The following is a 66,769-nucleotide window of genomic DNA, read 5'->3' on the forward strand; positions in this document are numbered from 1 at the left end:
AACAATCCTTATCCTTGACAGCTAACAAATCCTAATTGAGGCCACAATATTAATCCTCGGTAAATGGAGTCCAGTCTAATTATTTCATACTACTATATTTATTTAAAAATAAGAGCTAGGAGTTTGACCAACATTTTAATTTTAGCGTGAAACATGAAGATGGATCATATTCTAACTTCGAGAATCTAGTGATGTTCTATGTATTATATTTCTCTTATTTATTTCATTTATATTTCTGGGTTGAATGTGTTGCATATACTCTTTTAGTCTTTTATTTTACATGGACTACTACGTAAGGAAACGTTCATCTGATTGAAGATACTTCTTGATTGATTCCTAATAATAGCACCACTTCTTTAATTAATGTGTTAGCTACCCTCAACTAAATAACCTAAATTTTAGTAGTATTAAAAATTTACGTATTTGTATAATTACAATGCGATTCTTTTAAACATTAGAGCATTCACAACGCAAAGCTTTCATCCCGGGGCACTATAAAAAAATGCGTTGTTGGCGTTCCATCCTCCTGTCGGTTACTTGTCTTTTTGTTGATAACTAAGGTTACTTGTCTTTTTGTTGATAACTAAGTATTGTAACAGTAAATAAACTATCATAGTACTCCATCAGTCAACAAAATGTTGTCCAAGTTTGACTTGGTACGGGTTTTAAGAAATATGAAGAAAAATGAGTGGAAAAAGCTAGTGAAATGTAGATCCCACATTTATATATTATTTTTATAATAGATTGTGAGTGTAATGAGTTAGTTGAAAGTGGACCAAAAATGGTAAAAAAGCAAAGTGGATAACATTTTGCGGACGGATCGAATGACATAACTAGACAACATTTTACGGATGACGGAGCGTATATTTTTATCCATCTATCCATAATGGCTACTAATGATTCAATTTTGTACACTATTCATTTTATATTTTTTTCTAGACATTTTTAATCATAGAATTCCAAGTGAAATTATAAGCCCACATAATACTCCCACTGATAAAAATTGAGAAATGCTTTTACGGAATTTTGTTATGTAAATTCTTATATTTTTAATAAATTTATATATAAAAGTCTCTAATTTTATTATATTTACATTACTTTCGCTCATCACATGTAAACATTGCAATAGACAAAATCTCATCATCGTATTTATCTCAAATTTCCTATTTTATTTTTTAGCTATCGAATATTATCGGCGATTCTATATGATATCATCGTATTCATTGCAAATTGCCCATATTTTGCAATGGCAAACTTTTTCGAAAGTCTCCTCATAGTTGAAACGTTTCTTGCCCACCTGCTCATAAATGTTCAACGCATTTTTTTAGATTTTTCGTCTAATTATTCGCTCCGGTATTGTGATTTCACGTTTTATAGAGCGCACATAGATTTTAAATTTCAAGATTAACAGTTTTAAAATAGAATTGAAGCGCGCGATATTTTGCATTGGGATATATAACCACTCGACTCCTTGATTGACAGTTGTCCTTACACACCAACAAAAGTCTTTCAACATAGTCTGTCCTCACTAACTATCCGGCTCCTTGACCCATATTTCTCCTTATATATATATAAGGCTAAACACACTTAAACTTGGAGTTCTTTATAAGATGGACTCTCTTTCATAAAAAAAAAAATCATCTTGTTAATATGAGTAGCAAGATATAGTGAAACATATTATAACACCAAATAAACTATAGAATATGTAACGACAATTAATCATAACATCAAATAAACCACTATAAAATAAATTTATTTTTCATTTATCTATAGCTATATTAATATATTATAATTCAAAATCTTATATTAGTATTCTTTTGATAAATTTTCTATACATCTTTAATAATATGACTCAGTGATGTAGATTGTTATAAAGTGAATCAAAGATGAATTAATTTTATTTATAAAGACCAAAGTTTTAAAATTAAATTTATTTATATTTTATAGTACTACGAGTAATATATTTGCACATTAAATATCACTTATAATAAATAAATTATAAATGGTTAATTCATGAGATGTAAAATAGTGTAGATCATCTTGAGAATAGTGTAGATCATTCATGAGTAGTTAGTAGAAAGATAAAATTAAAAAATACAAAATAAAAATACAAAAATATATACTCCTTCCTTCCGTCCACAAAAAATAGATCACTCTGTGTACGGCACGAATTTTAATGTAGAATTGGTAAAGTAAGAGAGGGGAGGAGAAAAAGTAGGTAAAGTAAGAGATGGGGAGAAAAAGTGAGTAAAGTAGGAGAGAGTGAAGAAAAAGTGAAAAAAGTATAAGAGATAAACTTTCCATTTTAAAAAAGTAATCTATATTTTGTGGACATCCCAAAATTGTAAAAGTGATCTATTATCTGTGGACGGAGGGAGTAAAAACTAACGTAGAAACACTATCAGAAAAAGAAAAGGTGAACAAACGAGAAAAATTGAAAATAGTGAAGTAAACAAAACAAAAGAATTGTTACATATGGGCTAATAAAAAGGTTCGGACATTGGTTGAGGCCTAAAAGTTATTTTACTGTGGGCCCAAGGTCCTATGTACCACCCCCACCCCGAGCATATAATATCGCAAATGTAAATATTAGCATCATCAGAAAATGAAAGCCATAGGATTTCCTAGGGAGGCAATGAATTGAGCCTAGAATGACTATAATTTAAATAATAATTAGAAACACAAATGTTTTAGTAACATAGACTCAGGCAATTCACTATAGTGGACGATAGTCCGGTTCGAGATATATATCATGCACTATAGTAGGGACTCGTCCTTTTATCTTGCCCTACGCCATTAATATAATGCATTTAATTGACATACACAAGTTACTGAATTACTCCCTCCGTCCTATTTTAGGAGTCCCATTTTACTATTTTAGGGTGTCCCACTTTAGGACTCTCAGTTGGAATATTCCATAATTAGTAATAGGGTGCACATTCCATTCACCTTTTTCTACTCACATATTATTATAATAAAACTAATATATAAAAGTAGGACCCACATTCCACTATCTTTTTTCACTAACTTTCATTTATATTTCTTAAAACCCGTGCCGAACTTAACCGGGACTCCTAAAGTGGAACGGAGGGAGTAACATTTTTACTATATTGTGTTAACATCACAAGAATCATGAAAACTGCAATATACTTATAAGAAATGATTAAAAGCGTATTTTCAAATTAATTAATAGTATAAAATAAATTTCCACTTGACACCACTAGACACGACAATATCGTTTAAATCTAATAACTAAGATTTGATAGTAGTTAACAATTAGCAAATATTCCAAGTTAGCAATTAGTCACATCTATATAGAAAACCTTTGTAACATATGTAACTAAATTGAGGAGTGTGATTAATTACTAACTTTCTTAAGTTACGAACTTGCTAATCATCAATACAGTGTATTAAAAATTTAAACACATAATTTTGTTGAACTTCAATATATCATATACTAATATTTTGAAATACAAATCAATAGATACAGCATGATTTGCATTACACTATTTTCGTTATCCTTTTTAGCTTATAGGGTCGGGACAGTTTTGCTAAATATTACTCCTATTAGATTATGATTTTAATCAACAAATCATCTTAGGGTATTTCCCAATAAATTAACAATAGTTTCATATTTAATTAAGGAGATGCTGTGTTTTAACTTCGTTTTATTGCATAAATATTTAGATGCAAATAGCTGGACATTTTATTTAAATTGGGCTTGATAATTGGGCTTGAAGTTGGTGAGAATTGATTTTAATTTAATTATCTCTTTTATTGGCCTAGCCTATAGAGAGGTTCATTTCAAAATATCGCAAATAGCTTAAACTAGGTATTTAATTCCAATTAATGTATTTCGACAACTAATGATGTAAGTTGGTTTGATCATTATTAATGTAAGCTGAGCAAAAAAGTTGCGTGAGTTCACTTCTCCCTGGTTATGAGTTAATGACCACTTCGATATGTGTAATTTTGTAAGTAGATAATCAATGAACCAATTCAATTCTTGCATTCATTTTGTAATTAGAGTTCGTTGTGTAGGAAAATTAAACTGTGCATTTCCCAATCGAAGAGACTCACTAATTTCTTGGGTAATAGACGAGTGGACTTGAACGAAACAGATCACGTGGTCCTCGCGTGCCACTTTTATGATCGACATCATCTGTAGTTAGCATGTTGCTTGGGCCCACTGAATATTGTATACCCTGGAGACTGAAATAGTAACTACTTAATATTATTTTGGCTTCATAGGATTATATACACATTTTAATATTGATAAATCGTCGGAAAAACCATAAAGATTGTTGAAGATTATATTGAAAAATATCATGAAGTTATGATATGTTATGTTCATTATATATTCTGACTGTCACGGAGCTGAATAAACGAAGCAATCATTTTTTCTTTTTTTTTGGTAATTACCAAGGGTATCCACCGGCGAGCTCAGTGATTATTCCCCGCGCTGATTTGTGGGCACCTCAATGGGTGAGATAGCTGGTCCAAAGGTTTAAAGCTGCTCCATACTCAAAGGCAGTTGGCCCAAGGATTTAAAGCTGCTTCATACTCAAAAGCAATCCTTTTAATTAAATATGAATTTTGGATTTAATGTGTACTAATGTAAAAATATAATAATAGAAAAATATCTATCATCTATAAGATCTATTCTGAATATATAATCAAACGAGCCCTTAGTCATAAATATCAATTACTATTGATTTCGAAGGATCGTAGATAGAAACTATTTTTAAAATATAAAATAAATAAAATATGAACTATGATCAGTTACAAACTTACAATATATAGTAAACATCATTTTCAAAAGTTGGCCAATGGCAACTCAACAAGAGTGACATTTATTTGGGTGTCGTTTTTTTGTCATTTGGCTTCACATTTTGCCAATTTTATTAAGGGAATGGTTAATCTCACTATAGGTACTAATACTTTAGTTCGGTGTTCAAATCAAAGACTAAACATATGGAGTATATACAATCATTAGATTTTTTATTGTATAAGTTAAGTTCCACGTGCAATTCTCAAACTTTAATTTTCGACAATATAACTATGCAGCCACGTTATGGTTCTCTTCACAAGACTTTTATAATAATAATAATAATAATATAAATTAATAATTCAAATAAATGTTTAAATATTTTAATATTTTATCAAGAGTTAAAACATCTGAAATTTTAAATTTGTTACTAAATTGAAGAATATTTATCAAGACATTTGTGTCGTCGTTTTGATTGAAAAATGAAGAATAATCTTACAAAGAAATCACCTGGAAAGTTAAACAATTGTGCTAGTACATTTTACAAATTGTAAAATGTGGTGCAAAAAGAATAATATGACCGTTACAAATTGAAGATAGGGAGGCAATATATATTCATCAATGTTGAACCCAATATATGCATGGGAATGTGTGCACTAAATATAGTAGTAGTAATTATTATACTACTTTCTCAAGGACATGCTATATTATTACTTGATATGTTCGACACAAGTTGGATATATAAATGAGTATGCAAGTACACAAAATATGTGGTGAATAGGCCAATTTTATTAGTAATAATTTATCTCATTTATCAAAGTTAAGTTATGCATGTAGAAGATAGTAGATTAGCTAGCTTAAAAGTTTATGTGGAAATGGAATAATTGATCTGTAAAATAAGTGGAACTAAAATTGTTTACAAAACTTATTGTAATCTATATAGTATAACGTATATTTAATTAAAATTAGAAATATACACTTATTATATATATATATTTAAATAATACAATAATAATGAAACAAGATAAGGCGACACAAACATAATTCAAAACTAGCAAGCTCGAAGCGGCTTCCCGCATAGGCAATCATTGTAGGTAAACGACGACGCTTCGAGGTGATCAAACGGAGCTCCCACCGGTATGGGCCCACAGAGGTGGTTATGGCTGACGTCGAGGTGCCCGACGAACGTCGCCGTCGATATCGATTTCGGAATCCTCCCTCTCAGATTGTTGTACGACAAATCCAGCACCGTGAAGTACGATCTCGGCCCGAACGCATCCGGAATGTAGCCTTCCAGCGCGTTCCTGCTCAGATTCAGTATGCTAATTCCCGAATTGATCAGCGTCGTCGGAATCTGGCCGGACATTTTGTTGCCGTCCAGATTTAGAGTTGCGAGAACCGCCATTTTGCCGAGCGATGCGGGGATGGGGCCGGAGAGCTGGTTGAGAGACAGATCCAGATCTGAGAGGCGGTAGATGTAGGAGATCGAGGCCGGAATTGCGCCGGTGAGCTTGTTTTTGCTGAGCAATGCGCGGCTGAGCATTCTCAGTTTTCCGAAATCTCTCGGAATCGAGCCGGAGATGTGGTTGCTGCGGATGTCGAGGTGCATGAGGGAGGAGAGATTGGTGAGGGAGCGGGGGATGGAGCCGGAGATCTGGTTATCGGCGACGTTGAGGACGGTGAGGCGGGTGAGGCGGCCGATGTCGGCGGGGATGGGGCCGGTGAACTTGTTGCCGACGAGGTCGAGGATGCGGAGGAAGGGGAGGGAGGTGATGCAGGAGGGGATGGGGCCGGAGATGCCCTTCCAGTCGGCGATTGTGAGGCTGGAGAGGCGCGTGAGGCGGCAGACGGCGGGGGAGATGTGGCCGATCATGTAGCCGGTGCGGTTGGCCTTTTCCAAGATAGGATCCTCCGATTCGCCGCGGAGGTTGATGTCGGCCACGCGGTGGCTCTCGGGGTCGCAGCTGACGCCGTACCAGCGCCGGCAGCAGTCGGTGCCGCGCCACGTGCGGAAGATGCCGAGGTGGCGCTCGATCAGGGTGGATTTGAAGGCCAGGAGGGCGGCGCGGTCGGCGGGGAGGCAGGCGTTGGAGGGGAGGGTTAGAGAGAGGAGGAGGATGGCGGAGAAGGCGCCGGCGGTGGCCATTAACTCTATCTCTTCTCTCTCTCTCTAGAAGTTGAGGTCTGTGGCACAGGTTTGCATGTGAGAGTTGGGCTACTTGTTTCAGTGAGAGCATGCACGTTAAATAGTGCGGTTCTACCGAATGACGCTTTTGCCCCTCCACGTGTCGTGTTTGAATAAGGGTATACAGGTCAACATGGTTTGGACTTTGGAGATAAGATTGGGTGATCAATCATGAATGAAGTAGCGTCACATATTAACGTTACAGTAAATTAAATGGGAAATTGGGAATGCTCCTACTTTAGGGGTTTGAAATGTACTGCCACAAAATCAACTTAATATCGTGTCAATCTATTAAGCTTAAATTTAGATATCACTTTTTAAGAAAATTTTAAATCGGATCGTAAACTCAACATGCTACATTTAAATTCAAACACTGTCTAGACACGATATGAATCCATTAACAACGTGATCATGTCAGTATTAATACATTATGGTATCGACATAAACTCGATAACATAGGATAATAACGTGAACGATTCAAGCATGATGGTGGTAGTTGTGATAGATAAGGCAAGGAAGGGAGGCGTAAAGAACTTACGTATTGATAATGAAGGCATGATGAAATGGAATGGAAAAGAGGCTCAACATGAAAGTGAAAAATAAAAGCATATTCATAACTTAAATATAGTACTTACTCTAACTAAAAATTAGAAATAAGAATAATTATTACCATTACTGTTATTATTGGTAGGATAAGGACACAAACACGATAACACTTTATACTAATCAATTAGTTTCATGTGTGTTTGTCATATTTTGAAAACTTTTGTATTTGCATTGCACGGTACATATCCACCGATCATTTTATCTACATACAAATCACGAATAAAATACCCTTTAATAGTGAATTTATCTTATTTGCATGTCTATAATTTACTATCAAAATCGTATGAGCTTGTTAATCAAAATTTTAAAGCCAATTGATTTTAATTAAAGGAAAAACAACAATTAAAGCATAAAATAAGTCAATATTATCTCAATTATAGTAAATAGGTGGATTAACAATGGAGCTTCTGATAGTCGAACTGGATCCGTATTTTATTTTTTAAACTTAGTTGAGAAAAAAAAGAAAATAAAATTAGAGTAGTTACTGTTCACATGAAAAATTATTATAAAGTTGGATAAACATTGCATTAACTTTTTGTAAAGATTGATGGGGTCAAATGCTCCCCCATTTTGGATCACTCCCTGGAAGTGGAGACTACAGCTTCATTATCCTTCAATCATGAGAGATTCATGATCCAAAACTATTACTCCACTACAAAACTAGAGTAAATTTACCGTGAACTAATATTCATTTTAATAATAAATTTATAATTACAAATTTGTAATTAAATAATCTCAAGTATTTTTGATGAAAAAGTATATTGAAAACAAAGGGAGCATAACAGTTTCCGGAATTTTCTTTCCGAGGAATTTCTCATCACAGTCTCACTTGTCGGTCGATAATGATATTTTTGAAACTAGTGGTTAGTGCAAACTAGACTTCAATTCCTAGTATAGTAACAACTGTAGCTTATGGAAAAGGAGAGGAAATGGAGGATGTTTTGCCACGTATCAATTAATCGTCCAGATTCAAGGTATCGTTTATTAATATGCACAATTAATTATTTAATCCTTGTCAAAATCATGCTAAAAAATCGAGTCTAGACATGCACTTAAGGTTACGATTTGTAACATTTTGTTTGTCTCCTAACTAAGGTAACGATTTTGAAAAGGATTTCCTACATGTTTTCCAATATTAATATTAAGTATGTAGTTAATTAACTATGAAACACGTCTGAATTGATAAAACGTTTTTCTTCTATTCAATAGGTCAGTTGTTCATGTTACACAAAATGAATTTAAAGGCTTAAAGCTAAAATCGAATGAGAAAAAGGAAAGCAACTTAAAGTAGAATTTGAGTTGGAAATGAGTAACATGATTGAATTCGTTTATTATTTTTTCACAATTAATTGAAGAGGTCCACCGTTTTTGGCTGCCTCCCAAATAAATGTGCACATGATTGATCTGAAGATATTGAATTATTAGTTTTTGGAGGAATTTGTAGATATTGATAGTAGCATTTTAATAAATGGCTTTTAGGAATGGCTCAGATGAGAGAGAGTAATCTATTATGGCTTTTGATTGAATGCATTTTGTCATTTGTTGAATGCAGAATCGAAAAGAGTATTTTTATTGAAAAATGAACATACTAACTCAATCACTCTACCATTTAGGCCAACTCAATACTTACATAAAATATGCTAACTTAATATACATAAACTTATCTTGATTTAGTTTGTTGGTGCTTCCATGCTAAGTTAAATGTTCTACTACTAAATAGTACTACTACTCTTAAACTAGGGCCAGGGAAAAATATTGAAATACCGGTCTTATCGTATCGAAAATACCGAATTTTCGGTATACCGTGACTTTTGGTACGGTATGATACATTACCGAAAGATTCCGGTAAGGTAACGGTATGAATTTTCAAATACCGCGGTATACTGCTGCATACCGAAATTCAGTATATACCGTAAATTAAGGTATATACCACAAAATATAAACACAATTATATATAAAATATATTTTATATATTTTTAAATTATAAAATTTATTGTGAAATATAAATATAATTATTATTTTTTAAATTATAAAATATAAATAATATTCTAAAAACTCTAATTTTCTATTTTAATTGATGTTGAAAGTCAGGTATACCGAACTTCGGTACGGTATGCCGAAAATGAGGTACGATATCGGTATGAAAATTCGTCATACCGAAAATAAGGTATACCGAAGTTTGATATATCGAAAACTTTGGTAAGGTAAAGAAATGACTTTTTTGCATACCGTATTTACAATAAGGTATACGGCATGGTGGTTTCGGTAAGGTATACCGTACCTACCCACCCCTATCTTAAACCAAGATAATATATTTATCTTGAACTCATCTACTTTATCAAACGGGGCTTGAAAGTATATACTCTAGGACTAGTTAATTAAATTTGAAATAGAATAGCAAATGCAGTGACGATCTTAGGCTGCTGGCGCAATTTTATGAAGTAGTAAATCATAATGACAATTGACGCAAAGTAGAAGTGACTAATTGTCATCTCACTATTCTTATACTACTAGCTGCCAAAATTCACACATTCAACATTTTGTGTAACTAATTTTAGTCACTACAAAATTGGGCAGCCACTATTATTTTTCTTTAGCAGATTGCGATTGAAGATTCTAGCTTGTCCCACGATTTTAAAAACTAGTACTATTAGTAATAGTGAGAGATTTAACATTATTTGTGATTGTACCGCGTGATCTAACTTAGCGTGATCTAAACTTAAATAAGATTATATTTGATATTCAACAATATTTTGCTATACATTGTCCTATATAATTTAGGATCATCATATGGAGGAGCGAATTTTTTTTTTTGTCAAAAGCTAAAGAAAGGGAGAGGCGATGTCGGAAGCTATTGAAGGGGGCGACAATGGAAAATTAACATCCGGGTCCACGGTAGAGGGTTGCCGGGGAGGGGCGGTCGCCCCTCTTGCCCCCTGGATCTACCACTGTTTGATATGACAATTATACGGGAATAAACCTATGGACGACTTAAACATGTATGTACAATTACAATAGGAGGGAACATCTTTTTTTTGCCTGCGAACTTTGTCAATGTATCATTTATGGTCCGTAATGTTTCAAAATGGCATTTAACGTCCATAAACTTCGATTTAATATCATATGAGCTACTTTTTCATGGTTTAAAAAAAATTGGTGAAAATACCCTCAATGCCATGAAGGGCAATTCTGTCTATTAGAAGGAACATATTTTTTGGGTGGCGAACTTTGTCGATGTATCATTTTGGTCTGTAATATTTTAAAATACCCATAAACTTCGATTTAATATCATATGAGCTAATTTTTTATAGTTTTTTCAAAAAAAAAAAAATAGCTAAAAATACCCTCAAGGCCATTATATATCTTACTGTATTTAATTTTCACCTTTTTTAATTAGTAGTTCTCGTAGTGCACTAACATATTTTGTTTATATTTTATTTTACTTATATTTACATTTATACTCACGTTTCTTCAGACTTTTTTAAATTCACAGCGATTGAAAGCGAGACACGTATTTGCCGAACGAAGAGAGTAAAATAAAATCATGGTTTTATCAATCAAGTTGGCATAAACTCTATCTTTCAATAAATACGATTCCGACAATAATCCGAACTCTGTCCCATTTCCCATGTTTGGTACATCAAGCGGATTTAATTATATACTATTATTGACATATTTTTTTTATTGATAATTGACAGGTTACCACTATCACGTAAAAACCGGAAAAATTCATATATTTTGGCATAAATAAAATAAAAATACAACTGTTAATTTGAGGATGAAGTCCATTTCCTCGGTTAATTAGTGTCACCGTCTCTCATTAATACTAGTAGTAAATTTTTCCTGTTTAGTTCTTCATAAAGTTACTTTATTCTTTTGGTAATTTTTTCATTAATAACGTGCTTTCATTTTCATTAATAATATTTACAATTATTTTTCTATTAAATTCTCTTATTTTTATCAATTTTATTTATAAAAATTCCAACTATTGATATTATCAAAACGATTGACAATGGACGATAATAAAATATTTTCAGATTTGTCAAATTTCACCACAGCTATGACCCAGATTCTCGCCCCATTTAATGAATCGGCCCACAATAATTGGGGAGCAATGTTGGGCCCACAACTATTTTTTAATTCAATAATCCGTGACATTCTGATCAAAAACTATAAAATACTTATAAAAATATTCAATTTTCGATGAAGGAAATCTGGAGTTTTACATGTTAACATAATCAATAATTTTGTTATAAAATTCTATGTTGTCAATGAGAATAGTGATTTATTTAGTGCGACAAATTTTTCTGTTTCAAATTTCTTTTGTTTCAATTAGTTTTTAATTTTCAAACACCAACTTTGGTTGAATTGTGGTATCTCTAATGAAATCCAAAAGTATCATAAGACTTAAAAAGTTATGAACATTGTACTAGCTGATTTATCAAGTTTTAGAATTCAGGCCGAATTAAATCTTGAGTGACAATACAGTTACATTATGAGCTTTTGTTGTTTGTTTATTAGATTTGGATTTCCTGCTATGGAGAAAAGCACAACTGAAATATAGTGTCTCACGTTCCACTATTTTATAAAAAAACAAATTAATATTTAAATATTATATTTATGGTTAACAGAATAGCATGTGTGAGATAGCATCCCCTCTGCTTGTTTATTGGCATACGATATTGAGACGAGAGAAAAAAGAAAATATATTTCACTAGGTATAAATTCAAAGAGGAAAATATTACTAGTACTATGCAATCGTCAAAAATCTAGAACTAAGAGCATCCTTAACGCATAGGGGCCGGCCTGCATTTCGCGAGTCCCGGCCCGAGAGCAGCGTTGGAGCGACAAGTGTCACGGCTCGGGACGGTCCCGAGGACGCATTTGCGTCCCTGGGCCACTCCTGGGGTCCGTCCGGCCCGGCGTTACCGGTGCCCGTGCTGCAACTCTTGCATCCCGTCCCGGTGTTAATTGTGTTCGGGTCGGGCCGCAAGTCCCCACGATTTCTATTATTATTTGAGTATAGGCCAAAATTGATCCTGAACATATGATCATTTTACGTTTTTGGTATTAAACATTATCTTTTGGATTTTGTGGTTCTGAACATATGAAAATTTGATCATTTTGGTCCTCCGTCAACATTTCCGTTAAAAACTAACGGTCAACGAGTTTAATCCCGATTTTGACCAAATTAAACTTTTAATTTTAAATTTTTACTCCCTAATTAATTCCCTAATTATTTTTACACTTCAATTTCATCATCTTCTTTCCTCTCATCTTTATCTTCTTCCTTCCTCTTCCCCCCCCCCCTCATGACTCACTCTCTTCCTCCCACGGATTCTCCCTCCTCCTCTTTCTCCCCCGCCCTAATCCCCTTCTCCCCTCTCTCTTCAAAATAACGGTAATTAAAGTGCAAAGTCGGAGCAAAAGGATTCTTTGGATGAAGAACCTATTGAAGAAGAAGAGAAAATACAATTAAACACATTTGCAAAATCAAATCACAAATCTAATCGCAAAATTAGGTATGAAAAGAAATTACAGAGCTGATTCCAGCAGCGAAGAACGGAACATCACCAGGCTTAACATCCCCATTCTCGCCGCTCTGTACGCCTCGGGCGGCATAACCCTGTAAACAACTGACACATTCACACCAACCTTCTCCCACACCGTGCCGTCCTGCAAAACTATTAGAAATGAGCCACTCACCCCTTAAAAGGCCTCATAAGGGGGAGGGTTATCCACACTTATATAGAGAAGCTAGGATCATCACCAAGCCGATGTGGGACAATGATTTGGAGAATTTAACACGCCCCCTCACGTGTGGGCCGGAATGGCACATCGGACTTCCATCACGTGGGTAGGCAAGAGAAGAGATAAAGAGATAAATCCATCATCGGCTTGAGCCCGCTCTAATACCATATTAGAAATGAGCCACTCACTCCTTAAAAGACCTCATAAAGGGGAGGGTTATCCACACTTATATAAAGAAGTTAGGATCATCACCAAGCCGATGTGGGACAATGATTTGGAGAATTTAACAAAAACCCTGTTGATCCCGCCGCCGCCGCCAGGCCTCGACCAGACGTCCTCCTTGAAGCTGCCGCTGTCGTTCGCGGCCTCGGTCGCGGCGCACACGTTGTCCTCACCTCCCTGATCATCCTCTCGAACTTGCCGCGGACGGAATCGGGGGAATTGGAGGCACCTGACTCGATTCCGCGAAGGAAAGTGGCGGGCGCTCGGCGGCGGGGATCTCGTTCTCGATCATTGAGGCGTGGAGGCGGAACTGGGGCTTTCGAGAAGCTGAGAGTGTGGAGAGGAGGGGGAATTTGGGGGTGCGGATTGAGGGGAGATGAGAGAAGGGGATTAGGGCGGGGGAGAAGGAGGAGGAGGTAGTATCTGCTAGAGGAAGAGAGTGAGTTGATGCACTATTTATTAGCACTAAAAATACCTGCAAGTTTACAGGGTAGATCTAGTATAGCTAAAGGTCAGTACCGGGATATCGAACACAGAGAATAAGATTGCAACTGGCTATCATATACTAAGCGTCATATACTATCTAGAGACACAAATTATTTTTGGTTTTTGGTTTTATAAACTAGACAAAAATATAAACAAATAAAAGAAAATAAAATAATACAAAACAGACTAAAGAATGTAGAGTTTTAAAATCCAACTAATATAACCTAGTGATGATTAATCTCATAGAACCTTTACCTTTATGTGTCTCCAGGATTATTAGGAAAGTCGCGATTTTAAGATAAGCCCTCTCTCGAGTGCACCTATCTAGTAGATTAGACTCTAACTATCAAAGTCTCCTTCCAATAGATTAGATTCTAACTCCTTAAGTTACTAAGACTCAAGTCCTCATAAAGGGTCCCCTCTCTCGAGTGTAGATAAACCTATGTGTTGTACTCGTTCCTTTTACCACGTAAAACTAGCTATCTCTCGATTAATCTAGTTAAACGGACATAGTTCTAAAGTTGGCCAGACAAAAGAACAATAAAAGCACAAGAACAAGCAAAACAATCACAAGAGCTAGGAAAAAGTTGAATTCAATAAATCAAAACATGTTCATAATAGTCTTCACCAAAAACCATACAAAAGATATTTAACTACTCATAGACAAGTAGTAAAAATCAATAAAAGTACTAGACATGAAAGAATTTGATAAAACCCAAGGTTGAATCTTCAATCTCCAGTCTTCTCTTGCCTGGATCTGCAGAGCTCCGCTCCAATGGAAGATGGATGAATTATGTGTGGATTATGGAATGGAGGAATGTGTAGAGGGAAAAGGATTGGAGGCTCTGAGATAGAGATTGTGAATTAGGTTTGGGTATTTATAGGCTAGAAAAAGGGTTTAGGAATGGTAAAAATTATCCTCCAAGAAATATAAAAGATATTATTTTCGAATTCTTCAATTAATAGGAGAGATTTGAGCAATAATTTATTCCTTCCTTGAATTTCCGCCTAATTTCCGTCAGCTTTGACTGCACTGCGCAATGTTCGTAGAATAGTCATAACTTTCTCCACAGAACTCCGATTGAGACGTACGAGATGTCCACGCGAAGCTCTTTCGAAGACAAAGAGAATGATATGAATTAAGCACCGATTGGACTTCAAACTCGCTGAAAGAATGGGCTCGAACAGAGGCTGCTGCACCTTGGTCTTTTTGCACCTTTTTCTATCTTTTTCTATCATTTATCAACAAACACATTAAAAATACCAAATGTATAACATATGCAATTTAAGAACATAATTTGCATGATTGACATTTAAAACGAGTCAAATCTAGCCCTTAAAAACACGCAAAATCCGTGTTTGTCATGAGTTCAAGGGAGGGGGAGAGGAAAGAAGAAGATAAAGATGAGAGGAAGGAAGAAGATGAAATACAATTGTAAAAATAATTAGAAAATTAATTAGGGAGTAAAAATTCAGAATTAAAAGTTTAATTTGGTCAAAATCAGGATTAAACCCGTTGACCGTTTGTTTTTAACGGAAATGTTGACGGAGGACCAAAATGATCAAATTTTCATATGTTCAGGACCACAAAATCCAAAAGATAATGTTTAGGACCAAAAACGTAAAATGACCATATGTTCAGGACTAATTTCGGCCTTTACTCTTATTATTTTTTAAAATTTTGTTTGCCTATTTATACACTTGATTTGCTCCATTCTAATACTCTTCCCCACAAACTCACTTTCAATCCTCTAGCATTTCAACACTTCCGGTATCTATGGATTGGTTTAACAGTGACCAACGACAGATGGACGATTTCGTCAACTCCAACAACTGGCAATTGCCGCCGACACCCAACCCAAATGCAACGCCTAGTCTCAGGTTGCCTACCAACATGGACATGGAATCGCCAGTTAGCACTAATGAGTACGAGATCAGCGATATGGAGCCCGCTCAAGGGAGGGGCAAGGGCAAGGGCAAGGTTGCTGATGAGGATGGGCCGAAGAAGTATAGTCCGCAGGAGACAATGTGGCTGGCCAAGAACTTTGTCGACGTCTCCGAGGACGTTGTGATCGGCAACCAGTAAAGCGGCAAAGTATTCTGGCAGTGGATTGCAGAGAAGTATAACGCTGGTCGACCTGACGGCTCATTCGAGCTTACATACGTGAAACTATGCAAGCATTGGGGTCGGGTCCAGGCGGAGATGAACAAGTGGAATGGCAAGTGGACTAACGTAGTCCGGATGTGGCCGAGCGGGCACAGCTAGATGGACCTTGTGGACAAGGCCAAGGCAGATTTCTTCGCTGATGGGAAGAAGCACTTCAAGTACTTTGACGTTTGGAAGCTTGTCGAGAAAAGCCCGAAGTACATCGGTGGGGCAGAAGCGGCGGCGAAGAGAACCAAAGTTTACGCCGCCGGACACTACTCTTCGAGCGAAGGAGGTCCGCCAATCGACCTCAACGCGACAGACGACGACTTGTTCTCCTCATCTCCTGGTATTCAAAGTCATCCGATGGGCACAAAGGCGGCAAAGAGGAAAGCAAAGGGGAAGGCAACTGCGAGCTACTCCGCTATGCCGCCGCCACCGCCCAATCCTTCCCTGGACAAGATATCAGACTCTATGTCGGATATGAGTATTACGTTGCGGATGGGCCAACTGACGGAGTTGACATCGAGGGATACCTCGACAATGTCGGAGTACGAGCTCAAAATGCACCGTGAGATGATCGAATATCTTCGCGCACAAATGAAGAAAAAATAGTTCTTTTTTCTAGGATTTGTAATTTTCTTTTTTTTAGGATTTGTAATTTTTTATTTTCTGACTGAACAATGAATTTTCCTGGTTTTAATTGTTCAACGTATTCAATTTTACGAGTAAAATAGGTTGTAGTTGTGAATAGTGCAAAATAATAGTTGTGCCCTGAGTTGTGGTCTGCGGAGTTAATGAAGTTGTGCCATGAGACTCCAAATTTAGGTGTTCTAATGACATGGAGGGGACTTGCGGCCCAAATCCAAGATGGGGTTAAGGATGCTCTAAACGACAAGGGCTATGCCCATACATTGCTTCTTATATCACATAAATCATAATACTAATAAACAAAATAGTTTAGAGTTCAAATTTGATCTGTTCCTTATCCCTGTATAAAAAAGTCATACATCAGACAACAATTTTGATGTCACCAATTTTACGTTTGGTGCATATAATTTACATAAATAATTTATTGACATATAAACAGTTTATAACCGAAGCATCAACCATTTTAAAGCCTCGGCACACATGATGATTATTGTAACTAATTTGCATGTGGAATGGTTCTACAAGCCCAACTTATCTTATTAGTAGAAGATAGTTTCGTTGTTGTTTACCTTTGTATCTGGTATTTTTCTTGCGTTTGAGTTTGAATCGAACATTTATTTTGTTTATACGTTGATTTCATTAGTTTTTATTGAACAATAGAGTTGTCTATGCTGACCCAATTAACTTGTAATGCATATGTGATTCTTATTTAATATGCAAAAATATTCAAACTCCAAAAACTTATGAACATAAATTTGTAAAATATAAATATAAAGACTAAAGGTCCTTTTTGGTCCTTAACATATGGAGATTTTTTTATTTTGGTCCAAAACCTTATCTTTTGAATTATTTGGTCCCTCACAAATAAAAACGGGTCACATTTAGTCCGAACTGGATGAAAATGGTTAAATTTAACGGTCAACGAATTTTAATTGAATTTTGACCGGATTAAGTTAATAATTAAGTTAATATTAAGTTAAGAATTACACCAGCCGGTCCCCTCTCCTCTGCCGTCGGAGCCGGTCCTCTCCTCTCCGCCGCCGGAGCCGGTCCCCTCACCTCCGCCACCATTTCCGCTGCCGCCATACAGTGTCAACCACCAGCTCAATCTCCCTCCTCTTCCAGCAAAATTAACAGAGTAACAAACAATAATTACTAGTAGGAAATGGAGAGAGAAAGAGAGAGAGAGAGAGCCCATTTCCGCAAAAACACCAGCGAGCTCTTCATCTGCCTCTCCTCTTCCTCCTCCATGAAACTCTCCGAATCAATCCTCAGCCCCGGCCACCGCCTCCGCCCTAACAAGGCCTCCCCTTTCCTCCCCAAGAAACGCCTCGACAACCCCGAGCCCTCTCCCCCAAAGTAACCTACATCGGCCAAGTCAGAGTCAAATCCAAGAAGAAGAAGAAGAAGAAGACCAACCGCAGCCTCTCCAGCCGAAGGGCCGAGGTCATTTTCAGGAAAATCGAGGTGGCGCAGGGATGGGTCATTTGCCGGTGTCGATCTACGACGCGCTGCGGACGTGCTTCGCGGTGGAAGGGAAGAAGAGAGAGATGAGCTGGTGGTTGATACCGTATGGAGACGGCGGAGATGGTGGCGGAGGAGAGGGGACCGGCTCCGACGGTAGAGGGGAGAGGACCGGCTCCGGCGGCGGAGGAGAGGGGACCGTCCGGTGTAATACTTAACTTAATATAAATTTAATATTAACTTAATTCTTAACTTAATTATTAACTTAATCTGGTCAAAATTAAATTAATATTCGTTGAACGTTAAATTTAACCATTTCCATCCAGTTCGGACTAAACGTGGCCCGTTTTTATTTGTGAGGGACCAAATAATTCAAAAGATAAGGTTTTGGACCAAAATAAAAAAATCTCCATATGTTAAGGACCAAAAAGGACCTTTAGTCAAATACTCCCTCCGTCCCGCTTAAGATGACACGTTTTCCTTTTTAGTTTGTCCCAACTAAGATGACACATTTCCTTTTTTGGTAACTTTCTCTCTCCAATTAATACACTCAACCACTTTTTCTCACTCCTATTAAAATATTCATCTTTCTTTATCTCTCTACTTTAATACTTACACCCACCTTCTCTCTCTCCAATTAAACACTTTAACCAATAACTCCTAAAACCCCGTGCCGGCTAAGCAATGTGTCATCTTAGCCGGGACGGAGGGAGTATAAAATAAAATTTTCCCTCTATAGCAACTCCAATTTTATGTTGGGCCTAACAAATTAAACGAAACAGAAATTATAGTTGGGCGGCTTGGGCCACTATAAAATTCATTTCTGAACTGAATACTCAATCTTATAAATAATCTGAAGCCCGACATAAAAAATATTGCATTTAACTATGAATCTCAATTAGATTTCTTATCCAAAAATCTCATTCTAACTACCCATAATCAAATAATCTAATCATGAAAAAGGTGTAAAATCGGGTGGCTCTGCTTAAAAATATACAAAAGTTCATAAAACATGAAATAAATCTTCGACAAATCCAAACGTATTTAATATCTAGAAAAAAAATAAACTTTTGTTCCGATAAACCCCAACCCTGCATAGGATAGTGATAAAATGCAAACTGTACAAACTCCAAACATTTCAATATAGAGTCAACACAATGTCAACACAATAAAAAATTTCAAGATTTTGATGTCAACACAATGTCAACACAATATCAACACGGTGTCAACCGTTGACTCTATATTAATATTTTCTGTTGCTGTTATTTTGTAATCTGTTGACATTTTTTAATGGTTCAAATCATAGTTTGAAGTTTGTACAATCTTTAGATTTTTTATTTGATTACGTTCCGGCACGCATAATATATATTCCCTCTACCAGTTTGCCTCAAATCGATTTGGAGATCTTTCGATCATCGTTGCTCATAGATGAACTTTTTATATTCTTAAAGTTTGTGCCGTTTTTCACAATTTCCATTAAAAGTCAGGGTATTTTTCTTTAATTTATAAAAGTGGCTATTTCTATAACTTTCATGGAAATTCAAGTCCTATAAAAAGAACTTCAAAATTGAGACTATAGGGAATACAATTTACACATTCATATGTGAAAGCTAATATTGGATGTAGTCGTATATTAAAACCGACTGTGATTCTTAAATCGCATGAGAAACTTCTACACTTTGATGGAAAAAAAACCGATGTATGACAAACTCCTTTTATTTCACTACAAGTTAAATTCCAACAATCATCACAATATTAAAACAAAAGAAAACATTATTGTGTTTGCCGACAATTGTCATTCTTTTACTCAAAGAGCCATCATTTAAAAGAGAATAAACCTACTCCATCATATGAGTAGAATACTTGGGAACCAACCATTTTAAAGTAAAGCGTGAGCAATTCCTTTACAAAGGAATCGATTATCAATACTCATTAATGGAGGAGGACAAGATTTAGTGCATAGTGAAAAGGAAGAATGAACATGAAAACTTGCTATAAATGGCAACATGTGTGGAAATGGATTGTAGTAGTGGAATACAGCTCAAAGAAAGCATCACCCTAGTTACCTTGTAGGGGGCCGTCTATAGAGAGGATTGGGAGAGAGAAGTATAGTAGATAGCATTAAAGTGGATGAAATTTAAAGAAAGTTAAAAAATGAGAAAGTTATTATGTAGGCATACATGCGTAGGGAAGCAATAAAGTGCTTTCCTTAGAAGGAAAAAGGCAAAATTTTTTTCACAATCTGGTTTTGTGATGAAAATGGATGGTTAGATTCAATGTGAAAAATGTCATGTAGAAAGGCCGAGTCAATAAATGGATGACAGACAAAGAATGAAATGAAACTCGACTGGATTAAATTACACCATAGAATTAGAGACAACTAAAATATCAAATTTTATTGAATTTTTCGATTCTAATGGGCGAAAAATGGGATCAGTCGAACCCCGACCCAATCTAGATCCGACATTAGGTGGGAATCGATTAAGTTAACAAAAGTAGACTACTAACTAAATATAAACGGACACCTAGAGAGTGCTTTTTTAGAGAAGTTTTTATGGACATCACTATCATCTTTTTCCTCAGTGGGTTACCAATTGTCAGATAATTAATGGATTGCCAAAGGTGATTTTCTAGATATTCCAAATATAATCTCCTTCATTAGGAAGTTTTACTATTCCATTAGCCATTATTACCCTTTCCAAATAAGTTGCATTTACTTCTCACCAAAACTTCAACTTCAACAGGTAATTCAACTCATTTTATTTAGAAGAATTTTTATGGACTTCACCTAACATAACAATTTACCAATTTGAGAAGTGGGAATGCACAAGATTTGCCAATTTGGATAACCAAAATACCTTTTCTAGCTATCATAATGGAAAAACATACTTTTATTATTAAAACCCCATTAGTATTTGGAGAGTCATTTTGGATAATCAAAGTGCAGTTATGACTCTCGCATATTTTATCTTTAATAATAAAAGTGACCACAAAAGCTCATTTTTTCTAAAGATCAAAGATAGCTAGAAAAGTACCATTTCTTTTATCCAAATTGACAATTTTGTACATGCCTTTCTTCTAAAATAGGAGTATGTGACAAGGAGCTCAATCTAATTGAACCTCAACCTCAAAACAAAGATAAAAAAAGAGATAAAAAAAGAAACATTGATTAAGTTGATCAACCTAAGGAAGAGAAAACATCAAGAGACTTACAATCTGATAGAATATATATACTGACACTGAACTTGGCCTTTTTCTCCTTCATCATCTTGCAACATCAGTAGCCATTTGATCTAGCTGAGCAGCTACACTTGGCTTGATTACCCGAAAGCGTCTAGCAATTGAACATTGATCGATCGAGAGAGAGTCAATGCAATGCAAAGAAAGTAGAGTTGAGAGTGAAATTTGTGTTAACACACCTTTACTTGTCTCTGAAGATCCTTTATGTAATCAACAGCCAAGTCCAGCATATCCGATGTATTCGTTTGCTACAAAATCGAACCTAGTTAGTTATCTATTGTTCGATTATCAACCAACATTATATTCTTGATCATGAACTTTCTAAAACTACGAACTTCGTTAACATCTCTATGCTATAACATATCTATTCAGTCGTAACTGGCTGGCGATGAAGTGCAGCTCAATTGGTAAAACGTTTAAATTATTACACTACATTATGATTTATGCATATGAAGGCAAGAAAAGCATCATCACCTTCTCCATATTGGGCACGAGTTCTTGAAGCTTCCTCATCCGCTCACTGATCTTCGTTCTTCTAACCTGAAACAAGATCATTACATCGCATTAGAAGCTTCATCATTGAATCCGAAGATGTTGATTAATTTTCCAAAGCAGTACCCTTTCAGCAATGCTCCGAGGATGAGTAGCACAGCCCCTCTTGGCTCTGATCTTGCAAGGAACCGAATCTTCCAGAAGCTTCTCCATTGCTGCTTTGGGCAAGCTCAGGTGATGAGACAACAGAGTCGTCTTCGGCCGATTATCTCCTGCTTCCTTCTTCTGCAAATGTTTCCCCCATCATCAGATTCAAGCATGGGCTGAATTAATTAATCAATTAATTAATTAAGACAAGACCTGATCGTTTAGGTAAGAATCAGACAAGAGCGGCGAATCATCCCAAGGTAAACCAGTGATGAAGTCGACATCATCCTCTGCATTGCCTTTGCTATCGATTTCTGAGATCGAGTTCATCGCCGGAGAAGAAGTGTAGTTCATTGGTTTGAACTCTGTGGATTTTGCAGAAAGTAAAAAAAATAAAATTAAATTTAAACATTGTCCGCTCGGATTTGAAATCCAACAAATCTCCCCGATGATTAAACTAGAGGAAAAAAAGTGAAAATTACCATTTTCGAAGTTTATGTTTGCGAAGAGGCCAGCCGGAGAACTGCTGTGGCGAATAAGGCCGCCGCCGCCGCTTTCCATCTTGATCTGCGGCGGAAAGTGTTTTCCTCCATAAGTGGCGTCGGCGTCGGAATTGTGGGTGGTGGGAAACATCATCTGAGATGCGGAGGAGTAATCGTTGCTGTGGTGCCTCTGCAGCTTCTGCGGGGGAGGTTGAATAAAGTCATCATTCTCCGGCTTTCTCGGCGGGAGAGGAGGGGTGCTGTTCATGAACCTGGAGAAGATGACCTGCGTCTCAGGGCTGGAGGCTCGCGGGTTGAAGAGCTCGGCGAAGTCTTCTTCTCCGAATCCGCCTTCCGAGCTCAGAAGGCTAGTCAGATACGAGCTCGGGGCCGACCTGTATCGGGTCAGCCCCGAGCCCATCTGCGTGTTTTGCTCGAATTGATTCATCAAATTCAAGACTCAATTTTGGAAATTGATTAGTACTATTAAATTTGAAGGAAAAATGAGTTATATCCTTTTTAACAAAAAAGTGCTCCAAGATTTGAGCTCAAAGAATGGAGATGGAAGAGTAGGAGTTGAAGTGAGAAGAGAGAGAGGGAGAGTTGAAAAATGGTGTGGCCAATGGGGAGGCGTGGACACCAGGGATCTCGGACTTTAGGTGGAAAACAATTCAAGAAAACATTTTGGCATTAATAGCTTTTGATTTTTCTCTCATTTTTAATCATGTGTTCATTTTTGGACCTTGTTTGCTGTCCTACACAACAAAGTCTAGCAAGATATTTTATGTTGATTAAGCAAGATCGATATTTTATGGTAGGCGTGCTTGATATACTATTTGGTAGGTTAGATAAAAAGGTGTAATATCATCATAGCTTAAGTGTTTTATGCCATATGACTCAACTCTTTCCCAGACTTTCTAGATTATGAATCCAGGCTACTAAAAAGGTAGTCAGCTGCATATGTATGATCTATTTAGGGGACTTTCGTTTGCTAGACAAGATATATAACATGAAATAGAGCAAACTAAGATTAGTTTAGGATTAAATTAGTCAAACAGGTAGAAGTGATATGATTAATCATGAAATACAATGTATGAATGTTGATACTGTGGAGATGGACCAAAATATATGTTCCGGGCCAAACTTTTTGAAAAAAAAGTCAACCGAGCATGAGAAGAAAATAGATATGACATTTAAATCACAAGTAAATGTACCAACCGAATGACCCCATTACTTGATAGGTTCTTAATATATTTTTTGAACTACGCCAACTTGGCCGTGCATACTTAGTCTTTTTTAAAAATCTAGTCGTTTTAAAAAACAATGAAATGTAGTAATGTAAAATATTCTAGTCAAATGAATTATTCGGGCTGGGTCGGGCCATATGTGCAGTAGTCCAGCCAGCACGGCCCGAAATTAGGCCAGGGTGATTTTGTTTCGACAGCTTTACAGTGACCTACTCTGTGCTTTCTTTATAATACCTATAATATATTCTCTTACTATAGTTTAAAATAGGAATTTATTTTGTATCGATGAGTGGGGATAATAATTTATTGTTTGTAGTCCATACAAAAGATGGTACTATCATAAATGGACAGGTGTTGAGTTTGGTGAATGATAGTATAAGATGTGCGTTTTAATTAATTATTTTCTTCAAACATCATTATGTTTAATAATGGGGGAAACTGCTCAGTTTAGCCAAACACCAGTCATTTCTATAATGTGTAATGGTGAAAATATAAAGTGGTGATTATTTGACAAAATTAAGACACTATTTGCTTTGCTCAATCGAATTTAACTGCCCATTTTTCACGCTTACTTGAATTATTTCTAAACAATTAAACTTCAACAATTGATAATTTTACCTTGTTATTAAGTTACAACAAAGATGTGTATAGCAAAATTTAATTTCTTTACACCTAATATTGGGATTTATAATCTTAGTTATGCTTTATGGTTATTATCTCACACTGACGTAGCTCTATTATGTAAATTTATCAACTTTAGGATAATTTACTAAGTTAATAAAATTTGAGTTCTAACAATATGTGTTTACTGAAATGTTCGTTCGTTGTTAAGAAAAATGTATTTATCAAAATAATCAATCTCTCCACCGACATACTTAAAAGTTTGATGAATTCTTTATAATAACTCTGACTTGTATAAACAGTAAGGGGCTTCTTGGTATGATGGAATGGAATTGTGGAATGGAATGTGATTCTTATTTCCATTCTATTCATTTGCTTGGTGTGATGGAATGAACGAGTGAATGAATGAAAATGCAAAGAAATATAAGGAAATTGACATTTCATTCATATCTTCATTCTATTCCAACCTCAATTTCATTCTACCCTAATTTCATTCCATCATACCAAGCATGCCATAAGTGTTAGATTCAATTCAATCTACTCTAGTGTTAAAAATAGATTTCGAATAGTTCGTCAAAAAAAAAAAAATCAAGAAGATTTTGAAAAGATTGGCATCTTGAATTTTAAATTGGTGTTCATATATATAATTGGCATGCCATTGCCGTGCCGAGGTCGGCCCACATATATACAGCTCATTCAGTAGTTAATTGCATAATTAAAGTCAACAAAACATTATTAATTGCTAAAACATTACGAATTAGTGCATCTCACTACGCAAACTCCATTAATTAATTAATTAATTAGTACATCCCATTATCATTGAATTGAGCACTCGAACCATTTCTATACACTGACCAGACTTAATTATATACTCCAAAATATTTGACAAATATTCATATAATCATATGGTAAACTTGGACCTACTCCAAAATATACCAACCCAATAAATACAATGTGGCTTGGAAAGCCCATTTAGCTCAAAATGAACAAACCCAATTTTCATAAAGAGCTCAAGTTATATTTTAGCCCAAGTATAAGCCCACTTTGAAATTCCAACTTCTAAATCATAAGCCTAATTTAGTCCAAGTACAAGCCCAGGTTGAAATTCAATTGCTGTGCATAGACAGAAAATAAGAGAATTCATATATTTCTAGGCTTGAAAAAAATTGAGTATAGTGCCAAAATATATAATCTGTGTATTACTATAAGACAATTATCCCATTTTGGAAGGTCATATATTTTTTATTCATTAAGCACTACATCCCATATCAATAGTCTTGCTAATGGACAACATGTGTTTTAATAAAATAACGTGGTAAAGTAAAAAGAAATGCAGAGAAAAAAAAAACCGTGATTGATGATGTTATTAGTGTTACAATATAGAATGAAATTCACTGAGAAACTTACTAAAAATATAAGGTGATTAATTTTTGTTGACGGACACCGAAACTCATCATAAAAGACTAGTCTATCTAAAAATAGAATCCAATTACTCAAAAAAACTTCACACGGACATTAATTACACAACCGACATGGGATATTAGAGTCGCTAACATGTAACACATCAACCAATTTGCTAGCTACAAGTCTATCATAATCATTACATAACTGTTTATATCTTGAAAAATTCACCTTGAACTGCCCAAGCTTGACTTTATAAAACGAAGACTACATAAACATAACTATTTTAACCGTTTTTAGTTTGGTAGTTAAGGTCGTAATTACTGTCGGTGGCTCCTCATTATTAGAGAAGAAACCAATCACAATAATAGTAGTGACACACAATCTCACGCACGCGCCTTCGACGCCGTTTCAAATTCAATTAGCCTCCGTCGGCCCCGGCCGCGGGTCCCCTCTTTTTTTCTAATGGTCAAACTAATCAATTTTCAAAACTTTAAATAACCATAACTACTATTGATTTTGAACTTGAATTACATAAAAATATGAACCTTACTCAAAGTGTTGTTTTAATTTATAAATAGGAGAACTATAATAAACAATTAAACAGTGACCCATATATATAATCATTGTAGTATGTAGAGAAACTCCATTATTCTAACATCGCATGCATCATCAATAAGTTACCTACAAAACTACAAAGATCATCTACTCTTTCTTTTCATTGGTTTAGACATATTAGATGTTCTACCTACATATTTCCTCGGGTCCATCAATTGTCATTAGACCGAATGTCAAAATCGTTAGCGATTGCTGGATGTTGACTCATGTGAGCGACGAGAATTCGAAAGTTTAGTCTGCCAAAAAAATTATCAGTTATAAAATTTCTCGCTTTAATTCACAAATTTCTTGAAAATAAGAACATCATCTATCTATTTTATTTACTTTTCATGTAACTCGTAAATTAATACCGTTTAAAATCCTATATTGAACAAAAAATGCTTCATTTAAAAAGAGATGGAAGGAGTATAAAATAAAAACTGCTTAAAATCCTATATTGAACAAAAAATACTTCATTTAACAAGAGATGGAAGGAGTATAAAATAAAAATCAAAGGTTGAATATTTTTCTGATTTTCTAAATGTACAATAAAATGAAACTAGCTATAAATAGAATTAAAAATTAATTGCAAATACTACCTCAGCCCACGCCATTAATTGTAAGCAAATAAACTGGTAGTTCTATTTTAAATGCAAACAGGTTAGTACTCCCTCCGTCCCATTGAAAATGATCTGCTTTCCTTTTTGGTTTGTCCCAATCAAGATGACCTATTACTTAAAATGGAAACCTCTTTATATCTATTTTATTTTCTCTCTCTTACTTTACTCTCTCCACTTAACACACAAATATAATGACATAAAATCTTGTGTCGTCCAAGAAAGGGGTCATCATCATTGGGATAGAGGGAGTAATGAAACAGGTAGTTAGTGTAATCAATGAAATTAAGCATGAACTTATCGGCCAGTAGTCAAATCAAAAGGGTGTTAATAATTAACATAGTGTTATTATGTTACATCACAGGTAGACATTTGATGAAGACGCAATTCATGCACCTAAATCAAAATAATGCTACAAATTGAAAATAAATTCGACGATACGAATCGCCGAATTTTCGATTCTTGCCCACAAATACAAAAGTTGTAAAAAACATATGTAAAATCAATTAGATTTCGTATCTTGTGTCACTTCCAATTTTTCTGTAGTGGGTCCCACCCGCCCTCCTTTCAATTAATCATTTCTGGAAAAAAAAACACCAACAATATTCTAAGGTTCAAACTCAACTTTAGGCACATAATCATCGGCAACAAGTGACCCATAGTTGGCCATGTAACAACAATAGTTCATATTCAATTGTTCGAGACTCGTTCAGTACCACTTTCGTAGACATAACTCATACCAAAATCTGTTATTTGATTTCCTTCTCTATAAATATGGGCAGTCCAGACAATCTACTCGGCTATATCATGGGTTGAATAATTCTTACAAGTGCCAAAACACTTTTATCTACCTCCCACCATTCAGTATGTGGACACTATAACTCTCGGCAAAAATTTTTTGAACCCACTCCAACTGGACCAATTCAAGATCTACAAATTATTACAACTTGCTATAAAGTATTTGCTCTTAGGGGTGAGTATTCGATTTTTATTACAACTGGCTATAAAGTATTTGCTTTTAGGGGTGAGTATTCGATTTTCGGTTCAGTTTTTTAGCCAAATTGTATTAAACCGAAAATGAAAATAACAATTTTGTGAAAATGAGTATTAAACCGAACCGAATTATCCGAAAATCGAACCTGAAAAACCAAAATTACACAAAATATCTCAAAAAAACGGAAATATGAATATTAATGTTCTATAATTAACACAAAAATATACTCCACCATCACATCAAACAAATAACATATCCAAACAATTACCGTCATTATAAAATCTAAATATTAGTATTAGACTTGCGAATATAATTAAAAAGCAATTCAGTTTTTCGATTATATACATCTGAATCGAACCAAAAAGCTGAAATATGCCAAAAATTTAAACTGAACCTAATCGAAAAAAAATCAAACCAAAATTTAAATTTCAATATAGGTTAGATCGGATATTCGATATTTGGATATTTTGCTGATCTCTGTTCTCTCTCTAAAATCTAAGTACTCCGTACATGCAGGAGTTTAAAATACTGATATAAACTACACTTCCTCGAATCTACTACTATTGTTTTATTTATGGTTTATGATATAGTAGTAAGTCTTAAATTACGAATATGTCATGATGACGGCTGACAAGAGCGGCGATCTACACTCTGCAGTCTCCAATAAGACCAAAAGGCAGATAGAAAAAACACTGCGCCGCTTTGCCCTTCCATGGTCGAGTGACTGATTTATTATCTCACCAAAAGTAGACCCATATTTATACCAACAAATTACTTTAAAGTGGTATTATGTCCCTCTTTCCTAGCTAGCTACTTATATATAACTGCTACTCCTCACTTCTCAACAAATAGGTTAAGAGATGAAGGAGAGCAGCAGCAGAAAGCAAGGTGCGCCGGCGCCATGCGCGGCGTGCAAGCTCCTCCGTCGGAGATGCGCTGAGGATTGCGTGTTCGCGCCTTATTTTCCGGCGGACGAGCCCCACAAGTTCGCCAGCGTGCATAAGGTCTTTGGTGCTAGCAATGTCAATAAGATGCTTCAGGTACTTTTCAAATCTCTACTTCTCTAATATTTTATTTTTTAGCAATGTGTTTACTTATACTAATTTTATTCCTATGAATTGATACATGACTTTAAATTCTTGCAATATGGGACTTTTGTTTAGGCTATGTATTCAGATTTCGTTGTTTTCAATCTTTGTTTTTTGTTTTTGTTTCCTTTTTTGGAAGTCTTAAAGTAGGTATAGTTGGTTCTTCTTTTATAGGACAACTTTTATTTTAATATTACTATTGTGATGGCAGTTAAACTTAACAATAAAACCAGTTTTGTGTAACCAATATTTCAAATGTTTAATTTAGTCAAAAAGCCTAAAATATAGTAGTATTAATTAAATAATGACTAGTCAATTAGTCGACTCCATTAGTCACGTTTTTTGAAGTGCCATCCATCTTTTTCATAAAGATGTTATAGCTACACTAACATATAAAAAAGAAGTTAAAGTTTTTACTTAGAAAATTGGTTCACCCTCAAAATGTAAATATATTTTTTAATTTTTGTGACACGTATAAGAGTACTAAAAAAATTTGTCACTACTAGAGTATTTTATCAAGATATATAGTGTGGTGTAACAAGGTGTACTCACTTTCGAAGAATTTAATTGTTTTATTATTAGGTATTTTAATTTGATGTTTTTCTCTTAATTAATGAAATGCCTTATTTTTTTCTAGATACCGCAGTTAACTCTAGTGAGTATGAAGAAAGAAAATTGAATATAAAAGGCATGCATGGGTGAAATCAATTGATTAGTTTGCATACGCATGACTTCTCAATCTTTATTCTTACGTATGTGTAATTAAATAGCTATGCCAAAGGATCTATTTGATTAAAGAATTGCATTTTACATAAAGAAAAAAGAGAAATATAAAGAAAAAAATTTGAAAAATTGGTACATGGGAAAAGTAAGCAAGAACGTCAAATTAAATAACTTAACCTTTTTCTTAGAGAGTGGAATAAGTAATCTCTCGAGGGTACGTTAGAATCGAAAAACTCTATTAAATTCAGCATTAGAAGTTGTCGCCGACCCCATGGCGCTACAATTTTGCTCCAACCTTTTGGGATTATGGTTTACTTCTATTTTTCATCTTTCATCCATTATCAACAACGAAATGTCGACATCTGCCTCACTAGTGCTTCCTCTCTAGTAACCCATTGTGTCCTAACTTCATGAATCTAGATCCGCCTATATTAATATACTCGCCCCGTTCCATAGAAACAACCATTTGGGATCGACACAAATTTTAATGAGTAATTGGTAAAGTAAGAGAGAAAGAGAAAAAGTAGTTGAAATTGTGAAATGGATAATAGAATCCATAAATGATAAAGTAAAAGAGAAGGAGAAAAAAGTTGTCATAAACAGATATGTACTCCCTCCGTCCCGCTTTAGCAGTCTCATTGACTTTTCTGCCATCTTTTTGTAAAAATGATAAAAAATAGTTAAAGTGGAGAAATGGTAAAATAAGAGAGACAATAAAGTAGATATGACTCTTCTCTATATTATTCTCTCTCTTAATTTACCATTCTCTTCTTTAACTATTTTTTATCACTTTTACAAAAAGAAGGCAGAAAAGTCAATGGGACTGCTAAAGCGGAACGGAGGGAGTACTATTTATATAGGACAGCAAAAAAAAAGTCTATTTCTATGAGACGGATGATATAGTTTATTCGGTCAACGGCTTATCAGTTAGTTCAATGGCAAAAGTTAGAACATACCATCCCACGCTACTTTTAGCTTTGTAGCTCAATTTTCTCCGACAAAGTCATAAAAGCAAGAAATTATCCTATTCCAAAGACCAAAGTGGTTTAGCCTTTAAAGTTGTCTCACTTTAATTTTCATTAGAAATAAAAAAAGTATGCTTGATTGCAATTGCAATCTTTAACAAGACACATTACTTTAATTTACTAATCAAATGATTCAGTTACAATCTTTAACGTGACACCCCAACCTCTAGTCATGAAATCATGCCCCGTGATCCAACAACAAAATTTAATCACATAATTATTACATTTCAATTATTTTTTACAAAATTGTAGGAGTTGCCTGAGCACCAGAGAGGCGACGCAGTGAGCTCAATGGTGTACGAAGCAAACGCTAGAGTTAGGGATCCGGTTTATGGGTGCGTGGGTGCGATATCGTCTCTGCAACAGCAGATAGACACGCTACAAACGCAGCTTGCGCTTGCACAGGCGGAGGTAGTCCACATGCGCATGCGTCAGTACTCATCCTCGCCCGACTGCGCGTCTCCATCCACGCGCGGAAGAAGGTCTCATAATCACCACCCCAAGTCCTCTTACAACATGGATGAGTCCTTCTGGAATTAGTTTCCATCTTATATTATTATAATTATTATTAATATTCATGGCCCTTCTCTTTTATGTTTGCTTGCCATGATTTTTTTTTAAAGAAAATTTCTCTCCTTTTTGGGTGTTTTTAAATTATTAAATATATTATATCTTTATCTTGCCTGACCGGCCGGGTTGATGACGGTCAGAGTCGGAGTTGGAGTTGGAGTTGGAGTTGGAGTTGGATTTGGATTTGGAGAGGATTACACTATTGTTGTAAATGCGAAAAGAAAAAAAAGCATACAATCATATGAATATTTGAGCAATGTTTGTTGTGTCTTTTTGTTTAGATTGGTACTGTTTCAAAATTATGGGTTTATTGTTTGTTATGTCGTTTTACGTTTCGGCTTTAATAATGATGTTTAAAGATTATACTAACGTTTGGTCGACCAAGAAAGTATAGAAAGGTTTCATGTCTCAAAATCCAATTAATGGGATATATGAGTACCAAGCCTATACATAGATCCATACATATATTCATTTCTCTGGCACGCATTCACCAGTAGCGAATGGCGAACCCAAGAATTTAAATTAGAGGACCCAAGAAAAATGAAAAGTACAAAGAAAAAATAACACAAGAAAAATAAAAGCTTAAGAATCAAAATCAAGACGTGGAAATCAAATGATTCTACTACATATTTCAGACCAGTTGTGCTAATACCTAGAATACATATTTCAGGACTAGTTGTGTTAATACTAGAATACTAAAATCCGACCAACTCTTTTTCTTTCATTTAATTTTTCTCAACCGAAATATATGACTTTATTTTTATTATATTAAAAACATCATGAAGATGTGCATTAGAAAAAAATAAAAAGTAATTATATATTACGACGAAATAATATGCATTAGAAGAGAATTAAAATACATTGGAATATTAAAAAAACTAAAATGAATATGATATACAAATGCATTAAAAGATTTAGAAAAACCAAAATTTGTATATATGTTTAAAATGCATTAGAATATTTTAAAAAAAATAATGACATGGAGTCAAAATTGCATAACTAAAATGGAATAAACAAAAAATAATATGTGTAATTAAAGCAAAAAAAGATTTGAAATAACATAAAATAAGATGTACTTGGTGTTTGATGGGTTCCGATTTTCGAACTCACCTTTACTCCGAAAACAAAGGAAAATAGTAGTAGACGTGTAGACCAACAAGATGAATTAGTTATATGCAGATCTAAATACTACATTATGACGTTTATTTTTGCGGTATGGTTATACACCTCGTTCCCATGTGGCTCTGCCACTGTTTTTCACCAATACATGTGTCGGTCAATAAGTAGCTCTAAGTAATATTTACGGACAGTTTCCAACCATTTTTGGTCGATAATTGTATATTTTAGTTTACTGTTTTGTTAGTTTATTTATTTACCATAACATGTTATCAAACTCCACTATAATTAAGTACGGTGAATTAACTCATTGGTGGGCCCAAATATTGTGTCTTTTCTTGAAACTCCCACGGCCCAAAACAAAAAAGCCCAATATTGATGATCGATCGTAAAAGTAAATTTGATACCATAACCCAAACTTATTATACCTGGGCTGAAAATTTAGATATATTTGGAAGGTCTGAATCTGACGAAATTCTCTAACTTAGTACTACATGAAAGTATACTATCCAGTCAAAATCAAAACATTAAAATAAAATACCGTACCATCCTTAACGGATGCTTAAGAGGAAAGATTACATTTTTCAATCATCCAAACACATTTGAGATTTTTATAAACAAAAAAGTTAGAAATTTATAGGAATATTCTTAAAACAATAGAGTTAGAAATTAGAATACTAGTAGTATGGATCCGTCATCAGTAGTGCAACTGTGAGCGCTCATGGCTAAATAAGAAGATAAAAGGTGAAAATGATTAATAGGTATAAGTGTCGGATCCAGGATTCATAAACGGAGGGGGCGAAATGTATATTAGGAGTAGTAGGTTGGTTTAGGGCTAAAATGACAATTTTTTTCGTTTTTGGGGCGACGTCGGAGCAAATGGATCCGCCAGTGATAGGTATAGACCTGATTCTACCCTACCCTACCCACCCTATACGCATTGGATAATATTGAAACACAAAACACACTAATTCAAACTGTAATTCAATATAGTACTTAAAAATATGTATTAAATCCAAAATCCAAATTGATTGTAAAACATTTTGTTTGGTGGGTACATGTTTATGTTGGAATGTTCGAGAATAAAGTACCGGTTCTTTTATTGGTTCGACATTTCGCTTTCATCAATAATATATAATCATGAATTCTTATAAAATAAAAATCATCATTTCCTTAAAAAGAGAAAATAAATATCACAAGGCTTAGATATTTCGCCTCGCCTGCACTTTCCCTTAAATATCTGCCATTGCCACCACAACTCCAATTCTCTCTCCCCCAATTCCTCTGCAATTGCATCCATGTCCTCCTCAACCCTCGACACCCCAACCCTCGACTCCCAGCTCCCCTCGCTCCTGCTCCAAATCACCGAAGAAGGTGGCTACGCCTTCACCTCCATCGCCACCCGCGCCGCCGCCGGCGACACGCGGGCCGCGGAGGCCGCCCGGGAATTAGCCTGGGAGCAGCTCCACTCGGGGCCGTGGCACTCCGTGGTCCCAATTTGGCGCGATGCCTACGCAATGGCCTGCCTCCACGTCGCCAAATGCCACTTCTGCACCGGCGAGCTCGAGCTGGCTCTCCGCGCCCTCGACATGGGCCTCATCATGGGCGGAATCGCGCTGCGGGATGACTTGAATCTCTGTATTCGGAGAGTCAGTCGTGATTTGAGAGAGAGAGATTCCGCCGACGGCGACCAACACCAGAAGGTGGAGTGGTATAGGGATTTCAATTTGGCGGAGGTGAGGTTCGTTTATCCCCTTCTCTCTCTCTCTCTGAAAAAACCCTAATCTACTCTTGGGAATCATCAAAATTTGACATTGATTGTGCTACTACAGATGCGTGTGCCCTGATTTCGCAGGGTAAAGCTGAAATTGAAAAGCTCTGTAGGGTTTAGGTTGGTATCAATGTTATTTATGTATCAACCCCTAATTCTTCAATTGCTTTTGACATTCACAATTATCTGGAGAACTGATGCAGAGATTAACATTCAATCTAACTAACTTTGGATATAGTATTGAAATTGAGTGAAGAAATCTAATGTGAGATTTGAGGGAAAAAAATATAATGTTTTGCAAGTAGATTCCATTGTGTATGTGGCCTTGCAACAACCTTGGAACTTTCTCTGCTACGCTTAATGCTATTTATCATGCTAACGGACTCAGAAACGGCGGTTTCAATTCCTAGAATCTTGAATTTGAATTGGCAGGCAGCTAGGTTATTGCCTGCGAAGTCACTTTCCAGTAAGACGGTGGCGAAAAAGGGTGGTCTGTCATTGGAAGAATTCTTGCGGGAACATTTCATCCCTGGTTTGCCGGTTATAATTAGTGGCTCTATGGATCATTGGCCAGCAACCGATAGATGGAGTGACATGAATTACATAAAAAAGGTTGCTGGTTTTCGTACTGTTCCAGTCGAGGTATCTCCAGTCCTTTGTTTGGTGGAATTCACTATTGCTCAAGTAAAACTTAATGCACATTTATAATCTACTCACTGAGCAGGTTGGCAGAAACTACTTATCCTCTGATTGGAAGCAAGAGCTGATCACAATTTCTGAGTTCCTGGAGAGGATTCAATCCGGTGACTCTTCTCCTACGAGCACGACTTATTTAGCCCAGCATCAATTATTTGATCAGGCATGTATGATTGTAGAAACCATACTTGGTCTTATAAAAAGAAACATGCTAACATTCTATTGTGTAAATATATATAAATGCCAGATACAAGAACTAAAGCAGGATATTGTTATACCTGACTACTGTTTTGCTGGTGGGGGTGAGATCAGGTCACTTAATGCTTGGTTTGGTCCATCTGGGACAGTAACACCTTTGCATCACGATCCTCACCACAATATACTTGCACAGGTACGGCAAATGTAGTTCTATACTGCACAGAACGTTTCTCAGTGCAAACAAGTCTATGATGTATAGAAACATTATCGGGGCCTTGGCTTGGATTTACACAGCAGTTTCTGTTTAGTCAGGATTTTCCACTAGCACATGGTCCTATTGTTTTCTATTAATTGTCTTAGTTAAAATATGATAATAGTTGTTTGGGTTATTCATATATCTTGCTGCTTATCCATCTTGTTCCCATGATCTCATGCTCAATGTTTTGCATTGTCATTATCAGGTTGCTGGTAAGAAGTATATCAGGCTTTACTCTCCTTCATCGTCAGAAGAACTTTACCCTCACACAGAGACCATGCTCTGCAATTCCAGCCAGGTAGTTAGCTTGTACGTGTCGTTAATTACTCTATCTCTTCCAAACACGCATATGGTTTGCAATTATCTAGTTTTGCAAACAACTTTATTGTTGTTAGATAGTCAGATGGCTTGGTTTGGTTCCTTAATTTGGCTTGCTTCCAAGTTAAAATTCTCTACGGTTGATTATTAAAAATGCTGTACATCTACTTTCTTGGCCTTGAAGGTTGATCTGGATGACATAGACAAAGAAGAGTTTCCCAAGATAATGGATTTGGGATTCATCGATTGCATACTAGAGGAAGGCGAGATGCTATACATCCCTCCAAAGTGGTGGCACTATGTTCGTTCTCTCACTAAGAGTTTCTCAGTTAGCTTTTGGTGGAGCGTCGAAGGAAACTCTCTGGACTCATGAGCACTACATTTTGCTATAGAATAAAGTGTATTGACATATTTTCAGCATAACATTCTTTATGAGCAGTGCAGATTCTAGATGTGAAGGGGAGCTTCTTATTAGTCACATTTAGAACTTGCTATTATTGGATTATTCCAATGTTTTTGGGTCTTGGTGGTATGTTTTATTATCAAATTCTATCAGTGTATCAAAAATTTTTACAATTGTCCATTTAGCATATCTTCTCCATTCGTACATGGCTAAAATGGAAAAATGAGTATCATAATAAGAATATAAATTAAAAAATATTTGGAGGCATGCACAAGGTTTCCATTGACACTGAATGCTAAAGACAGTAAAGATTGACACAAGCTAGACATAAAAGAACATTAAAAAACTAAAATATCAACAACTGCCAAAAACCACCTCCTCATTCACAAGCACAAAACTATTTAGGCCACTTAACTTAATGACCAAGAGTTTTAAGTAAACTAAAAACTAATTTAACATCTTACAGTCTGGAAGATCAGAACAGCAAATTTACTGCAACATCTCAGTTAAAAGGGCACAGATCCACTCTTCCTTGTACAAAAGGTTTACCTGGCCCCTGCAGAATTGGCAGGGAAAAGAAAGTGACAAACCAGAAAAAAAAACACGACAAGAGTATAAAGCCCGCATGACGAGTATGTCTTAGACCAGCCACTCACCTATGAATAATGAATTAGCAAAACCAACTTATGAAGCAAAGTACTCCATCATTGCATCAAAGTTGCTGCCGTCAATAGAGTTGTCGTTAAACTCAAAGTCGAAATCACCAGTATCTAACGAACTTGTTCCGTCAAATGAAAGGCTAAAAGCTCCATATCCTGGTAAATCTGGTGATAAACTTTTGAGAGAAGATTGAAAATGTGTCTCAGGCAGACCATCTGGCTCATTCGGAAATGTATCTTCTGCAAAAGGTGGGAACTTCCCTCCAGGAACATCGTTTCCATTCTTAGGTAATGCTGGTAACTGGAATTTTAAATCCCCTGATCCATAATGTATGTCACTGAAACATGCCATTGACGGATCCCCTTGATGATTCGCAGTGGAAACAGCAAAACTATGAGCTGGTCTAAGATGAAGCCCTGAACTATCCAAGTCCAGAGGTAGAGTAGGACCTTCAGGCCCATGTTGCCATCGAGAAGTTTGAGGTTCAAGATGCAACACCTGATCTCTAGGTTGATGCTGTAGTGCAGAACTTTCAGACTGTCCGTTAAATTTGGATACTGGAGGTGCATTTTGCAAATGAAAGTCTCGAGTATCGCGAATTAAATGAGGATGAGGAGGTTCAAAATCACCACTCTGAGTCGCTGAATAAGTTAATGGCCCATTATTCGGGTAAGCACGGGTAATGGGGATAGTATGGGAAGAATGGTCAGGGCGGATATAGTTCAAATCAGATTCTACTAAGCAGGGTTGACCACGAGTATTGTGTTCTGGCACTTCAGGGAGTCTAACAGATGTTAGTTCATTATTTTCTACCTCTCTCCCATTCGTCAAGTATCCACCAAACTGCATATCATTGTGATTTTCATCTGTCACCATGTATTCGGGATCGACATGTGGCTGATCACTGAGAATTGGTACAGTCAGTTGGTTATCAGGTCTTGGTTTCTTTGTTTTCCTTGGACGCTTCTGTACGCGCTCTTTGTCTTTGCTTGGTTGAGTTAAGGCATCATCTGCCGGTTCAATAGGCACAATATCTGTGGATTGCTTTCTTGTATCATCCTTAGATGAGACAGATCCCAAGCCATTATGAATGCCATCGACATCATAATCACTATCGCTGTCAACAGAAGGCCTCTTCTTATTTCTACGACCTTTCGACAGTGAATCACTAACGCCAGATGAGCCATTATCACTGCTTAGTTGCTGAATCGCAGTTTCCTCCCTGCTCAAAACACCTAACCATATCAGGCTCTCCTTGGCAGTCATCTTATCCTGTAAACACTTCGACTGTCTAACCAGTCTCCTAATCTTTGCAATATCAGGTGACATATGCTTTATAACAGCCGTCAGAACCCCAACTTTCCACATCTTCTTCAGATCATGAGGTTTCTTATATGGAGGACCCTGACCCTGGGGAAACCCCAACTTAACGCACCACTCCTCGTTTCCTGTTGGCCACCACGGCGGGGGCACACCCTTCTCCAGTGGAAACTTCCGCTGTGGCGGGTCACAATGTTGCATTAAAGATGACAGAAGTGATCCCAACGTCGCATCTTGCAAGTCTTGAAGAACACTCTGAGTGTTCCCTTGGTGAGTGCCAAGCCCGTCCTCCCTCGAGAGGCACTCAGCCTCGTACTTGGCTATGGCCGCAAGGCCATTTTTGTCAAACTTCACTTTCTCCTTCCACCAAGCTCTAATATTATCAGATGCACCGCTGACCGGCTTACCCTTCTCCGGAATAATACCATACACAAACCCACGGGCATTGCAGACTTCCATGAGCTTCAACATGTACTTCAAAATACCATCTTGAGCCCGTGCCATCTTCTTCCTGCGAGCCTGATCCGTGGTAGACTTAGCCTTTTGCTTCTCTGCAGCTTGTAATGCAGCAAGCTTCTGTTTATCTTTGATCCTCTTGAGCTTGATCCGGTCCTTCCACATTCTCTTTTCCAGTTCTTCCGCCGCAATCTCCTCATCACTAACATCTTTTTCCTCGATGTTATCATCGTCCCTCAACTCATCAACTTCAACATCCGAACTGTCCACATTGTACACCCATCAATACCCAAAATGTTGCACACATTTACCAATCACAAGACATCAAGGAACATAAATAGCCAAAACGAACCCAAAATTCAAAAGCAACAAGTAAAAATTCAATCTTTACCAATTTGAGAGAGGGTTTGAATGTTCCACCACCTCTCTATCACAATCAATAAACCCAAAATCGGTTCAACAACAATAAACATAAAACATAAGAACCCCCAAATTTATCATCCCATTATTCAGTATTCAGATTCGGTTAAATCACAGTTCATCACAAAATCAGACGCAACAATGCAACATACAATAACTGATTTTCCCCCTTGCTTTGTCAATAAAAAAATCGAATCAAGAAACAGCAAAAATCACAGAAACCCTAAGACGATCAACAGCGAATTTCCAAGAATTAAAGAAGAGCAGATTAAGTAGAATCGGAAACTAAATAAAATTAATCAAGTTTGTGCAATCGAACCTGATTTCAAGAGCCATATCTTCCATGGCAGCAAAATCAATTGCCGGAATATTGGATCAGAAAATGAGATGGGCAGAAAAAAGAGACGATTTTTGTGAAAAATAAATGCGAAATTGGGAAAAAGGTGACCAGGGGGGATGAACTGTGGTGTGCAATAGCAATACGACATGAAACGATGCAATAAGCGATTAGAGTTGAAAAGGAAAGGGATGAGGGAAAAGGGAAACAGTATAACACGAGTTGTCTGTGGCGGCTTAAAAGGATAATTGTAAAAATTAAGAAAAGGGGAAATGGGAATCGTGTGTGTATACCCACTTTTCCACGGCCGTTTTTGGCCTCTTTCGGTTCAAGGTTGATTGCAAATTGCATTTTTATATCTTCAAAATCCCATTAAATATTCCGATAAAGCATTTAACATTTATATATATTAGACTTTAGCACTTTCTAATTCTGGTGAAACAATGTCAACTATTTTTTTTTATCAGTCCTATATCAATATCATTTTCTAAAAATAAATAATAAACAAAAATTTCATTCTAATTTTAGTGAAACAATGCTCAACTATATTTTATTATATCCATATCAGATTTTTTAAAATAGTACTTAAAAAAAATCTGAATTCCAAATCATCACCAACTCGCCCTCTTCTCTATCACACTTTCTCCTCTTGAGAAAGCTTCACCACCACTGTAGTGATTCTCTCTCAGACATAGTGAGCAACTGTTGTTGTCATAGACGAATTTACTTGCAGCTTAATTAGGAGAGACATTTGTTGGTTTCCATGAAGGAAGAGAGAGAGAGATAGTCCGATTTGGCAAAAGAAATCGAGAGAGATATGAAGGTGAGTTGGTGGCGATCTGAAATTTATGTTTGTTTTCCTTGTATATTACTCTAATATATTTGGTGTTAATTAAAATAATACTCCCTCTCCGGCCATTAAATGTTCTGTTTCAATTTTTCTATATTTGAATTTTATATTCCAGTAACTTATTTCACTTATATTTTATTACGTATAAAATTAACAAACTATTAAAAAATTAAATACGGAGATTTCTTAATCTTGGACGGAGCATATAATTTTATGTAAGATGTTAAATCAGGAGTAGTATTTTATTTTGTCACGTCAGTATTAAATTTGACTATCTTAAAATAATTGCAAAAGGTTGAAAAGTCATGACTTTATACTTACTTAAATTCCAAAATTACGGAATGAAGTCTACGCAAAATTGTGATTTTATAAGTCCATGAACAATGATTGAAGGGTAAATTTATTTATTTTATATATTAATTTAACAACTCAGCTAAACTTTTTATTTTGATACACATATAGACATAAAAAGATTAATGAGACTTATTAAGTTAATCATACCATAGGGAAAATAGCTCAACCGAGCAAAGGGGAGAAGAAGACTCATATATGCAACTCACAAGAAACAACTTTTTCAGGAAACGGAACTCATGGGGTTGTACACTCTTAAGGACGCGGGACCGTAACAATACTAAACGCTTTGACTATCGTCTCCCTAAACCGAACAAGATCGAGCCTCACATTCTGCTGATCATAAAACACATCCCTCGAATTCATGATCCCATGCTTTCTATACACTGAGCCTGTATCCGTTATAACCGAACTATTCCGACCAAACACTTTGACTAATGAGCTCTCCTCCTCTTCAATCTTGTACCGCAAATACTCCATCCCCATCGCCCTCGCATTGTCCTCAAATATCACTTTCGCATAATGCTCCAAATCCAGCGGCTCTATTTGGACTACAACGGCGCCGGCCGGTAAAAACATGCCGTACGTGAGGCCGGCGCCGTGGACGCCTAGGATCACGTTGCACGTGTTTATCACGTGCGACAGCTTCTTCATATCGTGGTAATCAAATCTTTTAACCACAATCACTTGAAACCCTACATCTTTAATCATGGCGATCATTTCGTCTTCGTTGAGGATCCTCCTTGTGAACCTACGCGACAAAAGGAGCATCCTCGGTTGAGGAATCTCCGACACGTTCATGTTTTTTAGGCTGAATGTGTCGAAGATGAAATGGCGGAATTCAGGCATTCCGTACCCTCCCGGGATGTCGGAGGAGTTTAGTGATAGGATGCCGTGGTATTTAAGCCCGACTATCAACGCCGGGAAGCAATGGATGGCGGAGTTGGTGGTCGGCTTGATCGGCTTGTAGGCTGAAAGGTGAGTTAAGATGGTGTTGTATTTGGAGATGAATGAGGGGATGTAGTCCTCGATGACGAACATCACGCGCGATTGGAAGTGTTTTATGGTGAGGAAGAGGGGGATGATGATCTCGGAGATCTCGTGGTACGTGTTCCCGATGTGGCCGGAGGAGAAGACCACGGCAGGGACGTGGTGGTGGAAGTCGCATGGTGGCGGGAGCGTTGTGTTGTTGTGTTGGATGATGCGGACGGTTGAGACTCCGTCTATTTCGTATCCGTGCCACGGGTAGGGCCACACTGTCGTCTCGTTGTGGCGATGGTCGTCGGATGGTACGTATATGGTCATGTTTCTCGTGTCGATTCTTACGGGTTTGGTCGAAACACAGTGGTTGGTGTGGTAGCTTCGATGACAGGCGAAGCCTGTGTCGTTGAGCTTTCTCCGATCATCTCCTGTTTACATACAACAGATCAACACTTACCTTCTGATAATAGTAGCGGATTCATAACATAATTTTTAGACGAATCCAATTAAAGGTGGACCCATAAGAGTTTTTTTTTTTGGAGAAATAAAAATTTATGGTAAAAGTTGTGCATATATACCTTGTACTAGTCTTTCTAAATGTAACTTGATGAATTCCTTCTCCTTCATCGTCTTCTTTTGCATCCCTAGTCATAAAATTTTGTTGAGCAAAAAGGAAATTAAAAGGGTAGAGATGATAGCATAAAATATTTTAAATAATCAATATTAGAATAGTAAACATTACATAGATCCAAGGAAATTTTATTCCTCAAGAGGAAATCATGAACACCAACATACATCAACGGCAAGAAAATCAGTAAAGCGAATAGAGTCACACCAAAAACAAAATTCTTCTTGCCTTTCTCCATCTTTATAGTTGTTTAAAGACGAATAACTAGTATATATAACTACAACGAATTCGTAGATTAAATAATGATCATCATGATTATGGAATTGTCATTTCTATTAATTAATTATTAGAAATAATTAAATTAAATTGTATATGTCCTCTAATTGGACCGTGTAAGAAAATTCCAGCCTCCGTCTTATCTTCAAATTTCAGGATTTTAATTTTGTGAGAAAATCATAACAAAATTGAAAGTCTATATATGTGTGTTGTCAAACCGAAATTTATTTTTGTCCAATTTATGAATTGACGTAAGTTTGTAAGTTTAGGAAAAATTAAAACATTGCGAACTGACATTTAAAAATAAATAACTAGTACTAAATAAAATGGACGTATCAGTCGAAGAGGGTGATCAATCGTATTGTGAAAATGAAATCAAATCACGAGTTTTTTCCCCCTTTTTTTTTATCTTTTTCCATTCTCAGTATGAAGGAAATATGGAGAGAATTGGTGAAGTATTGATAGCATGACGATGGCTGAACTAAAACTTTGTTGTTGGACGGTCAGTATTGATAGATTAAAGAATTGATTCTGATTTTCACTTTCATTAACAATTAAAACTAGTTAATATGCGAAAATTATAATTTGTCAATTTCTCCAATCGTTATCATTTCACTTCAGTGGCATATCCAGGATTTCTGTTTCGGGGGTACGACATTTACATTGATTTATAGCTATAAATTTCGATCAACATTGTTCAGTCCTTTTCTTAGTTATAAATATTTTATACATATATATTTGAATATAATAATTACATAATAAATAAATACTTTAAAAGTAAATATTTTTAACATAAATTATTGAAACAGAGATTCAATTGTCTAAAAAAATACAATAACAAAACAATTAATATAATCTATGGAAATCTTATATACAGAAATATACAATTAATATCATAAATTATTCAAGAATATTTCAATTATGTTTAAAACAGTAATGAAAACAATACTAATACTGTAAATAAGATACTTGAAATTTTCATATACACATACAAATATATATTGGAGTACAAAATACATTGAAATATAAAACTAATATTCCCTCCGTCCCAAGGAAGATGACCCCTTTCTTGGACGGCACGAGATTTTATGCAACTTTATTTAGTGTGTTAAGTGGAGAGAGTAAAGTAAGAGAGAGGGAATAAAGTAGAGATAAAGGGGTTTCTATTTTAAGTAATGAGTCATCTTGATTGGGACAAACTAAAAAAGAAAGTGGGTCATCTTCAATAGGACGGAGGGAGTACAAAACAGAATTGAGAAAGTCATACTACAAAATAGAATGGAGACAAAACAAAATAGTGGAATATAGAAGTGAAAAATTAAAAAGCGCCAGAGCTCGAATTCGAACTTGGTCTCTAAACACCCTAGGAGGATCTTCACCGCTGCACCAATTTATCATTCAATACTAAATCAAGAGAATATATAATAAAGACGATATTTTTGGGGGTACAACTTGTTCGGCATACGCCAGTGTTTCACTTTCACCGAGAACTATAATTGGTAATTTTCTCCGTGCATTTAGACATGCCCACGGTTCGTAAACCGGCGGTTCCGATTTCGGGAAATGTGGAACTGGAACCGAACCGAACCGAACCGTGAGGCTATTTCACGGTTCCGGTTCCGGTTCAAAAACCGGCGGTTTTCTGGCGGTTTTTCACGGTTCCGAATCGCCGGTTTCCGGCGGTTTTTCACGGTTCCGGCTCGGTTTCACGGTTTTCCGACGGTTTTTCACGGTTCCGGTTTGGAACCGTCCGGAACCGACGGTTCCGGCACGGTTTCGGTTCGTAAAATTTGAAACCGGAACCGGCCCATGGTTCAAAATATGGCGGTTCCGGTTCAAGAAAAAAGTCACGGTTCCGGTTCGGAACCGGAACCGGCGGTTACGGTTCCGCGGTTAACCGCCGGAACCGAAAACCTTGGGCATCTCTACATGCATTGCACTTTTATTAGTAGTATAGTATAGGGCTGGAAAAAAAATACTGAAATACCGGTCTTATCGTATTGAAAAAATATAAAAAAATATCAAATTTTCGGTATACCGTGATTTTTAGTATGGTATGATACCTAACCAAAGATTTCGGTAAGGTAACGGTATGAATTTTCATATACCGCAGTATAACGCGGCATAAAGAAATTCGGAATATACTGTAAATTAAGGTATTTACCGTAAAATATGATTATAAATTCTATTGTGATATAAATATAATTATATATAAAATATATTTAACATATTTTTATACTAAAATATTTTAAAACTAAAATAATCTATTTTTAATTGATGTTGAAAGTGCGGTATACCGTATATGCAAAAAAGTGCTGCATACAAAAAATGAGGTACATTACTAGTATGAAAATTCGTCATACCAAAAATAAGATATATCAAAATTTTTAATAAAATAAAGATATGATTTTTTCTCCTACCAAATTTTCGATTAGATATACAATATTATGGTTTTTGTAGTATACCGTACCTCCCACGTAGTATAGCATGCCTTAAATCTAGACAAGTTAGAATCAAATTATAAACTGGCTATTCTATTTACGTAATTCGGTCATATAAATCTCTGGGCCCACTTTTCTCTAAAGCCCAAAACTAAAGAGAAACAAATTAATTAAAATCAGTCTATCTCACTTTATTTTATCGGTATAAGCCCAAATTTAAAATTGTACTCCTTCCGTTCCAAAGGAGATGACTCATTTCTTGGGCGGCACGAGATTTTATGCAGTTATATTTGTGTGTTAAGAAGAGAGAGTAAAGTAAAAGAGAGAGAATAAAGTAGAGATAAATGTGTTTTCATTTTAAATAATGAGTCATCTTAGTTGAGACAAATCAAAAAGTGAGTCATCTTCAATGGGATGGAGATGGAGGGAGTAATTCTCTTTGAGAAGTTATATCTTGAATAAATTCAAAGTTTGATAGTAGCACTCCTTAACTAGAAGCGCAAGTGAGACAAGCATAACGGAAAAATTACATTTACAAAAAAAAAAACGAAAAAATTACATCAAACACTCAAATTTAATTTAAAACAATTTATAGCAAAAAGACAGTGGGGCATTATTTATTAAAATAACAGTAGGAGTACTAATATTGTACATATATGCAGCGTAGATCTTCATGATCTTATAGTTAAAAGTGGTTCCGAATGTTTATTTTCATATGGTTTTTTATTAACTCATAGTAATATTTTACGTTGAAATGATGAAAAATCTTTAATTTATTGAATGGATTAATTGTCTTGATTTAAATCTCCTAAGAAACTAAATTCTAATATGTAAATTATTACATTTCCACATGCATATTCTACATAAAATTATACCCCTTGCCTTCTATAGAAATAAACATATTTTCTTTTCTGTTCATCCATAGAAATCGTCCAATCTATTTGGTAACCTTTTTTCTCTTTTTTATTTTTATTTTTTAATTTATCATTTATGGATCTCACCATTCAATGTACAGTTTGAACTACTTTTTCTCATTCTCTCTTATTTTACCAATTATACAATAAAATTTGTGGCAATCCTAAATGACCTATTTCTATGAGATGGAGGGAATACTAATTTTTACTCCCTCTGTCCCCATTAATTGTCTACTTTTGCTATTTTGGTTCGTCACCTATTAATTGTCCACTTTCACTTTTACCATAAATCTCCACATTCCACTAACTTATTACACTCATATTTTATTATTAAAACCAATAAATAAAAGTGGGACCTACATTCCACTAACTTTTTAACTCATTTTCCTACATTTATTAAAACTTGTGCCGAAATCAAAGTGGACAATTAATGGAAGACGGAGGGAGTATAATTTTTTTACCATCAGGAAAATATCCGTGATAATAGAAGATCACTAGTGACCCGTGATTTTTTTTATTTATGCTCGACACAATGTTTTTATAATCAGATTGGTAAGCAAAATGATGTAGCTATAAGCTCATGGTTTAAGTGCTTGGACTGGTTAGACTACTAAGTACTCCGTTCTTTAAAAAATAAATTATTTCTATTTTAGTTCGTTTCTTAAAATTATGAATTTTTTATTTTAGGAAAAATTTCTCTACAATGAGATGAGATAGGTTATCTGTTAAAAATATTTCAATACATTTTTTTTTAATCTTTTTTATCTTATCAACTGTGCATTTAAATGGTAGAGGGATTGCACAAATAAATGTAGTATATGCATATTTAATTTAATGAATAATAAACAAACTAAACACATTATCATAATCTTAAATTTTAATTAAAAGAAATAAAAATATCCCCACCACAATTTTGAATTTCCTTGCACCATGTGACCATGTCTCATCTCAAATTAAAATCCCAACATCACATATCAGTCGTTTCAAATTTCCCAAAACAGTATCAATCAGATGAATGAAAAAAAAAAGGGTGTGCAAAAAAATTACTCCGTACATAACAAAATTTGAAAGGAAATGATGACAAGACTCCACTTATAAATACAGTAACGCCTAAAACAAAAATACATCACTTCCTATATTACAGCTATCATTGCATTTAGGGATGTCAATGTAGCCCGCAATCCGTGGACCGGCCTGAATAATCCGCCAAATTTACAGGGTTAGGGCTGAAAATTTCTAGCCCGATAAAATTACAGCCCGATTAGCCTGCACCCGATTAACCCGCAACCCGTTAGGGCCAGACCCGAAAATCCGATAGACTGGCCCGAAAACCCGATAAAATTTCTATTGTTCTATTTGTTTGACTCTAATTCGACACTTCATTGGTTGTTTTATAATATAGATTATTAAAAAAATAACTTTCAGTTTTATATATTAAATATATAAATTATACTCCCTCCGTCCCGCTTTAGGAGTCCCGGTTAATCAATTTTGGGCGTCCCGCTTTAGGAGTCCCGGTTGAAATAAATTTATAAAAAATGCCTACAAAGTGTTAAAAGTGGGTCCCAACATCCACTACAACTAATAAAAAAGTGTTAAAAGTGGGTTCCAACATCCACTACAACATTTATTTATTGGACACTCAATTAAAAGTGGGTCCCAACATCCACTACAATATTTATTTATTACACACTCAAACACTTTTTTTTAAAACATGTGCCCGACTCAACCGGGACTCCTAAAGCAGGACGGAGGGAGTACATTAAATTTTTATTAACATAATAATAGATATATAAATTAGAAACTTCAAATTCACTGAAAAATATATTTAAATTTCTAAAACATGCTTTTAAAATTTCTTGATGTTTACATTTTATTTTGTATAAATCTCAAAATATTAGTATTTGATAATGTTTATGTTTGAGTTTAAGTATATATCTCAAATTTATCATAATTAAATATTTTACATTTTATAAATAAAACTAATTTTCACAATTATTTATTGGATTGAACGCGTGTTAATCTATCGGTAGCAACCCGATTAGCCCGCTGGGCTAGACCGAAACCCGAGCTTTTAAGGTTAGGGTTGAACGTTTATAACCCGAAAAAATCACAGCCTGATTAGCCCGCACCCGATTGACCCGCAAACCGAATAGGGTTGGCCCGAAACCCGGTGGGCTGCCCCGATTGACATCCCTAATTGCACTACACTCCTAAAAATCAACAACATCATTATATATACAGAAAAAACTCAAATGATGTTTTGCAAAAGAGGAGAGCGATGGAAACATAACTACAGCTGAAGCTTGAAGTCGCCGACGAAGGACCTTCTGAGGCAGCACGCCGGAGAGGTGAGCGACAATGTAGTGGAAAAGATATATAGTCGGACGAAGATATGGCAAAAGTGGACCATTACAGTGGGACGAAGGTAATAATATTTTTTACAAAAAAAAAAACAACAAAAAACCGGTTCTAACGGGCATCGGTTCATGGTCGAACTGGATGGTTTTTGCGGTTCAGAGTGGCCCGATGATAAGACGGTTTTAAGATCTAAATGGAAACTAGACCATGTGCATGGGCTTGATTGCAGTCGAATTGGTCAAACCGGTCAGCCTGTTTTTTAAAACATGACTGGCTCATGCTCGACGCTCTTCCCTATGTACCGGTGCTATGTGATTAATTCCTAACACTAGGGGAGTAGCGATGAGCATAAAACCGTATACCCAAATCTAGGCCTGTCAAATCGGGTATCCACGGATACCCGATCCCGAATTTTCCAAAATCTAATACCCGATACTTGATCCGAAAATGATTTCGGGTACCCAAATACCCGACTCGAGTATCCAGTCCCGAAAATCCAATCCTGATTTTGGATTTTTAATTTATTTTATTTTATTATTTCTTTAGGAAAATTAGCTACAAACTTTTAAAAATACAAACTTGTAGTCCGAATTTAATACAAACTTAAAGTAATTCGAATTTAAGAGGAAAAAACTACTACAAATTTGTAGAAATAAAAAATTCATAATTTATAACACCCCTTATTCAACCATTATAAACATCACAATTCATACATTAACCCAAAATATGACTTAAGAGTGAAAGATTTTGGGAGTATATTTAATTATTTAATTTCTAAATAATAGAACAAATACATTATTTATTAAATTTAAAAATAAAATAAAATAAATCGGGTAATTCGGGTATACCCAATCGGGTATCTGGTTATCCGATACCCGATAATCCAAAAATCTTATACCTGAACCCGATCCCGAAACTCGGAAAATTAGATATCGGGTATCCAATTACCCAATATTTCGAGTTTGGATATCGGGTATCCAATTCCCGATATCCATTTTGACACCCCTACCCAAATCCATCTAAATCAAATTTCAAAAATTTGGTTTTGTTCAATTTTATTTTTCATTTTAATTTTTTTTATTCGGTTCGATTCAATTAAGTTCAAATAAATAAAATCAAATAAAACATAAAAAAAACCAATCATTTTTAATATTTAGTATTTATTTATATTTATATACACTGTTGAAATATATGTAGCACATATAATATTTGATTTTTGAATATTTGAATTTTGGCATATAATTTCAGTTTTTCAAGTTTAATTTTATTTGAATTTCGGTTTAATTTAATTTTATTACCGAAACCTAATACTCAACACTACCTAACACGTTTTAACGAAAGATATCATAGGCCACAAAATTATCTAACCATGGTTGTATTTGTTTGTATATTAGGGACAAGATTTTTAATTTAATGGGACCTCATTTTAGTTCTACTCCCCACCTTGTTTGGGCTCTAAAGTAATTATTTTATTGTTATAGAGCCTCTCTACCTCCAAGATGAAACAAATTATTTGGTAGTACAAGATTCGTTTCTTATCAGAAATATGCATCACATGCATGTGTAGTAGATTTGCAAAAGCCAATTACTCCTCCATTTGGTACCACTTACACTTGACCCATTTACGGACCACTCTAGTTTGTAGTTTAGCTTATTATAGTGATGCATACCCTTTTGGACCCTATTGTGATGAACTATTGAGATGTGACAGAACTGATCAATAATTACAACACATTGAATCCATGTTTAGTAGAACTACTTACACTTCCATATAATCAAATAAAAATATACTCCTTCCGTCCCAAATAATTCGAGTCACTTTGACCGGCCTGAGTTTTAAGAATTGTAATGAAAAGTGGGTTGAAAAAGTTAGTGGAATGTGAGTCCTACCTTTATATATTAGTTTTATAATAAAATGTGAGTATGAATGAGTTAGTGGAATATGAGGTTTACTACCAAAAATAGTAAAAATGAAGTGAGACAAATTATGTGGGACGGACCAAAATGGAAAAATGAGACAAATTATCTGGGACGGAGATAGTAGCTAGTTAGCTTCAACACTCAATAATTTAGTGTCTTTATGTGACAAATATCACATATTTCGCCCATGGCTCCAATGATCTTATCTTTTTAAGCGCACAAAATATGAGTTATATTACGTAAATGAGACTTTGATTGGGGTTAAATCGGTGGATCTAGGGCATGAATCTTAAGGTACGCACATAATATAATATGAGCTATAGCTATAGTATTTTTTAAAAAAGCTATAGCTATGGTATTTCATAAATGAGACTTTGACTAGGGTTAAATAAGTGGATCTTGGGCATGAGTCGGTCAGATTGGGTCTAAGGCACGGAGGGTTTGATCTATGCAAAAATTGACTTTTCTTAACATTTCTTAAATATTTTGCCGAAAAAAAATTGACTCTTATTTACGGACGGAGGGAGTATAAATATAAGGATTGGTTTAAAATAAAATCATCTTTTAAGTACGAACATGGAAATATAAACCAAATGTACAAAGTTCATGTAATCATGTGCGAGTTGAGAATGACGCATAATTACAAATTACATGTGTAAACATTTTAAATTTGATTCATAAAATTTCACGAATAATTCTCTTTAGGTGGGATGCCAAACAAGGTGCTTATTTGTGAATTTCTTTTGCATTAAATTTACACTTTGGCATGGAGGGTTTTGGTCTATGCAAAATTATATCTTAATACCAAAACGCAGAACAAAATCATACGGAAGACATGTTTAGGTCAATGATAGTGTAATTTTAGGTCATTTAAATAATGAATGACCTAAAATTAACTAAAAATGACATCAAACCCAGATTATATAAAATGATCTAAAACTGATTAATAATAATCTTCCGTGTTATTGGTCAATTATTGACTATAAGATCATACAATCAAAGAGCCAATATATGGGTTGCATTTCTGGATTTAGATACTTTCTTGTTTGTATCATCTCTCTTGATAGAGAATATATATAGATAAGGTAAAACATGATAAGAACACATATTATAGGTCATTTTATGTCAGATACCTATATATATAGAGTTTTGTTAGGTTGAGATTATTTACCTTAATTGAGAAATGAGATGCAATATGGGCCACTAATCCATAAAATTCATGAAATGTCAACAGCTAGCACATTATGTCAACACGGGGGTATAATTATAATTTTATTAATAAAATGGAGGAAAACATAAAATTTTATTTCAAATCATTTTCTAATTTCATAGACCTTCAAATCTGCAAATCTGCAAATCTTCATACAATTCACACAATTGTGCAAAATCGAAAACCTTCAAAATCTCGCTGAAAAATCTGCTGGTCTTCAAATTTCAATTCGTAGACCTTCAAAATCGAAGAGCAAAATCGAACAGTTTTATGCAATGACGATCGAAGAGCAAAATCGGAGACAATCGGCTGAAGCGCCGATTGTAGCTGAATCGGCTGAAGCAACGATCGAAGAGAATCGGCATTCCAAATCGGCGGAGATCGTGAGAGATGAAGGCAGATAAGTGGATTTGACTAGCGTTGTTTCTACATTTCTGTTCCGGTTCATCGATTGATACTTTCAGTTTTGGCTCGGACTTTCACTTTTTTTCTTCACTCAGGTTAGAGATTCAATTTTTTTTTGTGTTATATGTCTTCTTTTTAATTATTTGTGTAGTCATTTTGATTTTGAACTGTTTGATGAGTCTTGTGCAGTGCACTGATTTTCTGATGTTCAATTGCTGAGAATAAAGTCTGATCGTCTTTTCTCCTTTTTTAATTAGTTTAATTTGTGTTCTGCTTTTTAGGTTTGTTTATGTGATTTTGTTGAAATGTTTTTAGCTAATGGAGTGGTGAGTCTCTACATTTACTTTTTTTTGACATTTCTTTTAAATTTTGTAGGCGATCTGGTAGTAATTAGGAATCTTTCATTGCGACCAGATTTTTGAGGGCATTGGAAAATTTGAGGTTTATTTTGTCACTTAATTGAAATTTATTTTCACAGATTGTTTCGGGAAAGTGTTTGTTCTTGATATTTTGATTGGTAATAAGTAGTGAAAGCTTGGATTTTTAAATTTTAAGTAATTGATTCAGGTTAAGAAATTGATTCAAATTTTAAGTATATTACTTCGATTTTAGTGAATTAAAACACATCTGCATTTGTTTTCTTATGAATTCGATTTCTGCTGAATTTTTTTGTTGATTAGTGATGGTAGAATCAGAAGTGATGGATTTGTTTAAATTTGTAAGATTATTAGCTATTGACATAGCTATAATAACAAAATGTATGATTGTTGAATAGTTGTTGACATAATTTTATTCACATAGTGTATGCTTGTTTGAATAGCTATTAGGATGGTTGTAGAAAACATATGTATGGCTGTAGTAGTAAGTCAATAGCTATTGACATAGCTATAATAACAGATTGTATGATTGTTGAATAGCTGTTGACATAATTTTATTGACATAGTGTATGCTTGTTTGAATAGCTGTTAGGATGGCTGTAGAAAACATATGTATGGTTGTAGTAGTAAGTCAATAGCTATTACTTTGATTTTAGTGTTTTAAAACATATGTGGATTTGTTTTCTTATGAATTCAATTTCTGATGATTTTTTTGTTGATTAGCAATTGAAGAAGCACAAGCTAATTAGACAGACGTGTTCAAAGCATCAACATGCAGCAAGTCATCTTGATATATTTATGTTCAAGGCATCTTGTGTTCTTAACTCTCTATCAGCTTCAACTGTCACCACATGCAGCAAGACATGCTACATGTGATTCAGTTCAATTAATGATTAAGTTCATCCTCATCATCATTTTCTATATTTCTACGTTTCAGTAACTACATTTTACAAGGGAGTAGAGAGTGGTTGGATGTTGCTAGCTCGACGTGGCTACTTTACGCACTTCTCCTTGCAGCGATTATAGTTATTAGCTTCAGTGAACTTCCCCAACAAGGTTCGTTTTAACTCGTTGCTTCATTTTTGTTAACTGTTTTAGTAAACTAGGGCAGCTGTATTGAGCTATATGTAAAAATATTTGAATTGCATTAGACGTTAAATCCTTGGTAGAAGTTTATGTATTAATGAATTTTTGTGATGATAAAAAAAATCCAGCTGATGTAAGTTTGTACATATTAGGATAAAAAAGCTAAGAAATCTAACAGGTTGTGCCTCTTGGCTTGCTGCAGGAAATTCGTAAAATTCATGAACATTTCACAGTCACTAAATGCTTTCAAATTTGGACATTTCTTTGATGAAGTAAGTACATCATTTTATTTACATATGTTTCTCTGAGTTGACATTAGATTACTCCTACAGTTTAGATACTAACATTGTAGAACTAATTTACAAGCAGTATGCAGAAGAAAGAAACAGAGAAAATATCTCTACATCACCAGTTTCTGATCCTAAAGGGGTGAGCCAAATCTTGTCTTTTGTTATTTAGAATTAATTCAAATTAATTTGATATTAATTATAAATTACTAATTCAATAGGCTGCTAAAGAAGAAGAAGTAGAAGGAACAAAAGAGGACACAATGGGTGATGACAATAATGAATCAACCTCTCACCGCCAGCTGCAGGCCCAATGGATGACACACAGGTTGAAACGAATAAAGAAAAGCAACAGGAGAAAGGGAAAGAGAAAGAAGAGACTATTGTTAAAATAACTAAAACTAAGATTAAATAGCATATTGTTTTTATAAAATGACTGAATTGTTGTTGACATGGCTTGAAAGTGTAGTTGACATTTGGTTATAATTGTTGTTGACATGATTTGTACGTGTTGTTGACATGACTTATAATTGTTGTTGACATTGTTTCTATGTGTAGTTGACATGACTTATAATTGTTGTTGACATGACTTATAATTATTGTTGACATGGTTTTATGTGTAGTTGACATGACTTATAGTTGTTGTTGACATGGTTCTATGTGTAGTTGACATGGCTTATAATTGTTGTTGACATGACTTATAATTGTTGGGTTGACATGACCTATGATTGTTGTTGACATGGTTCTATGTTGACATAGTATATAACATAGTTGACATGGCTTGTACGTGTAGTTGACACGATATGTACCGTAGTTGACATGACACTTATAATTCACATATCAATAGTCAGAATATCAACTCGTATTAAAATGTTAATAACTAAAAAATAACACTTATAATTCACATATCAATAGCAAGAATATAGAATGTCAACAACTCACTTAAAATGTCAACAACTAACAAATAACACTTATAATTCATATATCAATAGCGAGAATATCGATGTCAACAACTTTATTCAATAAATACTTTTTGACATGAATTGTACATGTAGTTGACATTATATGTCTGTAGTTGACATAAATTATATATGTAGTTGACATTATATATGTGTAGTTGACATGAATTGTATATGTAGTTGACATGGATTGTACACGTAGTTGACATTATATGTGTGTAGCTGACATGAATTGTATATGTAGTTGACATGGATTGTACACATAGTTGACATTATATATGTGTAGACATGAATTGTATACGTAGTTGACATTAAATGTGTGTAGTTGACATGAATTGCATATGTAGTTGACATTATATGTGCGTAGTTGACATTAAAAAAAGAAGAAGAAATAGCTAAATCTTGAATCTAACTATTACCAACTAATTTCCAACTGGGGAATATCACCAAACACCTATAGTGCATTATGATTAACCTTGATTCTCCAATCCAGCTCACATCCAACATAATTGATAATCAAGATTAACTATATTAATGTCACTATCCAAATTTTAAACCAACAAAAGATTGTGATTTACAATAGTTTCTGCTGTTTACAATACTCAAATTAAAATATAAGAAAATAAACAGAACAACGAAAGGAAAGTTCAGTCTAACAAAAATAAAAGTGTTTTGCTCGAATAAGAATATTGAAAAAGGAAATAAGTTACAATAAACTGCGAAGAAATTGTAGCTCTTCCCGCATTTCCTCACAAAATCCAGCTCCGCCGCCACCGCGTCCTCCATCTCTCTCCGCCGACCAATAATCGAAATCGTTCCATGCTCCAGCAAGGCTGCGTCGCCGTCTCGAGATCCGGCATCGTTTTCGGTAACCGAACCAACAATGCTTCCTCCGTCAATTTAATCTCTTTCTTAACATCGAATCTCCTTTTCCTACTGGAAACCTTACGATCGGAAACAACCACCAGATCTCTGGATTTTCCGCTTGAAACCGACTTAATCCGCCGGAGCTCCATCATTTTCCTGCCAAAATTCTTCGCGTCGACACCTTCCAAAACCGCTTCGTCAGTTTCAAATTCCAACACTCCGTTCTGCTCCGAATTCATCGACCCTCGCCGTAATTCATCACCAATTAATCAATCTCTGTTATTACTTGTGAAAAACAGAGGTAGCGATTCTCGTCCAGCAGCACCGCCTCCGCCTTCTTCGACATCTCTGTTATTTTTTCTACTTCTTCTTCGCCGTTCTATTTGATCTTCTTGTTTGCGTCTTTGTCGCTGGCGGCGGCGAATTCGCCATTGGCTGTGGCGTTGGAATCGAATTCATCGTCGGCGAGGGGGCGCTTCATCGATGGATGAGAGAATTGTGGATTTGAGGGTTTGGTTAACCGGGGAAAATAGATGAGCTGAAACGAAAATGGAGTAGGAAAAGTAGCGCTGCAATCCTAATTAAAATATGAAATTACCATTCTACCCTTTTGTAATTAATTAATCTAAAATATTTTTCACGTGGCAAAATCTGGACCACTCATTTAATAAAAATGAGTGGCTGCAAATGAATCTCAATTCTCAATTAGACTAAAAGTTCTCAACTGATATCAATCATATATATATATATAGGGGTGCGTTAGGCTCCTTTGCACCCTAAGTGTCCTATTTCCTTCTTAATCTCAGCCCTTGGATCATTGAATTGGATGGTTGTGATCAATGCATTATTAGTCTATAATGTTGCATTATTAGCCGTTGTGCATTATTAGAATGAAAATGTGCATTATTAGTCTATAATGTTGCATTATTAGCCGCTGTGCATTATTAGAATGAAAATGTGCATTATTAAATGACACGTGACATTAATCTAACCGTCAGATGACAAAATCGTGGGGCTAGAATTAAGAAGGAAAAATGACAAAAGATATGAAAAGGATTTGAATACATCCCCCATATATATATATATATATATATATATATATATATGGGTTTGGCTGAAACATAAAACTTGTTGTGGAATACTTCACATAAATTCATCTTGGAAAATGCAAGAATTCAAATATTAGTTTTTCCACATGGGATTCGAATCCATGGCCAGGTATTTAAGCAACAAAGTGATGATGAATGCATGTCAGATTTTCATTATATAAAAATGGTTAGTATTTTATATTTTGAAAGTTACTCTTATTTTAGCCAATAGTGAGAACGTTTTTTTCGTGAGAAATGAAAATGAATAAGTAGCTAGCACATAAAATCAGTGAACAGAAAATGAATAATAAATATAAAAATTATGCCTTCTTCAGAATTTGAACTCAGGTGCTACATTCATCCGATAAGAAGATGCATCCACCGTATATCTTGTAGGAGTACTAATTGAAAGGGTGAATACAACCATTAATTGTACTCCATTAAATGTTGAATTAACAGTAAAATTCCATTATTTAAAGACTAATAATGGTTTCTACTCAATGATTTCACCATATGCCCTTATGGCTTATACTGTTGTGCATGTGTTATCCTTTTAAATGACCTCTCATGTCCAATCCCATCTAATTGAAGGTTAATTAATTCACTTGATCAAGCGATTTCAATTTTTTCCAGTCTCAACCATATATTTTGGTTGTTACCAATGCTTCATAAAATCTACTATACTAAGAATGTGTGGTGAAGAGAGATTCAGAAAGTCTAGATCTGCCATACCCAATTGTAATACTCCATATTTTGTTATTTTATATTATCACTTGTCTTCAATCAAAACTAGCCCCATATCGGATATATAACAACAATATTCTCTATCACCGCGTGTTATTATATCATTAGTTCTCCATTATTTGGCCATTACCTAGCTATTTTTACTTTCATAAAGATAGATCACCTATGAGCTATCAATAAATAATACCACAATATATATCATGCATCTATATAGAAAAATCCTAATAATTGGACTAATTAGTAATTATTCTGTATAAATCAACTATAAGGTAGTCATTTTTTAAAAAAAATTCTTAAAAGAGCTAATCATTTTAAAAGCCATTTTCTCAATCTATCTTAAAAGGTCATACTATATCATTAGTTTTACTAGTATTATTTTAAGATGAACAGAAACACTGCCATTATTTGACCCTATCATTATTGGTAGGTGAAATATCCACTGACGACAGTAGAAAGGTTGGAATTATCAGATATGAAAATATCACAACATTGAAAACATAAACTAAATTTGCAAAAATGATCAAATTTTTTGATCTAGAATATATGAGAGTATTATCTTATTTGCTGTTGAACTTGATAATGGGGCCCGAGGACGGCTAAGTTTGGGTCACTTTAATTTCGATATAAATCGTTTAAAAGAAATTATATATCCAATCAAAATTTATTTATTTTTTCTTCTTGAAAGGAGACAAATGATCCAATTAAATATCTAGCAAGCATGATCGGGACTCAAAATCGATTTTCACATGTTTGGAAAAACATTTCACCTTTGTATTTGTTTCCACATGTACACAGTACTTATCCCTTCAGAACATGTGAACAGTGAATGTGAGGTTGAGAATAATAAAAAAGTTATGTTGAATAAACATATATGTTATTCATGATAATTAGAGTTTAGAAGTTGCTCGCTGTGAATTATAACAAGATTAGTCTTAGGATAATTCACAATAATAAAAAAAAAAAGTTTAGTTGCGAATTGTCATTTAAACAAAAAAAATACTCCTACTTTGTTTATTCCCCGTACATTAGTGACTATTTTTTTCTTTATTAGCTTAAATTGGTTATGTATCAGTTCACTCTCCTTCAATTGTACCTATAAAAATGTAAAGAATAACTTTATGTTTTATGAGACTTTTTAGGGTTTATATATGACTTAAACTAGAGGTGAGCATTCAGATTCTAAGTCAAAATTTTTTTCTTATATTAGATTGGATTTAAGTGTATTATGCTCTAATATTATATCAAATTCATCTTGTAAGGTCGCAAAATTAGAGGTGTTAGAAATTTTGAAATTGTCAAAATTTAAGACGCAAAGAAAAACGTTCTTAAATTGAGAATACAACTGTCTACTACACTCTTAATCTTCCTTTTTTCCTAGAACTCTTTCATTTGTGTTCCTTAATTTTAATTGAAACACTAAAAATAATGACGTTTTTTAAATCATAGGTGATGTATTTAGAAACCCAAATTAGCATCCTTAATTGAATAAAAAAAATATCCTTAGCTATCCATTATTTTATAGTGTATGTCAAATTTACGTTGGCTAATAAAGTATGGTCATGATGTTCGTCGAAGTGTACTAATATGTATGTTAAATGGAGACTAACTGGTGATAGGAAACGTGACTCATATTTAAATTAATCTCTTTTTACTTTACAATTTGAACGGTAGACTTAACACCTTACAATGTACTACTAATATCTATGACGTAATTAACATCATGATTCAATTTTATGCCACGTGTAATGACATGTTTTTCTTCTTCATCATCTTCTTCTTGTTTCTAGGGTTATCTCTCTGTGTTCAACTTCTATATAAAGAACTCAAGAAGCCTAGCTCAGAAACAGACCACCACCACTCAAATTCCTTCTTGTATCTCCAAATTCCCTCCCAAAATGATGCTAAGCAAAACCAACAATTTCCTCAAATCCCATTGCTTAACAACTCAAACCCTACCTCCAAAACTACACAACCAATTTCGCTCCGGCGATGGAAATGTTTCATCTTCCATTCCCATCCCCCGCCGCTCTAAACCTAGGAATCTCCGGCTTCGCCGTGCTTCCACCGGCGTGAATGCCAGCGTGCTAACCCAAGTCAAGAAATCAACTTCCGTTAAGGTGGTCATCACCGTGCTCGAGACCGTGGGCGGCCCCCTCAGCCACCTCGGCATCAGCCAGGGGCTCGACGGGCTAACCGACTTGCTCGGTCGAACCCTGCAAGTCGAGCTCGTCGCAGCAGAGGTCGATGAGAGTAAGTCCAATTTTAAATTACTACTGTTTCATATGTTTATATTATTATGCATTTATGAGAATAGGTTTTAGGGTTTTCTTAAATATGTTTCGTTTAAAAAATTAAAGAATTTGTCACTAACTAAATTCCCACTTTGCAATTTCTAACAATATACTTATTATAATGTCCAATCTCTAAGATATCATATTCTAATATAATCTATAGTCTACAAGGGCCACGCGCAGGGACCAATCAAATCAACCTATGCGTAAAAATGGAAAAAAGGAGTTCCACTTAAATTGGTGGTTGCATTTGCTCCCTTGGATTACAAAAGGATAATAACACAGTATGATATTACTCAAAAATAAAACAAAATATATACTCCTAGTTTTCCCCAGTTAGAGAAAATTTTGAGGATACACAGTGAAATAACGGATCTATCAGTCGAATATTAGGTGCTCTAATTTAGAGCCTTGATTATTATATGTAATAATTAAATACATATATATGGATAAAGTAATGCATGAACAATCTTTGTGTATACAATTAGAAACGTTAATTTGCAATTTAAAATATGTCTCACCTCATTATTGAGAAGAAAATTTAAAATAAAAAAAATCATCTTCTTATGGGACAAACTTTTAAAAAAAAACATATTCTTATGAGACGAAGGAAGTAATTGACAAATATATCCTCAACTTTGCTACTTAAATTTTGACAAAAGTTTCCAACATGATGTTTCCAGTTTTGTGTCAGTATAGGATGATTTTATTGTGTGGTAATAGAGTACAGAATCATAAAGTGCTTATTAACAAGTGGAGTACATATATATATACTATCTCTTTTATTAAAAATAAAATATTTTTTTTTTTGGATTGTCCTATTAACAATGAAATATTTCAAAAAAATAGAAACTAACACTTTCTCTATATGTTCATCTGTTACTTTACTATCTATTTATTAATTCACAAAACAACATTATATAAAATCTCGTGCCAAAAATCAAATGTTTCATACTATTTAATAGAACGGAGGAAGTACAGTAATGCATTTTTCTTGGTAATAATTTTATGGTGTATTAAAAAGATAGTACGTGATATAAAGATGAATTTTATCTTTGAATACAAATCTATCTTAATCCATAGTTGTTCACTTATATACTCCACAAGTTTACCACATACAATCATTTACCCATTGACACCGCTGTATATTCCCTTCGTCCCTTATAAATTGTCACACGCGTTTTAAAAAATATAATGAAAAGTGGGTAAAAGGAATTAGTAGAATATGAGTCTTACTTATATATATATATATTAATTTTAAATAAAATGTAAGTGAGATGCGTTAGTGAAAATATAGAGTCCATTACTAAAAATAGTAAAAAAAAAGGATAAGGATGTCAATTAATTGTGAACCGACTATAAAGAAAATTGGTGTTAATTAATAGGAAACTGAGGAAATATTTATTAAAATGGGAAAACTTATTATGGTTGTGAGTTGTTCTAATAGTAGAGTGTTTAATGTCTATGATAAAAAAATTTCAGGTTCGAACCCGATTATGTTTAAATGATAGAAATAGAGTGTATTCGATATTTCGATTTATACTTTAGGCAGCAGCGTATACTACTCGATCATAGCGCTATGAAAATTTGGAGACTCTTATTTCCCATGGTTCCAATTTTATTTTATTTTTTTATTTCAATTTTTAAAATTTGGTGGGGGCATTATACAGTAGAATATATTTATAGGAGTAGGGACCATGCACAGCGACCAATCAAATCAACCTAAAATTCCAAAATTTGGACGTAAATGAGGAAAGCTACTAGTACCATTTAAGTGCAGGTTGCATTTTTTTTCTTTTGGGAGATCGCAAAAGGATAATCAAAATAACATTAAATAAATTACTAGTATTACAACATAGTAGTAGTATTCACTATTAGTCTATTACCCAGCCTGGTCAAGGAAAATTTAAAAGAAAAAAGGAAAACTGTGGAAAATAATATGCAGATATTAAAACAATACTTATAATCGACTATAAATATTGGGTTTTGTAATGCATACAGTATACAAAATCTATTGAAAATTACTTATGAATTATGATACTAATAATTTTTGAAATTGGCGTCTTCATTATTTTGTGTGATAAAGGTGTAATGAATACAATATGTGGACAAAATCATGTAAAACAGTATTCTATATATAGTAGCAAAAAAAATCATGTATTTTATAAATACACCTTTATGATCTACTCATAAATTTTACATAGTTCTTAGCCCACATGCCTTGTCAATTTTATCAAATAATTCCTAAATTTATTTTACTTTGATTTTATGGAAAATCCAAGAAACTGGAGAGGAGAAGGCCACACTGCAATCTTTTGCACGTAAAAGTGGGGAACATGAGAATGAGATCTACTACGAGTCCAATTTCGAAATCCCAGATGATTTTGGAGAGATTGGTGCCGTTAAACTTGAGAATGAACATCGTCAAGAAATGTTCGTTAAGAACATTGCATTAGATGGATTCCCCTCTGGCATTATCAACATCCACTGTGATTCTTGGATTCATTCCCAATTCGAGAGTCAGGAGAAGAGAGTCTTTTTTTCTAACACGGTAACTTTTGGTTGGAATCAGATAAATTTTACTAAATCATGCACACTAACTAATTTGCATGTATACATGCAGTCATACTTGCCATCCGAAACTCCGAGTGGGCTAGTAAGATTGAGGGAGAAAGATCTGGTTGCTCAGCGAGGAGATGGCGAAGGAGAGCGCAAGGCCTCTGACAGGATCTACGATTACGACGTCTACAATGACCTTGGCGACCCAGACGCTGACCCTGAGTTGGCCCGCCCTGTTCTCGGCGGGCCCAAACATCCCTATCCTCGCCGCTGCAGAACTGGCCGCCCAAGAACTAAAGCAGGTACATTGCCTAGCTTAGTGTGTCATTCTTCCTATCACCAATTGGTTTTGGAATGAAACTGAACGTGGCCAGGGTTTGGTTAGTCTGCTTCAATAACTAAAAAATACTAACATACTCAATTATTTTATACATGATAGATCCATTATCGGAGACTAGGTCGGACGACGTGTATGTTCCACGAGACGAAGCATTTTCGCAAGTAAAGCAAGCAACATTCCAAGCAAAGACGGTCTACTCAGTGGTTCACGCGCTGATCCCATCGCTCAGGACATATGCCACCGACCCTGACCAAGGGTTTCCGTTTTTTTCAGCCATAGACGGTTTGTTTAACGAAGGGGTCCACCTCCCTGATATTCCGACCACCGGATTCCTGGGAAACATCATACCTAGGCTTGTCAGATCAATCTCTGAAGCTGGCAATAGCGTCTTGCGCTTTGAGACTCCTGAGTTCGTTGACAGTATGTACATTTCTCGATTATGCATGAATATGATTGATAAACTAATGTGCAGTCGGCCATCCTAATATTATATTGTTGATGCAGGAGACAGGCTTGCGTGGTTTAGGGATGCAGAATTTGCTCGACAAACTCTAGCAGGGATCAATCCATGCGCCATACAGTTAGTCACGGAATGGCCATTGAAGAGTAATCTTGATCCAGAAGTGTATGGACCGGCAGTGTCAGAAATTGACAAGGAAATGGTGGAAAATGAAATTCGAGGATTTTCTACTCTTGAGGATGCAATCAAAGAGAAGAAGCTTTTCGTCCTAGATTACCATGATTTGCTTTTGCCGTATGTGGAAAGAGTGAGAGAGCAAAAGGGGACTACCCTTTATGGGTCGAGGACGTTGTTCTTTTTGATGCCATCAGGCACGTTAAGGCCCTTAGCGATCGAGCTGACCCGACCAAAGATAGGCGACAAGCCCCATTGGAATAGAGTATTCCTTCCAAGTTGGGAGCCTACAGGCATCTGGTTGTGGAGACTGGCTAAATCCCACGTCCTCGCTCACGACTCTGGTTATCATCAGTTGATCAGTCATTGGTATATCACTTCGCACTTACTCTAAACTCTAAGCAGCACTTTAATAGAAAAGATAAATAAACAAAACATCATTAGAATACAAAATTTAAGTCATTTTTGGTTATATAATTCCAAGATAGATTAGTAATTCAAACCATACATAAATAGGATTTAGGATTTAGTATAGTTATAGTTATCTCTTTACTTTACATTAACATAAAGATATTTTTTTGTTCCAGGCTAAGAACTCATTGTTGCGTCGAACCATACATCATTGCGACACACAGGCAACTAAGCGCGATGCACCCGATTTATCGATTGTTGCATCCCCATCTACGATACACGATGGAGATCAATGCATTGGCTCGTCAAGCACTCATAAACGGCAATGGGATCATCGAGTCCGCTTTCTCCCCCGGAAAGTACTCCATCGAGCTGAGCTCAGTTGCTTACGACCTTCTCTGGCAATTTGACTTACAAGCACTGCCGGCAGATTTGATTAACCGGTAATTAGTTATAACCAGGGACAATAGTAATTTAAATCACAAACAGTCAATTTTTGTCAACTGTCTCATCATCTGTGTACAAAATGATGTTTTTTTTTTACCAGAGGCCTGGCCGTGGAGGATCCAAGCGCGCCCCACGGCGTGAAGCTGGTGATCGAGGATTACCCTTACGCGAACGACGGTTTGCTTATATGGGACGCCATCAAGGAGTGGGTTTCCGACTACGTTCCACAATACTATACCGACGCTAGCCTCATACAGTCCGACACCGAGTTACAAGCATGGTGGACGGAGATAAAAACGGTAGGGCACGGCGACAAAAAGGACGAGCCGTGGTGGCCGGAGCTCAAAACCCCGGACGACCTAATCGGGATCCTGACGACCATCATATGGACGGCTTCCGGCCACCATGCGGCCGTGAACTTCGGGCAGTTCGACTACGGAGCATACTTCCCGAACCGGCCCACCACCGCCCGCGTGCAGATGCCGGTGGAAGACCCGAGCCCGGAAGAAAAGAAGAAGTTTCTAGAAAGGCCGGAGGCGTTTCTGCTGGAGTGTTTCCCATCGCAGCTTCAGGCGACGGTGATTTTGACGATTTTGGATGTGCTTTCGAATCATTCTCCCGATGAAGAGTACATTGGGGGGAAAATTGAGCCTTATTGGGAAGATAATAAAGTGATAAAGGCAGCGTTTGAGCGATTTCATGGGAAGTTGATGGAGATTGAAGGGATCATTGATGCTAGAAATGCGGATTTGAGTCTGAAGAATAGGTCCGGAGCGGGTGTGGTGCCGTATGAGCTCTTGAAGCCGTATTCTGGGCCTGGGGTTACAGGGAAGGGTGTGCCAAATAGCATCTCTATTTAGGACTCATGATAATGTGCCTTCTTGATCATTCAATAATGCAATAATGCAAGATTGTTCAAATAGCATCTGTATTTAGAACTCATGATAATCTGCATATCTCATGCTATTCAATAATGCAATAATGTTCAACCAAGTTTAATTAATTATAAAAGTCAAAGATGATTATTGTCAATCCAACTCAACCCAATTAACCATTTTCTAATATTTGATTAATTTTTTTTTTTTTTTTTATCATCAATATTCAACTCAATTATATACTCCTTCCGTATGATAATAGGAGCCATATTTAGTTACTAACACGGATTTTAAGAAATGTAAAGTAAAGTAAATTGAATAAGTTAGTGGAATATGGATCCCACTTATATATATTAGTTTTATAAAAATGTGAGTGAAATAAGTTGGTGGAATGTGGAGCTTATACTTACCATTATGGTAAAAGTAAAATATGACTCTTATTATGGGACGAACTGAAATGACAAAACATGACTCTTTATTATAGGACGGAGGGAGTATATCTTTATATACCTATTACTTTTTAAGTAGTATAATTATTATTATTTGTTATTTAAAATTATAAAAACAAAAAACCTTAACAAACTAAAATATATAAATAAACAAACCAAAAGTATAACTACGGCAATTGTGACATGAAATTTAGGATAAAAATTTTATAGTCCTAAAAAAAATAAGAAAGTGTAGTAAATACAAACTATGATCTGGACTGTTAATGCAAACTCATATATTGTACGAACTACAAACTATGATCGACCATTAAAAAAATATCAACATATGACAAAATCGTATCAACAGAAAATGCAAACACAGTGTCAACACAATAACAACTCAACATCAACCGTTGACACTGTGTTGACATTTTCTGTTGTTACTACTATTTTGTCATATGTTGACATTTTCTAATGGTCCAGATCATAGTTTAGAGTTTGTACAATATTTAGAGTTTGCATTTGATTTCATTCATGGATCATAATTGGAGAAAAAAAATATGTAAAGTTATAGCAAAATTTCGTCTCTATTTATGGAGAATGAAAAATTATAATTTTTGCTATACTTTTTATAAAAAAATTATGTATTAAAAATGAATAAATATTGAAACCATGGGTCCTCTTCTAATGCTTATAACACCACAATCCAAAACTAAGACTAAATCTACATCCTTGGATTTTGAAATATGTGGATGAGATTAAAACTCACAAATTTCAATAAATAGCAGACAAAATATCAACAAAAGGGTAATATCATCGTTATGTTATCATATGATAATTTTCGTGGGTGTTTTTTATATCGACATAGTGTATTACAAATATCAACAATATGATATGAGAATATCAACATAAGTACAAGAAAATATCAACACAATTTTATTGATATTTTATCTATACTATATTGAGATTTTATTTTTGTATTTATTGATAAAATCTGCTTATCAACATGTACGAAAATTGAAATATAATTTATCAAATTTCACCACCCGGACATCGTCGGAACATTTGTAATTGAGGTCTCGTTGGAATTCTTATAAAATTATCTTTAATTTGATATATTTTTTGGCAAAAAATAATTTAAATCGAGAAAGTTACGTAAATTTAAAGTTATGAGATGATTTTGATCAGAGAGAATTGATATTAATGCCTTTTAAATTTGTTTAATTTAAAATATAATTTTATGTGACATTATTTCAACCACTAAATCTCTTAATCTAATAAATTACGATAATATCATTTATGTTTTGACATGAGAAGAATCAAACCACTACCAATTACCGTTATTTGATCCTTTCATTATTAGTAGGTGAAAATAGTTCCAACTACGATAGCTGAAAGGTTGTAATTAACTAGATTTAGAAATATCAAATTCTAGAAAATATAGTTCAAATTTTGAGAAAATGATAAAATTTGACCTAAAATATGGTATTCTTTTATAGTTTTACGTTTGTTATTTAACTAGAAAATGGGGCCCGGGGCGGCTAAGTTTGGGTCACGTAATTTTC

At 35.1% G+C, this 66,769-nt stretch overlaps 7 protein-coding genes across 9 annotated transcripts; 3 read left to right on the top strand and 4 right to left on the bottom strand.

Annotated features, from left to right (window-relative positions):
- Nucleotides 1–5,722: 5,722 nt before the first annotated feature.
- LOC125224365 (uncharacterized) lies at nucleotides 5,723–6,987 on the bottom strand. Its single transcript, XM_048127758.2, has one exon. The coding sequence runs from the start codon at nucleotides 6,912–6,914 to the stop codon at nucleotides 5,820–5,822; it is 1,095 nt and encodes a 364-aa protein (XP_047983715.1). The 5' UTR covers nucleotides 6,915–6,987; the 3' UTR covers nucleotides 5,723–5,819.
- Nucleotides 6,988–21,299: 14,312 nt separating this feature from the next.
- On the bottom strand, nucleotides 21,300–23,324 carry LOC125218273 (transcription factor bHLH122-like). The gene is made up of 6 exons (XM_048119909.2): nucleotides 22,641–23,324; nucleotides 22,372–22,523; nucleotides 22,138–22,296; nucleotides 21,994–22,059; nucleotides 21,699–21,767; nucleotides 21,300–21,613 (listed from the first exon to the last, which is right to left on the bottom strand). Exons 1-6 carry the CDS (start codon nucleotides 23,086–23,088, stop codon nucleotides 21,557–21,559), a joined length of 951 nt encoding a protein of 316 aa, XP_047975866.1. The 5' UTR covers nucleotides 23,089–23,324; the 3' UTR covers nucleotides 21,300–21,556.
- A 5,570-nt stretch (nucleotides 23,325–28,894) lies between these two features.
- LOC125221590 (LOB domain-containing protein 4-like) lies at nucleotides 28,895–31,780 on the top strand. Its single transcript, XM_048123731.2, has 2 exons — nucleotides 28,895–29,157; nucleotides 31,206–31,780. The coding sequence occupies exons 1-2, from the start codon at nucleotides 28,978–28,980 to the stop codon at nucleotides 31,491–31,493; spliced, it is 468 nt and encodes a 155-aa protein (XP_047979688.1). The 5' UTR covers nucleotides 28,895–28,977; the 3' UTR covers nucleotides 31,494–31,780.
- A 2,068-nt stretch (nucleotides 31,781–33,848) lies between these two features.
- LOC125221589 (lysine-specific demethylase JMJ30-like) lies at nucleotides 33,849–36,470 on the top strand. 2 transcript variants are annotated; one of them, XM_048123729.2, is made up of 6 exons: nucleotides 33,849–34,375; nucleotides 34,843–35,052; nucleotides 35,135–35,269; nucleotides 35,354–35,497; nucleotides 35,766–35,869; nucleotides 36,063–36,220. In XM_048123729.2, the coding sequence occupies exons 1-6, from the start codon at nucleotides 33,938–33,940 to the stop codon at nucleotides 36,079–36,081; spliced, it is 1,050 nt and encodes a 349-aa protein (XP_047979686.1). In that variant the 5' UTR covers nucleotides 33,849–33,937; the 3' UTR covers nucleotides 36,082–36,220. The 2 variants fall into 2 exon arrangements, with proteins under 2 accessions (XP_047979686.1, XP_047979687.2); XM_048123730.2 differs by having other exon boundaries at nucleotides 33,852–34,375; nucleotides 35,766–35,858; nucleotides 36,063–36,470.
- Nucleotides 36,471–36,508: 38 nt separating this feature from the next.
- Nucleotides 36,509–39,727, bottom strand: LOC125221586 (ETHYLENE INSENSITIVE 3-like 3 protein). The gene is made up of 3 exons (XM_048123728.2): nucleotides 39,457–39,727; nucleotides 36,938–38,979; nucleotides 36,509–36,837 (listed from the first exon to the last, which is right to left on the bottom strand). Exons 1-2 carry the CDS (start codon nucleotides 39,480–39,482, stop codon nucleotides 36,966–36,968), a joined length of 2,040 nt encoding a protein of 679 aa, XP_047979685.1. The 5' UTR covers nucleotides 39,483–39,727; the 3' UTR covers nucleotides 36,509–36,837; nucleotides 36,938–36,965.
- Nucleotides 39,728–40,783: 1,056 nt separating this feature from the next.
- Nucleotides 40,784–42,534, bottom strand: LOC125217572 (alpha-1,3-arabinosyltransferase XAT2-like). Of its 2 annotated transcripts, none has more exons than XM_089062361.1 (3): nucleotides 42,492–42,534; nucleotides 42,235–42,300; nucleotides 40,784–42,084 (listed from the first exon to the last, which is right to left on the bottom strand). In XM_089062361.1, the coding sequence occupies exons 1-3, from the start codon at nucleotides 42,520–42,522 to the stop codon at nucleotides 40,931–40,933; spliced, it is 1,251 nt and encodes a 416-aa protein (XP_088918487.1). In that variant the 5' UTR covers nucleotides 42,523–42,534; the 3' UTR covers nucleotides 40,784–40,930. The 2 variants fall into 2 exon arrangements, with proteins under 2 accessions (XP_088918487.1, XP_047975045.1); XM_048119088.2 differs by having other exon boundaries at nucleotides 42,399–42,534.
- Nucleotides 42,535–59,036: 16,502 nt separating this feature from the next.
- On the top strand, nucleotides 59,037–64,821 carry LOC125200341 (linoleate 13S-lipoxygenase 2-1, chloroplastic-like). The gene is made up of 7 exons (XM_089062731.1): nucleotides 59,037–59,469; nucleotides 61,793–62,061; nucleotides 62,134–62,371; nucleotides 62,509–62,829; nucleotides 62,914–63,412; nucleotides 63,631–63,897; nucleotides 64,002–64,821. The coding sequence occupies exons 1-7, from the start codon at nucleotides 59,115–59,117 to the stop codon at nucleotides 64,759–64,761; spliced, it is 2,709 nt and encodes a 902-aa protein (XP_088918857.1). The 5' UTR covers nucleotides 59,037–59,114; the 3' UTR covers nucleotides 64,762–64,821.
- The last annotated feature ends 1,948 nt before the right edge of the window (nucleotides 64,822–66,769 follow it).

Source organism: Salvia hispanica, chromosome 1 (genome assembly GCF_029641045.1).
Source record: "Salvia hispanica isolate PSC_SH4W2 chromosome 1, Shi_PSC_v1, whole genome shotgun sequence".
In the NCBI taxonomy this organism is placed as follows: Eukaryota; Viridiplantae; Streptophyta; class Magnoliopsida; order Lamiales; family Lamiaceae; genus Salvia; species Salvia hispanica.

Bases quoted from the DNA above. Each gene is read 5' to 3' on its own strand.
- LOC125221590 (XM_048123731.2), top strand. From the start codon at position 28,978: ATGAAGGAGAGCAGCAGCAGAAAGCAAGGTGCGCCGGCGCCATGCGCG. The intron at 29,158-31,205 runs GTACTTTTCAAA...ACAAAATTGTAG, and splicing joins ATGTCAATAAGATGCTTCAG to GAGTTGCCTGAGCACCAGAG.
- LOC125221586 (XM_048123728.2), bottom strand. From the start codon at position 39,482: ATGGAAGATATGGCTCTTGAAATCAG. The intron at 38,980-39,456 runs GTTCGATTGCAC...CAATGTGGACAG, and splicing joins GATATGGCTCTTGAAATCAG to TTCGGATGTTGAAGTTGATG.
- LOC125200341 (XM_089062731.1), top strand. From the start codon at position 59,115: ATGATGCTAAGCAAAACCAACAATTTCCTCAAATCCCATTGCTTAACA. The intron at 59,470-61,792 runs GTAAGTCCAATT...GGAAAATCCAAG, and splicing joins CGCAGCAGAGGTCGATGAGA to AAACTGGAGAGGAGAAGGCC. The intron at 62,372-62,508 runs GTACATTGCCTA...TATACATGATAG, and splicing joins CCGCCCAAGAACTAAAGCAG to ATCCATTATCGGAGACTAGG.
- LOC125217572 (XM_048119088.2), bottom strand. From the start codon at position 42,522: ATGGAGAAAGGCAAGAAGAATTTTGTTTTTGGTGTGACTCTATTCGCT. The intron at 42,301-42,398 runs GTAATGTTTACT...TTTTATGACTAG, and splicing joins TAAAATTTCCTTGGATCTAT to GGATGCAAAAGAAGACGATG. The intron at 42,085-42,234 runs GTATATATGCAC...GTATGTAAACAG, and splicing joins TTTAGAAAGACTAGTACAAG to GAGATGATCGGAGAAAGCTC.
- LOC125221589 (XM_048123730.2), top strand. From the start codon at position 33,938: ATGTCCTCCTCAACCCTCGACACCCCAACCCTCGACTCCCAGCTCCCC. The intron at 35,053-35,134 runs GTATCTCCAGTC...CTCACTGAGCAG, and splicing joins TTCGTACTGTTCCAGTCGAG to GTTGGCAGAAACTACTTATC. The intron at 35,270-35,353 runs GCATGTATGATT...TATAAATGCCAG, and splicing joins AGCATCAATTATTTGATCAG to ATACAAGAACTAAAGCAGGA.
- LOC125218273 (XM_048119909.2), bottom strand. From the start codon at position 23,088: ATGAATCAATTCGAGCAAAACACGCAGATGGGCTCGGGGCTGACCCGA. The intron at 22,524-22,640 runs GTAATTTTCACT...CAAAATCCACAG, and splicing joins AAACATAAACTTCGAAAATG to AGTTCAAACCAATGAACTAC. The intron at 22,060-22,137 runs GTACTGCTTTGG...ATCTTGTTTCAG, and splicing joins CTCGGAGCATTGCTGAAAGG to GTTAGAAGAACGAAGATCAG.
- LOC125224365 (XM_048127758.2), bottom strand. From the start codon at position 6,914: ATGGCCACCGCCGGCGCCTTCTCCGCCATCCTCCTCCTCTCTCTAACC.